This window comes from Heterodontus francisci, chromosome 21 (genome assembly GCF_036365525.1).
Source record: "Heterodontus francisci isolate sHetFra1 chromosome 21, sHetFra1.hap1, whole genome shotgun sequence".
Classification (NCBI taxonomy): Eukaryota; Metazoa; Chordata; class Chondrichthyes; order Heterodontiformes; family Heterodontidae; genus Heterodontus; species Heterodontus francisci.
The window spans coordinates 86,326,310-86,398,398 of NC_090391.1; positions in this window are offsets into that span (position 1 = coordinate 86,326,310).

The following is a 72,089-nucleotide window of genomic DNA, read 5'->3' on the forward strand; positions in this document are numbered from 1 at the left end:
GCTGATAATCTACAGATAAATGGAAAGACTCTTGATTCCAACTGATAGATTGAAACCCAATAAAACATCACATCAATACTTTCTATTTTACAATGTAGGCCAGTGACAGTGAAGGTCCACAGTAAAGCAGAGAAGGAGAAGTGAAAGTGTCAGCAGCAAACTCAGTTCAGTAGCCAGACTTCTGAAGCAGCGTCAGACACACACAGAATGAAATAATATTTGATAACAGTGATAATCAATAAACACATTGAAATCCCAGTTGGACTGAGCCATGTTATTGGGCAGGGAGTATTTTGTTCTGTCCGCTTGTAACACTGTGACCGTGAGATGTTTCATTCTCAATCACTGAAAACAAAATCATAAAAATATTCCAGGACTGGTTAAATCCACATCATGAAACTGTTAAAAGCTCCTGATGGTCTGATTCTTGATCCTAACCAAGACCGTTCCTTCAAATACATTCCATACACAGAATAATCCAGTAGCAATGCCAGGGTTACTTAAAGCAATACAATTAAAGCCATAATGCAGCTCCTGCAAGAATGAAAGTGTGGACAGTGAGGAAATTCCATCAGTAAATTGCTGGAAAAGAGCTGGGCGATGTGTAACACACACATTGAGAAATAATACCAACAGCAGCACAGTTAACATCGATTTACACCATTGACAGCTGAGATACTGCTTACCAGGAACTCCAATTGCTGCAAGTACAGGATAATAAATGTCTTGTATCTGATACATTACTGGATATCCCATTTGTATGAGAAGCAGAGACTTCTATTAGCCTGGAATCCACAGCTCCAGCAGGCACTCTGAGCTGATCCATTCCAATGGGTCCTGATTTATACAGGGGATAAGTCTCCACTGACACGGTTATACCCCTGATCATTGTTATTAATTACACTCACCTGAACAAACACATTACATCAGCAGCTTTGACTCTGATGTAAATATCGTGGTGGGTAAAACACAATCATTTCAATGTCAATGACATTTTCTGAGTGAGACCTCTCTCGGAATAAACCTGAAATCTGTACTCATACTGGACGGATGCTTCAATTATGAGTGGCGTCATTTACATTTTCCGTATTATTGTATTGACCTTGTTCACTCCTGGCATTTCTATTGTAAATGTAACTGATCTGTCTGCAGTGGACACTGAATCCAGGGACAAAAACGATCCCGTTTCACTCTGTTCCTGTCTTTTCCCAGTTAAAATGTGAACTTGAGTCTCTGATTCGGGACTTTGTTCAGGGTTACAGCCCAGAAACTACTGTGAGTGATATTACGGAACAGACACTGTACGCATCCATTTTGGAGGCAGTTGGGCAGTGATAATATCACTGGTCAAGTAATCCAGAGGCCCAACCTGATGGCCTGAGGACTGGGGTTCAAATCCCACCACGGCAGCCATATGAAACAGAGGGAGCTCCCTGTCAATGTTTAAGGTAGGGGGGCTCCGCCTCTTCATATAAAGTGGGGGGAGCTCCCTCTCTATGTATATGTGGAAGGAGCACCCTCTCTATGTATAAGTTGAAGGAGCACCCATTCTATGTATAAAGTGGAGGAAGCTCCCTCTCTATTTATAAAGTGGAAGGAGCACCCTCTCTATGTATAAGTGGAAGGAGCTCCCTCTTTATTTATAAAGTGGAAGGAGCTCCCTTTTTCTATATAAAGTGGAAGGAGCACCCTCTCTATGTATAAAGTGGAAGGAGCTCCCTCTTTATTTATCAAGTGGAAGGAGCACCCTCCCTATGTGTAAAGTTGGGGGCGATGAAGGAAAGAGGAGAGAGGGAAACAAAAACAAATGGGGAAATGGAGAGGGAGGGACAAAGTGGAAGACAGTGAGAGACAGAAGAGATAGTGAAATGAGACCTTGACGGAACTCCAGTAACAATCCCCATTGTCTGCCCAGTCTGGTATTTGGGCTTTGATGTGAGTGTTTTAGGGATGAGTGTGAGATGAGTGTTTGATATTTTCAAACTGCATTGACATTCCCAACAAAAGCAAGAGTTAAAGATTCAAAATTAACCAAACAAATGGCTCAAAGCATTGCTGTCCATGTACAGAGGGACGGATAGATGGAGGGAGTGAAACACAAATGGAGAGAGACACAGACAGAGTGGGACAGAGACAGAGGGAGAGAGACAGAAAGGGAGGCAGTCAAATTCAGAGGGATAGAGACGTAAAGGGGGCAGGCAGATGCAGAGGGAGAGACAGGGATAAAGCGAGGAAGACAGATACAGAGGGAGAGAGCAGATGCAGAGAGAGAAAGGGTCAGAGAGAGACGGAGGAAGACAAACAGAGGGAGAAATAGAGAGAGAGGGAGAGAGAGAGAGAACGCGAGATTATAGGAAAAACGGTACATTTAATAACGTTGAAAAAAGATAGAATTAAAAAGTAAAACTGGCTGTGTGAAATAAATAATTTTGAAAGGAAAGATCAGGGGTTTAAGTGTGAGTGTTTTGGGGGCAAGTGTTGCATCAGTGATTGATATTTTCAAACTGAAGTGAGATGTAATACCATTGAAAAACATATTATTGAACACTGACAAAGATTAGAAGCAGGGAAAATGGGATCCAGTGTGTGAGGGGACCTCGACAGAACCTCAGTAACAATCCCCATTATCTGCACAGTCCAGTATTGGGGGTTTAGTGTGAGAGTTGAGGGGGCGAGTGTTGATCAATGTTTGATATTTTCAAACTGCAGTGACGTTCCCAGCAAGGGCAAGATTTACAGGATAAAAATGAACCAAGAAATGTAGAGAAATATTTCTGTTCAAGGAGAGAGAGATGGTGTTAGAGACAGCGTCATGGAAAGAGGCAGAGAAAGAGGGAGAGGATGTGGCAGAGAGAGAGAGAGGGAGATGGGAAGAAACAGACATGGGAGAGAGAGACAGAGAGACGATGAGACAAGTTGTAACAATCATTAACAATCCTCATTATCTATCCAGCCCTGTTTTGTGGAGGTTAGTGTGAGTGTTTTAGAGGTGAATGTTGGATCAGTGTTTCATATTTTCAAACTGCAGTGACATTCCCAACAAGGCTGTTAAAGTATATAAGAGCAGTGAGGTTATGCTGGAAGTGTATAACTCATTGCTTAAGCACCATAATGAGACCTCCCAGGGCAGGTACAGTGTGAGTTTAGATACAGAATAAAGCAGTGGATTTAGAGAAGGAGGGAGAGAAGGGCAGAAAGAGTGAGGAGATACGGGAAGGCAGGGAGATTGTGGGAGAAACTTTACATCTAACCACGTGAAAAAAATAAATAATTAAAAATATAAATAGACTGCGCACTGAAAATACTGTCCGCACACAACAACGAAAGTCACACACCATCCGAACTTGAAACTATATCACCATTCCTTCACTGTTACTGGGTCAAAATCCTGGAACTCCCTTCCAAACACAGCACTGTGGGTGTACCTACCCCACATGGACTCCAGCGGTTCAATAACGAGGCTCAACACCACCTTCCCAAGGGCAATTAGGAATGGGTAATAAATGCTGGCCTGGCCAGTAACGCACACATCCAACAAATAAATGAGGCAAATAAAAAGTTGACACCGAGTCACTTAAGGAGATATTACACGAGACGAACAAAAACTTGGTCAGAGAAGTTGGTTTGAGGGAGCGTCTTCAAAGAGGAAAGAGAGTTAGTGAGATGGAGAGGCTTAGGAAAAGAATTCGAGAGTTAGGGTCTTGGCAGTTTGAAGGCACGGCCACCAATGGTGGGACGATTCAAATCGAGGATGCTCAAGAGGCCAGAATTGGAGGATTGCAGATATTTGTGGATTGTGGAGCTGGAGGAGATTGCAGAGATAGGAAGGGGTCATTTGTGGAAGACAGTTCCAAACTTCTACCACCCTTTGTATGTAGAAGTGTTTCTAAATTTCATCTTTGAAAGGGCATTCGACTGATTTTTGATTTTTAGACAGTCCCCCCCCGCCCCCCCCCCCCGCGTCTGAGACTGTCCTCATTGAATACTCACAGGACAGGTACGCACGGGGTTAGATACAGAGTAAAGATCCACCTACCAATGCCAGACTCACTGTTCATCTGTCTCTTTCTCCTTAGCTCTCACTGCCTGCAACACCCTTTCTCTGCCTCGCTTTCTCCCTCTTCCCATCCTGAGAGCAAGAGGGAGAGTTTGAGATGGTGTGCAGAGTGAGATAGAGATGGAGGGAGAAAAGTAGAGAGATAAAGTTGGAAAGTGAGCAACTGAGTGAAGAAATAGGGTTTCAGACAGCAGAAGAGATTGGAAGAGAGAGAGAGATGGAGAGAAATTACCAGCAAGAGAGTTTACCAGAGATTACCTCTCTCTCAGTCCCTATCACTCCTTTCCAATTTGTTACCACCTCCTTCTATTTTTCTCCCTCTACCCCGATGTTTCACACTCCGTGCCTCTCGCTCGATTGTCTGTGTACACTGCAGTGAAGGATTACATCATATTATTATGTTTTACATTTGCTCTTTCAATCTAACTGAACAATCTCTCAGACTGTGAACAGAGGGGCCTTGGAGTGACTGTCCACTGATTGCTGAGGGTAACAGGACAGGTGGATAAGGTGGTTAAGAAGGCTTAAGGAATACTTCCATTTATTGGCCGATGTCGAGAACATAAGAGCAGGGAGGTTATGCTGAAACTGTATAAAACTCTAGTTAGACCACAGCTAGAGTACTGTGTACAGTTCTGGTCACCACATTACAGGAAGGATGTGATCATACTAGAGAGGGTACAGAGGAGATTTACAGAGGATGTTGTCAGGAATGGAGAATTTTAACTATGAGCAAAGATTGGATAGGCTGGAATTGTTTTCTTTGGAACAGAGAAGGTTGAAGGGAAGATTTAATTGAGGTGGAGAAAATAATGACGGGCCTAGATAGAGTGGCTCGGAAGGACCCATTTCCCTTAACAGAGGGGTCAATAACCATGGGCATAGATGACAAGATTTCCACACCAATATCATGAGGGTGTGATGGCTTCCATGGTGGAATAACTTGCTGGATGTTTACAATTGTGCGTTCTCCTTCCTGATCATTAAAACTGTCCGCCTGGGCCCCAACTTCATCCACATTTCTCCTACTCCACCAATATTTCACTCTCCATACCTATCTTTCTCTGTTTGCAAACACAGTAGTGAAGGATTACATCAAATGAATATATCTTACATTCTCCCTTTCAATCCACCCCAACAATCTCTCTCTCTCTCCAACCTTGTACCTCTCGACAGCCCTCTCTCTGCCTGCATATCTAAGCCTCTCTCCCTTTGTCTCCCTCTTAGTGTCAGAGATAGCAGGAGGGAGAGATAGAGAGAGGAAGACACGGAGAGACACAGAGAACAACCCCAGCTTCTCCAATCGATCCACTAATTGTTCTGGACATGCCAGCACTTTATGATAGTGAATTATTTACACTGCTGCTTCTTTCTCTTTACTTCTGCTTTTCTTTTCCAATCGGTTTCGTTCTCCCTGCTCCTTTTCTCCTTCCCTATCTCTCTGAAGTACACACACCCTGTAAACTGTTACATAAAGCGACTTTTCACATATGATTTATTCCTAACATTCTGCGTCTGTGTTCTGTTCACCAGCCCCAGGTTCAATGATTCTATTCTCAGAGTCAGTTTTTTCAATGGTGAAACCTCTGTGAATAATTTAATGTATCTACCGAACACCCAAGTCTCCACCTGTTCACCTGCACTCTTCACTTCATCTACAATACATGGAATAAACAGGATCGAAAGCTACTTCCAGACAAACCTCCAGCAGGCACTCTGAGCTGATCCATTCCAATGGGTCCTGATTTATACAGGGGATTAGTCTCCTCTGACACTGTCTCTCTCAACCACACAGCCATTTTTTGTATCGTTTGCAATCTTTTTGAACATGCCCACTACAGGGGATAAGTCTCCACTGACACGGTTATACCCCTGATCATTGCTATCAGTTACACTCACCTGAACAAACTCATTACATCAGCAGCTTTGTCTCTGATGTAAATAATGTGGTGGATAAAACACAATCATTTCAATGTCAATGACATTTTCTGAGCAAGACCTCTCTCGGAATAAACCTGAAATCTGTACTCATACTGGACGGATGCTACAATTATGAGAGGCGTCATTTACATGTTCCATATTATTGCATTGACCTTGTTCACTCCTGGCATTTCTATTGTAAATGTAACTGATCTGTCTGCAGTGGACACTGAATCCAGGGACAAAAACATTAGGAAGGATGTGAGGGTCCTTCAGGGGGATCAGAGGAGGGAAGCTTATGTCAGATACAGATAGCTCAATACCACAGAAAGCCGAGAGGAGTGAAGAAAGTGCAGGGGTGAAATTAAAAGGCAAATTAGGAAAGCAAAGAGATAGTCAGAAAATTATATAACCAAGTAAAATCAAGGAAAGCACTGAGATGTTTTATAAATACACGAAGAACAAGAGGATAACTAAGGATAGAGAATGAGGGATCAAAAGGGGAATTGGTGTATAGAGGTGGGATTTGTGGGCATGGCTCCCCTTAAAATCTCAACAACTTTGATCAAATCACCTTGATCCTCGTAAATTACAGGGAATACCTCCCCAGTTTGTGTAATATCACCTCGTAATTTAACCCTTGGAGTCCAGTTATCATTCTGGTAAATCTACATTGCACTCAAATGGACATGGACTCCCCCCCCCCCCAAGTCTCTTTGGACCTCCAGTGTTTCTAGTCTTTCACCATTTATAAAATACTCTGTTCTCGTCTTTTTGAAATCTATCGACCACAGTATTGCCCATTTATTTAAGATATTAATATCTTCAGTTTAGTTTAGTTACACCGCACTGAAACAGGCCCTTCGGCCCACCCATTTATACTAATCCGACACTAATTCCATACTCCTACCATATCCCCACCTGTTCCTATATTTCCGTACCACCTACCTATACTGGGGGCAATTTATGATGGCCAATTTACCTATCAACCTTCAAGTCTTCGGCATTTGGGAGCAAACCGGAGCACCCGGAGGAAACCCACGCAGACACAGGCAGAACTTGCAAACTCCACACAGGCAGTACCCAGAATTGAACCCGGGTCACTGGAGCTGTGAGGCTGCGGTGCTAACCACTGCACCACTGTGCCATAATTTGATGCCTCCAGCTACACTGCTTACAATGCTGCCTATTTTGTGTCATTGGTAAACATGGGTATGTGGCATTCTACCCCATCATATTAAATCGTTAATAAATACAGCAAAACTGAGGCACACACGGACTTTGCACCAGTAGACAGGAGTGAATCATTCCATCCTAGAGATTTTTCAATTCCAGATTTATGGGTTTTTTATTTGGATAAAAACAGAATTCAAATTCACAATAGCCCAGTGTGGGATTTGAAATGCTTTTTCAATCATCATGGAACATCGAACATTACAGTACAGTACAGGCCCTTCGGCCCTCGATGTTGCACTGACCTGTGAAACCATCAGACCTACACCATTCCATTTTCATCCATATGTCTATAGAATGACTACTTTAATGCCCTTAAAGTTGGCGAGTCTACGACTGCTACAGGCAGGGCGTTCCACGGCCCTACTACTCTCTGAGTAAAGAAACTACCTCTCACATCTGTCCAATATCTATCACCCCTCAACTTAAAGCTATTTCCCCTCGTGTTTGCCATCACCATCCGAGGAAAAGGACTCCCACTATCCACCCTATCTAACCCTCTGATTATCTAAAATGTCTCTATTAAGTCACCTCTCCTCCTCCTTCTCGCTAACGTTAACAACCTCAAGTCCCTCAGACTTTCCTCGGAAGACCTTCCCTCCATACCAGGCAACATCCTAGTCAATCTTCTCTGCACCCTTTCCAAAGCTTCCACATCCTTCCTATAATGCGGTGACCAGAACTGCATGCAATACTCCAGGTGCGGTCTCACCAGAGTTTTGTGCAGCTGCAGCATGACCACGTGGCTCCGAAACTCGATCCCCCTACTAATAAAAGCTAACACACCATATGCCTTCTTAACAGCCCTATTAACCTGGGTGGCAACTTTCAGGGATTTATGCACCTGGGCACCAAGATCTCTCTGTTCATCTACACTACCAAGAATCTTCCCATTAGCACAGTACTCTGCATTCCTGTTACTCCTTCCAAATTGAATCACCTCACACTTTTCCGCATTAAACTCCATTTGCCATCTCTCAGCCCAGCTCTGCAGCCTATCTATGTCCCTCTGTAACGTACAACATCCTTCGGCACTATCCACAACTCCATCGACCTTCGTGTCATCCGCAAATTTACTAACCCACCCTTCTACACCCTCATCCAGGTCATTTATAAAAAGGACAAACAGCAGTGGCCCCAAAACAGATCCTTGCGGTACACCACGAGTAACTAAACTCCAGGATGAACATTTGCCATCAACCACCACCCTCTGTCTTCTTTCAGCCACCCAATTTCTGATCCAAAGCACTAAATCACCTTCAATCCCATACTTCCATATTTTCTGCAATAGCCTACCGTGGGGAACCTTATCAAACGCCTTACTGAAATCCATATACACCACATCCATGGCTTTGCCCTCATCCACCTGTTTGGTCACCTTCTCAAAAAACTCAATAAGGTTTGTGAGGCACGACCTACCCTTCATAAAACCGTGCTGACCATCGCTAATGAACTTATTCTTTTCAAGATGATTATAAATCCTACCTCTTATAACCTTTTCCAACATTTTACCCACTACTGAAGTAAGGCTCACAGGTCTAAAATTACCAGGGCTGTCTCTACTCCCCTTCTTGAACAAGGGGACAACATTTGCTATCCTCCAGTCTTCCGACACTATTCCTGTCGACAATGACGACATAAAGATCAAGGACAAAGGCTCCGCAATCTCCTCCGTGGCTTCCCAGAGAATCCTAGGATAAATCCCATCTGGCCCAGGGGACTTATCTATTTTCACACTTTCCAAAATTGCTAACACCTCCTCCTTGTGAACCTCAATCCCATCTTGCCTAGAAGCCTGAATCTCAGTATTCTCCTCGACAACATTTTCTTTCTCTACTGTAAATACTGACGAAAAATATTCATTTAACGCTTCCCCATCTCCTCTGCTTCCACACACAACTTCCCACTACTATCCTTGATTGGCCCTAATCTAACTCTAGTCATTCATTTATTCCTGATATACCGATAGAAAGCCTTAGGGTTTTCCTTGATCCTATCCGCCAATGACTTCTCGTGTCCTCTCCTCGCTCTTCTTAGCACTCCCTTTAGATCCTTCCTGGCTAGCTTGTAACTCTCAGCTCAGGCCTACAAATTAAAGCCCATAAAAATAGATTCATTTTCCTGCTGCTGTAGTCGGACCATCTCAGGTTTTGTATATTGTTTCCTTTTCCTCTTCTTCCATGTGTCTGAAGTCTTTGAAGTTTGTCAGGCATTGGTAAACTACTTCATGTGGTGTTCTGTAAATACCTTCAATTCTGTGCATCTGCAAGGGACACAATTCAAATTCTCACCTTATTGCAATAACCAAAACTGCAGGTCCATTCAAACACCCCGATTTCCTGTCTCTGCAAAGATAGCTCACACTTCCACAATGTCGGAATGTCTGAATGGAAACAGTTTTGACACATTTCCCAACATGTCTGCTGACACGTTTCAGGGTGGAGCTAAATTCAACTCACAGATTGCAAGCTGCAAATTGAATCTTGAAGAGAGAAAAATTGACACAAATGAAATCCCAGGTCTCTCTGTCCCTGCACACAATTTAACATTGTACCATTTAGTTTATATTGCTTCTGCTCAGCCTTCCTTCCAAAATGCATCATTTTACATTTCTCAGCATTAAATTTAACCTGCCATGTGTCTGACCATTTCACCAGGCTCTGTCTATTCTCCTGAAGTCTACTACTTTCCCTTCCCTGTTTATTACATTGCAGATGGCACAATGTTGAAGTTATGCCCTGTAAACCCAAGTCCAAGTCATTCATATATATCAAAAAGATCAGTGGTCTGAATCCGAACCCTTGGGGGATATCCCTGTACCACAATGGATACTGTACATAGTGACTACAAAAGCAGGGAGGTTATGCTGATCATTTATCAAGCTCTAATTCGTCCCCAACTGGAAAATTGTGTCCAGTTCTGGCCCCCACACTTTAAGAAGGAGGTGAGGGTCCTTGAGATGGTGCAGAGGAGATTTACCAGAATGGTTCCAGGGATGAGGGATTTTAGCTACACAGTTAGGTTGGAAAAGCTGGGTTGGTCTCCTTAGAACAAAGGAGATTGAGGGGAGATTGAAAAGAAGTGTATAAGATTATGTCAGGCATAGACACCGTCCTCCAGTCTGAAGCAACCATTCACCACTACTCTCTGCGTTCTGTCCCTTAGCCAATGTTGTATCCACTCTGTCCCTGTCCCATTAATTCCATGAGCATTCATATTGCTAACTAGTCAATTATGAGGCACCATGAAGACGTCCCCATGAGGAAATTGGTCCCAGAGCACAGGAAAAAACACAGACAGGCAATGAGCATCTGCAACAAGAGAGAATCCCACCACCTCCCCTTGGCATTCAAAGCATTATCCCATCGCTGAATCCTCCACAAACAACATCCTGGGGAGACAGTGACCAGGAACTGAATTGAAGTAATTACATCAGTACTGTGGCTACAGGGACTCACCACTGACTCCCCAAAGCCTTTCCACCACCTATAAGACACAAGTCAGATGTGTGATGGGATCTCTCCACTTGCCTGGATGAGTGCAGGACCGGCAACACTCCAGAAGCTCGACACCATCCAGCACAAAGCAGCCCACTTGATTGGCAACCCATCCACAACTTTAAACTTTGATTAGATCACCCCTTAACCTTCTAAATTCCAGGGATACAGAGTAAAGCTCCGTCTACACTGTCCCATCAAATGCTGCCAAGCTATTAGTTAGCTATTGAGTAAATCTCTGTCCTCACTGTTCCATCAAACACTCCCAGGGCAGGTACAATGTGGGGGTATATACAGAGTAAAGCTGACTCGATATGTGCCTCTCTTTCCCTTCCTCCATCCAGATGGAGAGAGTAACAGTGAGAGAGACAGGGATAGATATAGAGAGAGTAAAACAGAGAGATGGAAGGATAGCAATGGGGAGGAAGTATCAGTGAGAAAGAGGAAGAGATTGGGATGGAGAGTGTCGGTCAGTGTTCCTGCAAAGCTGTGTTCAGCAGACTGGAAGATTTGACACAGCGAAGATTGGGATTGAGAGGGGACAGAGGGAGATAGAGATAGAGAGAGAAGAGGAGACATATAAACATGGAGAGAGTAGCAGAGTGGGGAACTAGCGATTGAATGAGTAAGGGAGAGGGGAAGACGGAGATGGAGAGAGATTACCAGTCAGAGTCGCTTTCCACTTCTCTCCCCATGTATATCTCTCCCTTTCTCACTGTTACACTCTCTCCATCTTTATTTCTCCCTCTCTCCTGATCGCTTCACTCTATGCCTATTTCTTGTACCTCCGTGTACACAGGATTACATCAAACTATGATTGTATTTGACATTTGCCCTTTCGATCTAACCGAACAACGTGACTGTCTCCAACATTTTCTCTGTGTCTGTGAACAGCGGGACCTTGGAGTGAATGTTCACTGATTCCTTAAGGTAACAGACAGGGAGAGAGTGGGATTCAGAGGATAACAGAGTGGCAGAGTTTGGGATTCAGAGGGTAACAGAGAGGGAGAGATTGGGTTTCAGAGGATAATACAGAGACTGGGATTCAGAGGGTAACAGGGAAGGAGAGACTGGGTTCAAAATATAACAGAGGGAGAGACTGGGATTCAGAGGGTAACAGGGAGGGAGTGACTGGGATTCAGAGGGTAACAGAAAGGGAGAGACAGGGATTTACAGGGCAACAGAGAGAGAGAGACTGGGATTCAAAGGGGAACAGAGAGAGAGAGACTGGGATTCAGAGGGTAACAGAGAGAAGAGACTGGGATTCAGAGGGTAACAGAGAGAGAGAGACTGGGATTCAGAGGGTAACAGAGAGAAAAGAGTGGGATTCAGAGGGTTACAGAGGGTAACAGAGAGGGAGAGACGAGGATTCAGAGGGTAACAGGGAATGAGAGACTGGGATTCAGAGGATAATAGAGAGGCAGAGACTGGGATTCAAAGAGTAACAGAGGGGGAGATACTGGGATTCAGATGGAACAGAGAGGGAGATACAAAGAGAGAGAGAAGGATAGAGGAACAGCCAGTGATAGATGCAGAGACAGAGATAATGCCAGAGAGAGACAGAGATCGAAGGTGAGAGAGAGAGAGAGGGAGTGACATAGAGGGAAAGACAGATGGAGGGAGAGAGAGAGAGAGACAGAGAGAGGGTCAGAGATCGAAGAAGCGAGGGAGTGACAGGGAGGGAAAGACAGATGGAGGGACAGAGAGAGAGACAGAGAGAGGGAGAGACAGAGAGAGGAGAGAGAGGGAGTGACAGAGAAGGAAAGACAGACGGAGGGACAGAGAGAGAGAGACAGAGATGGAAGGAGAGAGGGATGGACAGGGAGGGAAAGACAGATGGAGGTATACAGAGAGAGACAGAGTTCGAAGGAGAGAGAGAGCGAGTGAGAAAGAGGGAAAGAGAGATGGAGGGACACAGAGAGATGGAAGGATAGAATGGGACAGATAGGGAGGGATACAGAAAGAGGGAGAGAAAGAGACAGAATGAGGGAGAAACAGAGGTAGAGAGAGCGAGAGAGGGAGGCACAGAGGAAGAAAGACAGGGATTGGGAGAGACAGGGATTGGGAGAGAGGGTGAGACAGACAGAGAGAGAGAGAGAGAGAGAGAGAGGCAAAAGTAGAGGAAGAGCCAGTGATAGATGGAGAGGCAGAGATAATGACAGAGACAGAGATAGAAGGAGAGAGAGGGAGTGACAGAGAGGGAAAGAGAGATGGAGAGACAGAGAGAGAGAGAGGCAGAGATAGAAGGAGAGAGAGGGAGTGACAGGGAGGGTAGGACAGATGGACCATTCGAAAGACACAGACAGAGATAGAAGGAGAGAGAGGGAGTTGCAGAGAGGGAAAGGCAGATAGAGGGACAGAGAGAAAGAGGGAGAGACAGAGATAGAAGGAGAGAGAAGGAGTGACAGGGGAAGGAAGACAGATGGAGAGACAGAGAGAGAAGGAGGGAGATGGAGAGACAGAGAGGGAAAGACAGATGGGGAGATAGAGAGGGAGAGGCAGAGATGGAAGGAGAGAGAGGGAGTGACAGGGAGGGAAAGACAGATGGAGGGACAGAGAGAGAGAGACAGAGGGAGCAGCAGAGACAGAGAAAGAAGGAGAGAGAAGGTGTGACGGGGGGTGGTGGAAGACAGATGGAGAGACAGAGAGGGAGAGACAGAGAGACGAGAGAGAGGGAGTGACAGGGAGGGAAGGACAGATGGAGGTATAGAGAGAGAGATACAGAGATAGAAGGAGAGAGAAGGAATGACAGAGAGGGAAAGACAGATGGAGGGACAGATCGAAACAGAGAGAGAGGCAGAGACAGAGAGAGGGGGAGAGAGAGGGACAGAGAGGGAGGGATAATGAAGGAAGGAAAAATGGTTTAAACCATTGCTATCCTGGGAGCGAGGGAGGACGGGAGAGATGAAAAGAGAGAGGGGGAAGAGAAAGGGAGAAATGGTGTCAGAGACACAGACAGAGTTATGGACAGAGGCAGAGAGAGAGAGGGAGAGATGGAGATAAAGAGACAGAGAGACAGGAGATGGAGATGGAAGGAGAGAGAGGGAGTGACAGGCAGGGAAACACAAATGTAAGGACAGAGAGAGAGAAGGAGAGAGAGGGAGAGACAGAGAGGGAAAGACAGATGGAGGGACCGAGAGAGAAGGAGAGAGGTGGAGTGTTAGGGAGGGAAAGACAGATGGAGAGACAGATAGAGCGACAGATAGTAAGAGGCAGAAATAGAGAGGGAGACAGAAATATAGAGAGGAAAATACTGAGACAGTGACAAAGAGAGAGAGAGAGAGAGTAACATAGAGAGAGAGACACACACACAGACAGAGAGAGAGAGATAGAGACACAGAGAGAAACAGAGAGAGAGGCAGTGGCAGTGAGAAAGAGAGAGACAGAGACAGTGATATCAAAAGACAACGCGAGGGATATATGGGGGGAGAGAAAGTTGTACGGGGAAGAGAGAGCGGGAGAGAGAGGGGAGAAAGAGATAGAGAGGGAGTGAGAGATAGAGGGGGTGTAGAGAGATAGAGGGGGAGGAGAGAGATAGAGGGGAAGGAGAGAGATAGAGAGGGAGGAGAGAGATAGAGGGGGAGGAGAGGGAGATAGAGGGGGTGAGGGAGATAGAGGGGGAGAGGGAGATAGAGTGGGAGTGGGAGATAGAGGGAGGAGAGGGAGATAGAGGGGAAGAGGGAGATAGAGGGGGAGAGGGAGAGAGAGCGGGAGAGGGAGATAGAGGGGGATTGGGAGAGAGAGGGGGATTGGGAGATAGAGGGGGAGAGGGAGATAGAGGGTGGAGATGGAGATAGAGGGGGAGAGATGGATGGGGTAGAGGGTGGTGAACCTGTGGAATTCTCTACCGCAGAAGGCAGTGGAGGCCAAGTCATTGAATATATTCATGGAGGAGAGAGATATATTTCTAAATGTCAAAGGGATCAAGGGGTATGGGGAGAAAGTGGGAACAGGGTACTGAATTAGTCCATCGGTCATGATCTTTATTGAATGACGGAGCAGGCCCAAAGGGCCGAATGGCCTGCTCCTGCTCCTATTTTCGATGTTTCTATGAGAGAAGCGGACTGGGAGAGGGAGAGGTAGAGAGAGAAGGAGAAACAGAGAGAGAAGGAGAGATAGAGATGCAGAGAGGTGACCCTGAGATTCTCTCTCACTCACACACAAACATGCAGACACACACATAAAGGGACACACAGACACACACACATAGACACACACAAAGTCACAGAGAGAGAGAGAGACACACACACACACACACACACACACACACAGATTTTACAATCCACACTGATGTCAGTAAAAATGGCCAACAGAACTTCAGTAACAATCCCCAGTGTCTGCCCAGTCCTGTGAAAGACAGAGCGAGAGATAGGGAGTGACGGAGAGAGACCTTGGAAGGAGGAGGACAAAACAGCTTGTAGGAGAAACTTTACATTTATTTGTGTTCCACAGATTTAATTATAAGTTGAAAGGGACTGGACACTGAAAAAACTGTCAGCACACAACAACAACCTTGAGAGACTTTAGAAGTGAGGGAAGGGGAGACACTTTACAATCCACTCTGATGTCAGTAAAAATCCCCAATCACAAGCTCAGTAACAATGTTTGATATTTTCAAACTGCAGGGAAAGAATTAAAGGTTTGAAGTTAACTAAGAGCTGGCTGAAAGAATTGCTGTGCTGGGATTAACGGATCAATGGACTGGAAAAGTCCGGATTGTCCTGACCTGGGATTAACATATCAATGGACAGGCCCCCTCCCCCGCCCCCGAGGCAGGAGATTGAGAGACAGCCCAACATGTCAGAGGCTCAAGGGGTGGAGTTTGCAAACAGCTCACTCAGGAGATAAACTGGGTTTGAAGATCTCAGTTCCAATCACAAAACCCACCTTTCACTCTCTCTCTGGAGAGAGTGGACACATTCCCCAGTCTGATTCAGTGTGTGTGTCTGTGTATCTGTGTGTGTGCTCTCTCTGTCTCAATCTGGTTTATAACTGTGATTTGATTGTATTTGAATATTGCTGATTGTCTGTGTAACTGAGAGGAAACCCTGGGCTCTTGCTATCCTATTTTGTTGCAATATGTCCTCGCTTTGTATTTTAATCAATTTTATTTCTCCTTCTTTCCCCTGAGGAATTTCCATTCTGAAAACTGCACCGTGAAGTTGAAAAGAGGGAAAGTTTGGACGAGGAATCCTTGGACTGGAGCATCCTCCCGAGGGGACGGACTGAGGCCTTGTCCACAGGCTGCACCCAAAGGGCCCACGTGGGTTGTGTCTGTTTATTAGCCCGAGGTTTAATATCCTCTCTGGGGCCCTGGGTTATCTTGTTCCTGTCGGATTGGGGCCCTGGAGTTTTAAACATGTTGAAAGCCTGGGTTTAAAGGAGCAGCCCCAGGAAGGAGTCCCATTTGCACTTGCTCCATCCAGCCCTGTCTGTGAGGTTTGCTGATGTTTTGGGCAATGCTTCATGAACTTAGTGAAATAAGATGCACGGTGCCTATTTTAATTCATTTTACTTTAGTTATGAGGTTAGCTTTCCCTCTGTCTCCACATTCTTTCCCTGTGTCTCTATCTCCCCCCATGCTTTCTCTTCTCTGTCTCGGTTACACACTCTCCTTCGCCACTTAAACCTTTAATAAATAAAAATAAACATACCACACACAGCAATGTAATTTGTCGTTATTTGAAATGGTGAGACGGAATCAGCAGCTTGTTCCCAGTTTAAAGAGGCAGTTTCACCCTTTCTGGGGACTGAAATCTGGCTATTATCACATTGCTGCTTGTGGGATCTTGCTGCGCATCGAGTTGCCTGCAGCATTTCCTACATGACAACAATGAGGACACGTCCCTCCCTGTCACACCATTTTAGAAGTGAATTCATTTTGTGCAAAGCTCCCCTGAAGGCCTGGAATTAAAGTCCTGAGCTTGGAGCCGGTATAATTCCATAGTGATGCTGGTATTTAGGGCTGTGACGTGAATTTGAGGATGAAATAAATTGTGGGATCTTGCTGTGCACTTATGGCATGCAGTGTTTCCAACATTGCAATAGTGACGAGCACTTAAACAGTTCACTGAGTGTCAAATGTTCCCGATTCAAACAATTCAGTTTCCTGAAGTTCTGAGTTTCGAATTCTCTGTCTTCCTCCAGAATTCTTTCCGTCTGTCTCTCTATTTAAACCTTTAATAGTTAAAAACACACAGCTGTGTGATTTGTTGTTGGTTTAAATGGTGAGACAGAAATATTTCATAGCTATTTGCAGTCAAGATTACATATGAGATAGAGGGACAAAAACAGATATGGACAAAGAGAAAGAGAGACAGGGGACGAATGTGACAGGAACAGAGAGAGATACAGAGACAGGGGAGAGAAATACAGAGACAGGGAGAGAGATACAGAGACAGAGGAGAGAAATACACAGACAGGGGAGAGAGATACAGAGAAAGGGGAGAGAGATACAGAGACAGACACAGAGAGGTGGAGGTTGTTGTCTGAGCCCTTTTATCCTTTGGTTTATTAACTGTGATTTCTCTGTATTGGGTGTTGCTGAGAGAGTGTCTGTGTCACTGAGGGCAATTCCTGGGCTCTTGCTGTGCGATTTTGCTTAACAATGCCTTTTAATCAATTGTGGGATCCTGCTGTGCATCCATTCCCTGCATCAATTCCTACATTCCAACACTGAGGCAGAAACAGATCGAGAGAAAAAGAGGGAGAGTGAGAGACAGCTGGAGGTGGCAGGTTCAATGCAGAGAGAGAGACAGACAGGTGAGTGAGGGAGGGAATGCAGAGAAAGATGGACAGAGACAGAACGAGAGGGAGAGAGAAATCTGCACTCAAAACCTTGGTAAACTGAATATTGAAGTGTCACCATTGCTGGGATCATGCTGTGCACTAAAAGCAGATTATCTGCATATCAGATTTCTGCCTGTGGGATGTTGCTGTGCACACACTGCCTGCAGGTTTCCTGCATTGCAACAGTGGACCACTTTCAAAATTAATTCATTGAGTGTCAACTGCTCCTGAGGGCCAATAATTACAAGAGCTGAACGTGAAGCTGTATAAAGGTTGTTTTCAGTTTAAAGATGGAGTTTAGCATTTTCTGAGGACTGTGATGGGATATTTGGATATGATCGCATTGTGGGATCCTGCTGTGCATACATTCCCTGCATCAATTTCTACATTACAACACTGAGGCAGAAACAGATGGGGAGAAAAAGAGGGAGAGAGGGAAACAGCTGGAGGTGGCAGGTTAAACAGAGAGAGAGAGAGAGACAGGCGGAGTGTGGGTGAGGGAGGGAAGGCAGAGAAAGATGGAGAAAGACAGAGAGAGAGAGAAATCCACACTCAAACTTTGGTTGAAGTGTCACCATTGCTGGGATCTTGCTGTGCACAGCTTGCAGGCTGTTATCAGACTGCTGCTTGTGGCATCTTGCTGTGTACCAATGACCTGCAGCATTTCCAACATTGCAACAGTGACGAGCACTTTAAAAATTAATTCATTGAGTGTCAAATACTTCTGTGAATCAGCAATGAAATGGGTGAAATGTGAAGGTTTGTAAAGGCTTGTTCTCATTCCCGAATAATGCTGGTGTTTTAGGCTGTGGGCTGAATTTGACAGTGAAATGAAACACCGGGAGACCATTTGAATTCAGTTTTTCAGGGATGGGAATGTGGATTACTCTCTCTATCCTTCTACAGGAGAGGGGATGGGGGTCTCCAGTGTTTGTGTGTTTTTACAATGAGGCAGAAACAGATGTCGAGAGACACAGAGAGAGATAGAGAGAGAGAGAGAGAGCAGAAAATGACAGGGTAAACACATCCACACTTCCCAGTCTCTGGTTCTGTGTCAGGGGATGCGTTTGTAAGTCACTGAGAGATTGTTTTATGTCAGTGAGTTTGAGAGAGAGTCCTGGGCTCTTGCTGCGTTTTATTTCTGTTCAAAAATGCTTTGCTTTGTTTGAATCAATTTTATTTCTCTTATTCCCAAGGAGAATCTTTTCGGAAGCTGCAGCTGTGATGATGCAGAGGGAGAATCTTTTGGCCACGTGGAATTCACAAACAAGAGCTTTAACCAGGGAGGGAAAGTAATAATAAATATATATTTGTCATTGTCAGATTGATTTCTAAATACAGAAAAGAAAACTGTTTGTGATTTCGGGGCTGATAGAAAAACAAAGTGCTGGAAATGCTCAGTATTTCCAGAACAGTATTTATTTCAGATTTCCAGCATCCTCAGTATTTTGATTTTGTTTTTTCGGGGGTCTGTGGATTTTTTTCCCACAAGGGAGGGGGCTGGATGGTGCTCCAAAGGGAATAGTTTGGGAATCGCTGCTCCAGAACAGTCAATGTAATCCCATAGATTTCCCTCTCTCCATCTCTTGCTGCAACTTGTTCCCTGCACCTTCCTCCTTGTTCCTAACTCTGTTTCTTCACATCTTCAAATCCCTATCTCTGTATCTCTCAACATCCTTTCTATCTCTGCCTCTCTCCAGAGTCTCACAGGTTTCCCTTGTCATTCTCTTTCTGCGACTCTCTGCATCTTTATCTGTCTCTCTCTCACTCCATTTCTTCTCTCACTCACTTCGAAATCCCTGAATCTTTCCATCTCTGCTCCTCCTTTCCTGCAAGATTATCTCTGCATTTCCCCCATCCCGCAGCATCCCTCTCTATTCTGTAAACGCATCTTACTTTGTATCTCTGCCCCTCCATATCTTTCTGTCTCTGCGTCTCTCTCTTGGTCTGGGATCTTTCTCAATATCTCCATTTCTCTCTCTCTCTCTGCCCTTCTCAGTATTTCCGACCCTCTGTTCTCAGTTTCTCTCACTGGTGTCGGACTCCCTGCATCTCATTCTCCAGCTCCCTTTCCATATATTTTTCTCTCTCTCTGTTCTGTCCTAATCCTGGGATCTGTTTTCTGTGTTTCTGTCCCTCTGTCAGGTGGTGGATTTGAACTCACAGCCTTTGTGTTGTGCAGGGTGATTGTGAAGTGGGATCCTGCTTTCCATCTCTGCCCAGTTTTTCTCCCATTGAGGTAAACACAGGGTAGAGATTCTGAACAGACAGCCGATACACAACCACCCTCCTCCCCTCCACCCTGGTTTGCACCATTGGCAAGAAGTCCAAGTCCAGCCCAGTGTTTCTTTGACTCTCTGTGTATCTGCTCCCCGACTGTCTCTGCCTGTCTCCTTGTGGTTCAATGGGGGAAGGGACAAGTCAGCCATTATCTAACATGGGTGGGACAGGATCAAAGGGCTGAATGGCCTCTTCCCGTCCCTGTGCAGAATCAATGTGTGAGTGTTTGTGTGTGTCTCCCTCTGTTTGATTGCCTGAAGCCGATGGGGATAGCAGGTGAAAGACCTTTCTGCAGAGAGGGCTGTGTCCTGTGCGTGAAAGGCTCAGAATGCCAGTTAGCCTCTGAAGGTCCTTGCTCCATGCCCGGCCCTGATTTTGGCCGGAAAGGAGTTAAAGGTGCCGGGGATCTGGGAGCAAGTTGTTGGAATTCCAGTGGCTTATCCAGATCTGGAATTAAAATGAACAGAAGATTGTCGGGAGACGGAGCCAAACCCAGGAAAGTGATGGAGGTGGGAATAACACGGTGGGGAGTGAGGGGGGTAGGGGGCTGTTCACGGGGATGATGATACAGGTTGGGAATTAGTAGAGGGGAAGCTTTTACAGGACAGGGAGGGTATTTAAAAACCGGGAGAGTTTACAGTGGAGAGCGGGGGGAGAATTAGATTGGGTTCAGTTAATGGGGGAGGGGGTGTATTTAGATGGGAGTCTGTTCACAGAACGGTGGGTATTTAGATGGTGGTCTGTTGCGGGCGGGTATAGAGATGGGAGTCTGTTCCCGGGGGGTATTTAGATGGGCGTTTGTTCCTGGGGGGGTTATTCAGAGGGGAGTTTGTTCCAGGAGGGTATTGAGATGGGAGTTAGTTCCTGGGGTTTATTCAGACGGGAGTTTGTTCCTGGGGGGTTATTCAGAGGGGAGTTTGTTCCAGGAGGGTATTGAGATGGGAGTTTGTTCCTGGGGTTTATTCAGAGGGGAGTTTTTTCCTGGGGGGGTATTTAGATGGTAGTTTGTTCATGGGGAGGTATTTAGATGGGAGTTTGTTCCTGGGGGTGTATTTAGATGGGAGTTTGTTCTGGGGATGTATTCAGTTGGGCGCTTGTTCCCGGGGGGTATTTAGATGGGAGTTTGTTCCTGGGAGGGTATTTAGATGGGAGTTTGTTCCTGGGGTGTAGTTAGATGGCAGTTTGATCTGCGGGGTGTATTTAGATGGCAGTCTGTTCCAGGGTGGGGGTATTAAGATGGGAGTTTGTTCCAGGGGGGTATTTAGATGGGGGTCTGTTCCTGGGGGGTGTTATTCAGATGGGAGTCAGTTACTGGGGGTGTAGTTAGATGGCAGTTTGTTCTGGGGGTTGTATTTAGATGGCAGTCTGTTCCGGGGTGGGGGTATTTAGATGGGAGTTTGTTCCCGGGGGGGAATTTCAATGGGTGTTTGTTCCCGGTGTCCATTTAGATGGGAATCTGTCCTGGGCGGGTGGTAGTTTGATGGGTTGACTTGCAACAGAGGGAAGGGGATAATTAGATGGGGGTCTGTTGATAATGAGGGTATTAGATGGGGGTCATTTAGCAGGGGATATCAGACAGTTGTCTGCCGATGAGGATTATTTAGATCGGGGGTGTCTGTACAAGGGGGGATGTTTTCTGGCGGGGGAATTGCAGGAAAATGATTTGCGTGGTGGATAACAATTGCGGGCCGTGGATAAATTGAGGGCGGTGGATACATTGAGCGTGGTGGATCGGGTCAGGAAAAGACAGAAAAATTTGGAAAGAGAGAGAGAAATGATAGAAAGAGAAATAGAGAAGACAGAAAGATTTAAAGAAAGGGAGAGAAAAAGAGAAGGGAAAAATGTGGAGGGAAATAACAGAGACACAAAGAAATTGAAGGCACCAAAGTGACAGACAGAAAGCCAGTGAGAAAGACAAAGAGAATCACAGTGAGATTGAGAGAGAGGACAGAGAATCACAGAGAGATTGAGAGAGAGGACAGAGAATCACAGAGAGTATGAGAGAGAGGACAGAGAAACACAGAGAGATTGAGGGAGAGGACAGAGAATCACAGAGAGATTGAGAGAGAGGACAGAGAAACACAGAGAGATTGAGAGAGAGGACAGAGAAACACAGAGAGATTGAGAGAGAGGACAGAGAAACACAGAGAGATTGAGAGAGAGGACAGAGAATCACAGAAAGATTGAGAGAGAGGACAGAGAATCACAGAGAGATTGAGAGAGAGGACACAGAATCACAGAGAGATTGAGAGAGAGGACAGAGAAAGCCATTGAGACAGAAAGACGCACAATCACTCAGAGAGAGAGAGAAACACAAAGTGAGGGGGAGAGAGAGAGATGGAGGAAGAGAGAAATAGTGAGAAAAACAGAGACAGAAATACAAGGTGAGGGAGAGATTCAGAAATAGAGAGAGTGAGAGAGAGATTCAGTGCGAGAGAGAGAGATTGAGAGAAAGAGAGATTGAGTGGGAGAGAGATTGAGTGAGGAGAGATTGAGTGGGAGAGAGATTGAGTGGGAGAGAGATTGAGTGGGAGAGAGATTGAGTGGGAGAGCGATTCAGTGAGAGAGAGATTCAATGGGAGAGAGATTCAGTGAGAGAGAGATTCAGTGGGAGAGAGATTCAGTGAGAGAGAGATTGAGTGAGAGAGAGATTGAGAGAGAGAGCGTTTCAGTGAGAGAGAGATTGAGTGAGAGAGAGATTGAGTGAGAGAGAGATTGAGTGGGAGAGAGATTGAGTGGGAGAGTGATTGAGTGGGAGAGAGATTCAGTGGGAGAGAAATTCTGTGGGAGAGTGATTCAGTGGGAGAGAGATTCAGTGGGAGAGAGATTCAGTGAGAGAGAGATTCAGTGAGAGAGAGATTCAGTGAGAGAGAGATTGACTGGGAGAGAGATTCAGTGGGAGAGAGACTGAGTGAGAGAGAGATTCAGTGCGAGAGAGAGATTGAGAGAAAGAGAGATTGAGTGGGAGAGAGATTGAGTGAGAGAGTTTCAGTGAGAGAGAGATTGAGTGAGAGAGAGATTGAGTGGGAGAGAGATTGAGTGGGAGATAGATTGAGTGGGAGAGAGATTGAGTGGGAGAGAGATTCAGTGAGAGAGAGATTCAATGGGAGAGAGATTCAGTGGGAGAGAGATTCAGTGGGAGAGAGATTCAGTGAGAGAGAGATTGAGTGAGAGAGAGATTGAGTGAGAGAGAGTTTCAGTGAGAGAGAGATTGAGTGAGAGAGAGATTGAGTGAGAGAGAGATTGAGTGGGAGAGAGATTGAGTGGGAGAGAGATTCAGTAGGAGAGAGATTCAGTGGGAGAGAAATTATGTGGGAGAGAGATTCAGTGGGAGAGAGATTCATTGGGAGAGAGATTCAGTGAGAGAGAGATTCAGTGAGAGAGAGATTCAGTGGGAGAGAGATTGAGTGAGAGAGAGATTGAGTGGGAGAGAGATTATGTGGGAGAGAGATTGGGTGGGAGAGAGATTCAGTGGGAGAGAGATTCAGTGGGAGAGAGATTCAGTGAGAGAGTGATTCAGAGAGAGATTCAGTGAGAGAGAGATTGAGAGAGAGAGAGATTGAGTGAGAGAGACTTAGTGAAAGAGACTGAGTCAGAAGAAGGGAGAAAAGCAGAAACAGACAATAAAGATGTGATACTCACCATCCCACACAGTCTGCTTTCCATCGTTGGACTCGAACTCCTTCCCGCCATCAGCTCATCCATGGGGACGAGCTCCTGGAGAGGGACATTGTGGTGGGATTTGGAGAAATGTGTCAGGACTGGGACAGGGAGTGTCGGGCATACAGACTGGACTCTCTCACACACACACACTGTAATCAGTTCCAATTCACCTGGGCACAGAGATTGAGACACAGAAACTCACCTTCAGAAACCAGCCGCATGGAAGGAAAGAATGTGGTCTGATGTTGTCCAAATATATCCCAGAACCTGTCACTCAAAACAGACAGTCTACCCAAAATGCAGCTCAACCAACCAGCTCTCAGCTTCTTGCATCTGTACACTCCCTCCCAGGTATGGGAAAGTCCAAGGTGAGTCTCTGTGCAAACAGCGAATGGGGGAGAGAGGGATATTCCAGCCATATCCCAAATGGACCACTCCAGACAGAAACCTGTCTGTCTCACTCTCTCCCTCCCCCAAAAACATCATTGACAGAGCAGAAAAACTGCTGTAATTTAAACCTGGAGGGACCGGTTTGGATAATGGCCATTTAACACTGATTGTATTGAATGTCTTTCACTATTCACCTCCAGTTAACAGAAAGTTCAGAAAATGACTCATTGCAATTACCTTGAAATTCTGACAAAGTGTTATTGTTGGAGAGGCCTGTCTGACTGCAGTACAAACATGTGGTTTTTATTCGGTTTTTCATTTCCACTGTGTGACAAACACTGAAACTAGAGCCAGGTTAATGAGGCAGCGAAGAGAACTTTTATAACCAGTGACATTTCACACAACAATTCTTACCCATATTTACAGTTGTATTTGTCAATTATTCTTTGCCCTGTATTTGATGCTGCTGTATTTATGTATTAACCGTAATCAATCAATAAAACCTTCTTAACATTCACCAGTTTAATGTTACAAGGGTTCACAAAGCTGGGAAATGGCCATTTAACACAAATGGTATTAAAGATCTTCCACTTTTCACCTCCAGTTTATATAAAGTTCAGCAATAAAGACCTTTACATTCTGACAAAGAGTTTTTACTGCTGCAATAAAGTGTCACTTGTTTCCATTTGCTTCCTGACTGTTTCTATCCTCTGTTCTCCCGGGGGATTCAGAGGGATTTTTGTTCATTGTTTGTCCACATTCAGGAGGTTCCAGATCCTCTGCAGCTGCTGTCCTGGAGAAATTAATTGCATTGCATTCAAAATCTTTCCCTCATTTTGGAGATATGAGGAGAGACTGTTTACACCAGTAGAGGGGTGAAACAAATAGGCAGGGAGTTATTATGGTCTGGAATTCACTGTCTGACAGGTTTCTGAAAGCAGATTCAATATTAACTTTCAAAGGTCAATTGGAGTAAAATTTCAACTACTCGTAGTTATAGTGGAGAAGATACCAACATCGAAAGAGAAGTGTGACAGAGAGAGATGTCATAACGTAGGTGATCAAGAAATCTACACAACTTATATTGAGAGTTTTTATTTATAAATAACTGTTTCAGTTTTATTTGGTCCTGTTGTTTCATTTATACATTACCGTTAATCACTCAATATAACTTTCCAAACAGGAACGAGTTTCATGTTACAAGTGTTCACACAATAGAAAAATAGCCATTTTACAAAAGTTGCATTGAAATTATTTTATTCAGCATCTCAAGTTTAATATAATGTAAATTCTTCAGACTTGTGGAAACTTTCAAACTCAGCAAGGGAATCTCCCATCAGTAATGGCTCAGCATCTCCATTTGCTGGTGTCCCTGTCTCACTGCAGTTAATGTCCCTCTCTCACCTGCCTCACTGCTGGTGTCCCTGTCTCACTGCAGTCACTGTCCCTTCGTCACCATCTCCATCTCCTGGTGTCCCTGTCTCACTGCAGTTAATGTCCCTCTCTCACCATCTCCATCTGCTGGTGTCCCTGTCTCACTGCAGTTACTGTCCCTTCCTCACCATCTCCATCTCCTGGTGTCCCTGTCTCACTGCAGTTAATGTCCCTTCGTCACCATCTCCATCTCCTGGTGTCCCTGTCTCACTGCAGTTAATGTCCCTCTCTCACCATCTCCATCTGCTGGTGTCCCTGTGTCACTTCAGTTACTGTCCCTTCCTCACGATCTCCATCTCCTGGAGTCCCTGTCTCAATGCAGTTAATGTCCCTCTCACACCATCTCCATCTGCTGGTGTTCCTGTCTCACTGCAGTTAATGTCTCTCTCTCACAATCTCCACCTGCTGGTGTCCCTGTCTCACTGCAGTTGATGTCCCTCTCTCACCATCTCCATCTGTTGGTGTCCCTGTCTAATTGCAGCTACTGCCCCCTCTCACAATCTCCATCTGCTGGTGTCCCTGTCTCACTGCAGTTATTGTCCCCTCTCACCATCTCCATCTGCAGGTGTCCCTGCCACACTGCAGTTACTGTCTCTCGCTCACCATCTCCATCTGCTGGTGTCCCTGCCTCACTGCAGTTACTGTCCCTCTCTCACCATCTCCATCTGCTGGTGTCCCAGCCTCACTGCAATTACTGCCCCTCTCAACACATCACAATCACTGCGATTTGCAGCTTTGTCCACGGGATACGGTTGTTGACAAAGCACCCACTAGGTGGCGCTGTACTCGCACATGCGCAAAAGTACACTATTCCAGTTGAACGTCAGGGTCTGCCCACGCTCAGGCAGCTGCCAGGACTAAAGATGGCGCCGGTCAAATAATCACAGAGGCGGGTGGAGGGTGGGAGGTGGAGCTGGAGGTCTGGTGGGGGGGAGGAGGGGGAATGGGATTTAGTTCCAGTGTTTGAAACCTTTCAGCTCTTTCTATGCTTTCACTAATTTAACAATGAGATTGAGAGGGTATTTCACCCCCTTCTTCAGCTCCTGTCTGAATTTAGTCTGGGTCACAATGTAAATACATGTGTTGGTGCAGGAACTGAGATTCTGCAGCATCTTTGATGTTTGCTCTGTGATATAGAGAGGGTCAGTGTTGGAGGAATAATAATAAATATCTACAATTCGCCTGTAAATGATAGAACCAACCTGGATCACCCATAACAGGATAAAACTGCCGGATATACCGAAGAGTAAAATAATTGATTTCCTGCGATTCTCCATCTCTGGGTCCTTGTGATTCTCTGCATTGCTGTGGCGCCGGAATCCCCTGCGGACTTTACTGGAGAATAAAATCCGTCTGACAGTCAGAACATTGAGCAGCAAAATCAGAAAGACCGGGACACAAGGGGTTAAAATGAGGTCAAACAATTCAAATGCCCCCCATATGAGGGAAGTAAAGAATCTCAGTTTAATAACACAACCCATGGGAACATTATCAATAATGTATTGTTGTTTCACTGTAAAGTACCAGGGGAGAGACTCTAAACAGCCCAGCACACTCACTGTTCCCACAAACACAGCCGCCCTTTTCTCGCTGCAATATTTTGTTTTCAGCTTCTCACAGCAAATGGCCACAAATCGATCAAAGGTGAAAGTGACTGTGAGCCAAACAGAAACAACTGTGGATGCAGAAAGCAGAACGGCAATGGGAGAACACACAGGAGTAATTCTCAGGAATGAATATGGGAAATAAATTCCAACAATCCAGTTCAATATGGGATTAGTGATAACCACCAGGAGATCAGACACTGCCATTCCCACCAGCTAAACACTGATACATTTGGAGAGACCGCACTTTCCTCGGGACAGGATCACAATCGCCACCAAGTTAACTGGAAGAGAGAGAGAAAAGGAAGCAGAGAAATTACTGATCAGACCTGGAGACAAAGCAGCAGTTTGACAGGATCTGGGCTGAAATTTCCAGCTTTGTTGCTGCATCGAGCAGTGAAAACTGATTCATTGACCCGGGCAGTGCTTTGTCACAGTGAAATGTTTGAAAACACAGTTATTAGTAATGAATTGGGAAATTGATGCAGAAAGTGAATAAAGTCAGCACCGGATCTACTGGAAGTACTGAGTGAGGATGCAGTGTCAGTGGGGAAATGAGAAGGGGTTTTACAGAGATGGAGCCCAATGGGTTAATTGGGAATGTGTCTCCAGACTGTTGGTTGGGAAGGTTTGGGGAGAGCGGGATGTGTAGCTGGTTTGTTGCTCTGGGTTCAGGGAAAAGACATAGACTGTCATCAAATGGGAAAACTGCAGCACTGTGTTAGAGCATCAGCAAAGATCAAGAATGGCAGAGCAGGCTCTAAGGGCTGAATGGCCACCTCCAGCTCCCATGTTACTGTATTCCTATCAGGTTGGACAAAGGACATGGAGGTGGAGCCAGTGAGTGAGATTGGGAGGGAGAGACGTAAAAGGACATGTTGAAGCAGGAGGGGAGAATGGAGCAGTTGGTTTGGGAAAGTGGATAAACTGAAGCAATGGATGAGGAGACTGAGGAATCAATACAGTGAGAGGAGAGGCTGAGATTGACAGGGAGAGACTGCAGCAGAGTGTTAGAGGAAATATAATCTATAGATCCCAGTAATACAACTCAATTCATACATTCAAACAATAATCCCTGTGGTTATTGGTGTTGGAGAACAGTTCATTGTTTATACAATATAGTCAATATATTTAGTTTGTACAGGCAATTAAATATAAATGTAAATATATTTCTGATATCAGCCTCGCTCTTTATTGAATTCAGCAGTCACAGAGATTTTAAAGTGCAGTATTTAAATAATGAATTACCATCAGTGATGAACTGATTCTATTCTGTTTATTCAGTCACTAAGTAAGGAATAGGAACTTTCTACAAAACAAAATGAGGACCTGACAGAAATCAACACAGAGGATCAAGTCCAACAGGAAAATGAACACAATCTGAAAACAGACAACTTCAACTCACAGTTTCTCTCACTAATTGTTCTGGACATTCCAGCACTTTATGATAGTGAATTATTGACACTGCTGCTTCTTTCTCTTTCTCTTCACTTCTGCTTTTCTTTTCCCGAAGGTTTCGTTCTCCCTGCTCCTTTTCTCCTTCCCTATCTCTCTGGAGTACTCACACCCTGCAAACAGTTACTTAATGCTGCTTTTCACATATGATTTATTCCTCACATTCTGCGTCTGTGTTCTGTTCACCAGCCCCAGTTTCAATGATTCTATTCTCAGAGTCAGTTTGTTCAATAGTGAAACCTCTGTGAATAATTTAATGTCTCTCCAGAACACTCAAGTCTCCACCTGTTCACCTGCACTCTTGACTTCATCTACAATACATGGAATAAACAGGATCGAAAGCTACTTCAGACAAACCTCACAATCATTGAAATTCCTTCTCCTGGAATTATAAAGTAATCTGTTAGAATGTGGAATTGTTTAATTAATAAAACAGCAACATCAGCACTGCAGCTGATAATCTACAGATAAATGGAAAGACTCTTGATTCCAAGTGTCAGAGTGAAAACCAGTAAAACATCACATCAATACATCCTATTTTACAATGTAGTCCAGTGACAGTGAAGGTCCACAGTGAAGCAGAGAAGGAGAAGTGAAAGTGTCAGCAGCAAACTCATGTCAGTAGCTAAACTTCTGAAGCAGCGTCAGACACACACAGAATGAAATAATATTTGATAACAGTAATAATCAATAAATACATTGAAATGCCACTTAAACTGAGCCATGTTATTGGGGAAGGAGGACATTGTGATTTCCGCTTGTGACACTGAGACTGTGAGATGTCCCATTATTGATCACCAAAATATAAAGACTCATATAAATAATCCAGGACGGATTTGGTCCACATCATGAAACTGTTGAAAACTTCTGATTGTTTGATTTTTGATCTTAACTAAAACACCTCAGTCAAAAGCATTCGCTGCACAGAATAATCCAGGAAGAGTGCAACGGCTACCGAAACCAATACCATGAAAGACATGATACAACGCCTGCAAGAATGAAAGAGTAGACAATGAGGAGATTCCATCCGTAAATTGCTGGAAAATAACAGGCGGCTGTGTAACACACACAGTGAGAAATAATACCCAGAAGCACAGTTAACATCGATTTACACCATTAACAGCTGAGATACTGGCTTACCAGGAACTCCAATTGCTGCAAGTACAGGATAGTAAATGTCCTCCATCGGATACATTACTGGATATTCCATTTCTGTGCGAAGCAGAGTCTTCTGTGAGCCTGGAATCCACAGCTCCACCAAGCACTCTGAGCTGATCCATTCCAATGGGTCCTGATTTATACAGGGGATAAGTCTCCACTGACACGGTTATACCCCTGATCATTGCTGTTAGTTATACTCACCTGAACAAACACATTACATCAGCAGCTTTGACTCTGATGTAAATAATGTGGTGGATAAAACACAATCATTTCAATGTCAATGACATTTTCTGAGCAAGACGTCTCTCGGGAATAAACCTGAAATCTGCACTCATACTGGATGGATGGCAAGTTTGAGAGGGGTCATTTACATTTTCCATATTATTGCATTGAGGTTGTACCGTCCTGGCATTTCTGTTGGAAATGTAACTGATCTGTCTGCAGTGGACACTTAATCCAGGGACAAAAGCAATCCCGTTTCACTCTGTTCCTGCCTTTTCCCAGTAAAAATGTAAACTTTGAGTCTCTGATTCGGGACCATGTTCAGGGTTACAGCCCAGAAACTACTGTGAGTGATATTACGGGACAGACACTGTATGCATCCATTTGGGAGGCAGTTGGGTAGTGATAATATCAATGGTCACGTAATCCAGAGGCCCAACCTGATGGCCTGGGGACAGGGGTTCATATCCCACCACAGCAGCTACATAAAACAGAGGGAGCTCCCTTTCTGTGTATAAAGTAGAGGAAGCTAGCTCTCCAGCTATAAAGTGGAAGGAGCAGCCTCTCTATTTATAATGTGGAGGAAGCGCCCTCTCTATGTATAAAGTAGAGGGAGCGCCCTCTCTATGTATATAGTGGAGGGAGCTCCCTCTCTATGTATAAAGTGGAGGGAGCTCCTTCTTTATTTATAAAGTTGGGGGCGATGAAGGAAAGAGGAGCGAGGGAAACGAAAACAAATGGGGAAATGGAGAGATAGGGACAAAGTGGAAGAAAGTGAGAGACAGAAGAGAAAGCGAAATGAGACCTTGACAGAACCCCAGGAACAATCCCCATTGTCTGCCCAGACGGTATTTGGGGTTTAATGTGAGGGTTTTAAGGATGAGTGTTAGATGAGTGTTTGATATTTTCAAACTGCATTGATATTCCCAACAAAAGCAAGAGTCAAAGATTCAAAATTAACCAAACCAAAGGTTTAAAGCATTGCTGTCCATGTACAGAGGGACGGAGAGATGGAAGGAGTGAGACACAGACGGAGAGAGACACAGACAGACTGCGGACAGAGACAGAGGGAGAGAGAGAGACAGAGGTAGAATGATAGAGGAAAAAGAAGAAGCAGAGGCAGAGTGAGACAGACAGAAAGGGAGACAAGCAGATGCAGAGGGAGAGAGGCAGATGCAGAGGGAGAAAGGGACAGTGAGAGAGAGAGAGGGAGGGAGACAAACAGAGGGAGAAACAGAAAAAGCGGGAGAGACAGAGAGAGAGAGGGAGGGCGAGATTATAGGAAAAACATTACATCTAATAATGTTGAAAGAAGATAGAATTAAAAAGTAAAACTGGCTGTGTGCAGGAACTAATTTTGAAAGGAAAGATCAGGGGTTTAGTGTGAATGTTTTGGGGGTAAGTGCTGGATCAGTGATTGATATTTTCAAACTGAAGTAACCTTTAATATTATTGAAAAAAATATTGTTTCACACTGACAAACTTTAGAAGCAGGGGAAATGGGATACAGTGTGTGAGGGGACCTTGACAGAACCTCAGTAACAATCTCCATTATCTGCACAGTTCTGTATTGGGGGTTTAGTGTGAGAGTTTAGGAGGCGAGTGTTGAACAGTGTTTGATATTTTCAAACTGCAGTAACGTTCCCAGCAAGGGCAAGATTTACAGGTTCCAAATTAAACCAGAAATGGATAAAAACATTTCTGTCCAAGGAGAGAGAGATGGTGCTTGAGACAGAGTCATGGAAAGAGGCAGAGAAAGAGGGAGAGGGTGAGGGAGAGAGAGTGAGAAAGATAGGAGGAAACAGACATGAGAGAGAGAGACAGAGAGAGGATGAGACAAGTGGTAACAATCATTAACAATCCTCATTATCTGCCCAGTCCTGTTTTTGGAGGTTCGTGTGAGTGTTTTAGGGGTGAATGTTGGATCAGTGTTTCATATTTTCAAACTGCAGTGACATTCCCAACAAGGCTGTTAAAGTACAGAAGAGCAGGGAGGTTATGCTGGAACTGCATAACTCATTGCGTAAGCACCATAATGAGACCTCCCAGGGCAGGTGCAGTGTGAGTTTAGATACAGAGTAAAGCAGTGGCTTCAGGGAAGGAGGGAGAGACGGGCAGAAAGAGTGAGGAGCTACGGGGAGGCAGTCAGATTGCAGGAGAAACTTTACATCTAACTACGTGAAAAAAATAAATCATTAAAAATATAAATGGACTGCGCACTGAAAATACTGTCCGCACACAACAACTAAAGTCACACACCATCTTAACTTGAAACTATTTCGCCATTCATTCACTGTTACTGGGTCAAAATCCTGGAACTCCCTTCCTAACAGCACTGTGGGTATACCTACCCCACATGGACTACAGTGGTTCAAGAAGGAGGCTCAACACCACCTTCTCAAGGGCCATTAGGAATGGGTAATAAATGCTGGCCTGGCCAGTAACACACACATCCAAAAAATAAATAAGGCAAATCAAAAGTTGACACCGAGTCAGTTAAGGAGCTATTGGACGAGATGAACAAAAAATTGGTGAAAGAGGTTGGTTGGAGGGAGCGTCTTCAAGAGGAAAGAGAGTTAGTGAGACGGAGAGGTTTAGGAAAGGAATTCCAGAGTTAGGGTCTTGGCAGCTTGAAGACACGGCCACCAATGGTGGGACGATTCAAATTGAGGATGGTCAAGAGTCCAGAATTAGAGGATCGCAGATATTGGTGGATTGTGGAGCTGGAGGAGATTGCAGAGATAGGAAGGGGTCATTTGTGGAAGACAGTTCCAAACTTCTACCACCCTTTGTATGGAGAAGTGTTTCTAACTTTCATCTTTGAAAGGGCTTTCGACTAATTTTTGATTTTTAGACAGTCCCCCCCCCCGTCCGAGTCTGTCCTCATCGAATACTCACAGGACAGGTACGCACGGGGTTAGATACAGAGTAAAGATCCATCTACCAATGCCACACTCGCTGTTCTTCTGTCTCTTTCTCCTCATCTCTCACTGCCTGCAACACCCTTTCTCTGCCTCTCCTTCTCCCTCTTCCCATCCTGAGAGCAAGAGGGAGAGATTGAGATAGTGTGCAGAGGGAGATAGAGAGCGAAAAGGGGGAGATAGACTCTGACACTCTCTGACACTCTCTGACACTCTCTGACTCCCTCTGACTCTCTCTGACTCTCTCAGACTCTCTCAGACTCTCTGAGAAGAAATAGGGTTTCAGAGTGTCGATGAGAGGGGAAGAGAGAGATAGACATGGAGAGAGATTACCAGCAAGAGAGTTTCCCAGAGCTTACCTCTCTGTCTCTGCCTATCACTCTTTTCTAATTTGTTACCATCTCCATCTATTTTTTTCCCTCTACCCCGATGGTTCACACTCCATGCCTCTCGCTCGTATGTCTGTGTCTACTGTAGTGAAGGATTGCATCAAATTATTATGTTTTACATTTGCTCTTTCAATCTAACTGAACAATCTCTTCGACTGTGAACAGAGGGGCCTTGGAGTGAATGTCCACTCATTCCTGAGGGTAACAGGACAGGTGGATAAGGTGGTTAAGAAGGCTTTCAGAATACTTTAAAATAAAAACAAGAAATGCTGGAACCACTCAGCAGGTCTGGCTGCATCTGTGAAAAGAGAAGCAGAGTTAACGTTTTGGGTCAGTGACCCTTCTTCGGAACTCTTTCCTTTATTGGCTGATGTAGAGAATATAAGAGCAGGGAGGTTATGCTAGAACTTTATAAAACACTAGCTAGACCACAGCTAGAGGACTGTGTACAGTTCTGGTCAGCACATTACAGGAAGGATGTGATCACACTAGAGAGGGTACAGAGGACATTTACAGAGGATTTAGTCAGGAATGGAGAATTGTAACTATGTGTAAAGATTGGATAGGCTGGAATTGTTTTCTTTGGAACAAAGAAGGTTGAAGGGAAGATTTAATTGAGGTGTATAAAATAATGACGGGCCAAGATAGAGTGGATAGGAAAAACCCATTACCCTTAACAGAGGGGTCAATAACCAATGGCATGGATTACAAGATTTCCACACCAATATCATGAGGGTGTGATGGCTCAAATGGTGGAATATCTGGCTGGATGTTTACAATGGAGCGATTTCCTTCCTGATCATCAAAACTGTCCACCTGGGCCCCAACTTCATCCACATATCTCCCACTCTACCAATATTTCACTCGACATACCTATCTTTCTCTATTTGCGTACACAACAGTGAATACATTGAATAAATAGATCTTACATTGTGCCTTTCAATCCACCCCAACAATCTCTCTCTCGCCAACCTTGTCCCTCTCAACAGCACGCCCTCTATCTGCATATCTAAGCCTCTCTCCCTCTGTCTCCCTCTTAGTGTCAGAGATAGCAGGAGGGAGAGATAGAGAGAGGAATACAGAGAGAGACACAGAGAACAACCCCAGCTTCTCCAATCTATCCACGTAACTGAAGTCCCTCATCCCTGGAACCATTCTTGTGAATCTTTTCTGCACCCTCTCTAATGCCCCCACATTCTTCATAAAGTACGGTGTCCAGAATTGGACAATGCTCCAGTTGAAGGCAAACCAGCATTTTACAAAGGTCATAATTTCTTTGCTTTTGTATTCAATTTCTCTATTTATATTCTCAGGACCCCTTCTGCCGTTTAACCACTTTCTGAACCTGTCCTGCCACCTTCAATGATTGGAGCACAAATACTCCCCTGATGTGCCTGTTCCTGCACCTCCTTTAGATTTCTATCCTTTACTTTATGTCGTCTCTCCTCCTTTTTCCTAAACGTGGAGGCGGATGATGTGGGCATGGTTCAGAATGAATACATTGCGACTGCCTTCACAAAAGAGGGGACACAGACATTGTAGTCAATGAGGAGGGGTTTGAAATATTGAATAGGATAAACAGTGAGAGAGGAAATATTAAGGGGTTTAGCATCTTTGAAAGCTGATAATTCACCAGGGTCAGGCTGTTCAGAGGTGCAAGGGAGGAAATATCAGAGGCTCTGACCATCATTTTCCAATCTTCTCTGGTTATAGTCGTACTGCCAGAGGACTGGAGGACTGCAGATGTTGTACTCTTGATCAACAAGGGAGAAAGTAAAAGACTGAGTAATTACAGGCCACCCAGCCTAATCACTGTGGAGGGCAATTTATTGGGCACAAGGGAATGATTAATTCCTTTCTAGTACTGTGTCTCAGTGTCTCCATGTCTGTGTCTCTGTCACAATTTGAGCACCACCGTTACATTGGTGAGGAGTCGGTCTCTGGAATAAATGTCCCAGTGTTGTGGTAACATAAAATGGCCACCGAGAACAAGCCTAAAATGGCTGACTAATGTTTGTGGATTTCCACAGATATTTGAGAGAGGAGAGAGAGAGACAGACAGACAGAAAGAGAGACAAAGAGAGAGACACAGACCAAGACACAGAGAGTGATCGCAAGATATTTGTCACTGGACAGAGGAGGAGGCCATTTGGCCCCTCAACCCTCTTCTGTCATTCAATGAGCTCATGGCTGATGTGTGATCTAAGTCCATGTGATCTTTGCCCCTTAATACCTTTGGTTAACAAAAATCTATCAATCTCAGATTTAAAAACGAACAAGTGTCTCAGCATCAATTGTTGTTTTTGGAATAGAGTTCCAAACTGATACCACACCTGGTGTTTTGAAGTGTTTCTTCATTTCACCCCTGAAATGTTATTCGACTGCGTTTAGATTTTAAGACTATGCCTCCAGGTTCCTGACTCCGCAGCCAGTGGGAATTGTTACTCTCTGTCCACCCTTTCAGTTTCCCTTCTTATCTTGAAAACATTCATCAAATCACCCCACAACCTTCTAAATTCCAGGGAAAGGTCATGTTGGTGCAGGAGGGGAGACTGGAGCAGATGGTTTGGGAAAGTGGATACACTGAAGCAATGGATGAGGAGCATGAGGGTTCAATGCAGTGAGAGGAGAGGCTGAGATTCACAGGGAGAGACTGCAGCAGAGTATTAGAGGAAATCTAATCTATAGATCCCAGTAATACAACTCAATTAATACATTCAAACAATAATCCCTGTGGTTATTGGTGTTGGAGAACAGTTCATTGTTTATACAATATAGTCAATATATTTAGTTTGTACAGGCTATTAAATATAAATGTAAATATATTTCTGATATCAGCCTCGCTCTTTATTGAATTCAGCAGTCACAGAGATTTTAAAGTGCAGTATTTAAATAATGAATTACCATCAGTGATGAACTGATTCTATTCTGTTTATTCAGTCACTAAGTAAGGAATAGGAACTTTCTCCAAAACAAAATGAGGACCTGACAGTAATCAACACAGAGGATCAAGTCCAACAGGAAAATGAACACAATCTGAAAACAGACAACTTCACCTCACAGTTTCTCTCACTAATTGTTCTGGACATTCCAGCACTTTATGTTACTGAATTATTTACACAGCTGCTTCTTTCTCTTTCTCTTTACTTCTGCTTTTCCTTTACCGTCGGTTTCGTTGTCCCTGCTCCTTTTCTCCTTCCCTATCTCTCTGGAGTACTCACACCCTTTAAATTGTTACTTAATGCTACTTTTCACATTTGATTTATTCCTAACATTCTGCGTCTCTGTTCTGTTCACCAGCCCCAGGTTCAATGATTCTATTCTCAGAGTCAGTTTGTTCAATGGTGAAACCTCTGTGAATAATTTAATGCATCTACAGAACACTCAAGTCTCCACCTGTTCACCTACACTCTTCACTTCATCTACAATACATGGAATAAACAGGATTGACAGCTACTTCCAGACAAATCTCACAATCATTGAAATTCCTTCTCCTGGAATTATAAAGTAATATGTTAGAATGTGGAATTGTTTAATTAATAAAACAGCAACATCAGCGCTGCATCTGATAATCGACAGATAAATGGAAAGACTCTTGATTCCAAGTGTCAGAGTGAAAACCAATAAAACATCACATCAATACTTTCTATTTTACAATGTGGTACAGTGACAGTGAAGGTCCACAGTGAAGCAGAGAAGGAGAAGTGAAAGTGTCAGCAGCAAACTCAGTTCATTCACCAGACTTCTGAAGCAGCGTCAGACACACACAGAATGAAATAATATTTGATAACAGTGATAATCAATAAATACATTGAAATGCCAGTTAAACTGAGCCATGTTATTGGGGAAGGAGGACATTGTTCTAACCCCTTGTAACACTGAGACTGTGAGATGTCCCATTATTGATCACCAAAATATAAAGACTCATATAAATAATCCAGGACGGATTTGGTCCACATCATGAAACTGTTGAAAACTCCTGATTGTTTGATCTTTGATCTTAACTAAAACACCTCATTCAAAAGCATTCGCTACACAGAATAATCCAGTAAGAATGCAACGGATACCGAAACCAATACCATTAAAGACATGATGCAACGCCTGCAAGAATGAAAGAGTAGACAATCAGGATATTCCATCTGAAAATTGCTGGAACATAACAGGCGGCTGTGTAACACACACAGTGGGAAATAATACCCAGAAGCACAGTTAACATCGATTTACACCATTAACAGCTGAGATACTGGCTTACCAGGAACTCCAATTGCTGCAAGTACAGGATAGTAAATGTCTTCTATCTGATACATTGCTGGATATTCCATTTCTGTGCGAAGCAGAGTCTTCTGTGAGCCTGGAATCCACAGCTCCACCAGGCACTGTGAGCTGATCTATTCCAATGGGTCCTGATTTATACAGGGGATAAGTCTCCACTGACACGGTTATACCCCTGATCATTGCTGTTAGTTATACTCACCTGAACAAACACATTACATCAGCAGCTTTGACTCTGATGTAAATAATGTGGTGGATAAAACACAATCATTTCAATGTCAATGACATTTTCTGAGCAAGACGTCTCTCGGGAATAAACCTGAAATCTGCACTCATACTGGATGGATGGCAATTTTGAGAGAGGTCATTTACATTTTCCATATTATTGCATTGAGTTTGTACCGTCCTGGCATTTCTGTTGGAAATGTAACTGATCTGTCTGCAGTGGACACTTAATCCAGGGACAAAAGCAATCCCGTTTCACTCTGTTCCTGCCTTTTCCCAGTAAAAATGTAAACTTTGAGTCTCTGATTCGGGACCATGTTCAGGGTTACAGCCCAGAAACTACTGTGAGTGATATTACGGGAAAGACACTGTATGCATCCATTTGGGAGGCAGTTGGGTAGTGATAATATCACTGGTCACGTAATCCAGAGGCCCAACCTGATGGCCTGGGGACAGGGGTTCATATCCCACCACAGCAGCTACATAAAACAGAGGGAGCTCCCTTTCTGTGTATAAAGTAGAGGGAGCTCGCTCTCCAGCTATAAAGTGGAAGGAGCAGCCTCTCTATTTATAATGTGGAGGAAGCGCCCTCTCTATGTATAAAGTAGAGGGAGCGCCCTCTCTATGTATATAGTGGAGTGAGCTCCCTCTCTATGTATAAAGTGGAGGGAGCTCCTTCTTTATTTATAAAGTTGGGGGCGATGAAGGAAAGAGGAGCGAGGGAAACGAAAACAAATGGGGAAATGGAGAGATAGGGACAAAGTGGAAGAAAGTGAGAGACAGAAGAGAAAACGAAATGAGACCTTGACGGAACCCCAGTAACAATCCCCATTGTCTGCCCAGACGGTATTTGGGGTTTAATGTGAGGGTTTTAAGGATGAGTGTTAGATGAGTGTTTGATATTTTCAAACTGCATTGATATTCCCAACAAAAGCAAGAGTTAAAGATTCAAAATTAACCAAACCAATGGCTTAAAGCATTGCTGTCCATGTACAGAGGGACGGAGAGCTGGAAGGAGTGAGACACAGACGGAGAGAGACACAGACAGACTGCGGACAGAGACAGAGGGAGAGAGAGAGACAGAGGTAGAATGATAGAGGAAAAAGGAGAAACAGAGACAGAGGGGGAGAGACAGAAAGGGAGGCAGGCAAATGCAGAGTGAGACAGACAGAAAGGGAGGCAAGCTGATGCAGAGGGAGAGAGACAGATGCAGAGGGAGAAAGGGACAGTGAGAGAGAGAGAGGGAGGGAGACAAACAGAGGGAGAAACAAAAACATCGGGAGAGGCAGAGAGAGAGAGAGGGAGGGCGAGATGATAGGAAAAACATTACATCTAATAATGTTGAAAGAAGATAGAATTAAAAAGTAAAACTGGCTGTGTGCAGGAACTAATTTTGAAAGGAAAGATCAGGGGTTTAGTGTGAATGTTTTGGGGTAAGTGCTGGATCAGTGATTGATATTTCCAAACTGAAGTAACCTTTAATATTATTGAAAAAAATATTGTTTCACACTGACAAACTTTCGAAGCAGGGGAAATGGGATACAGTGTGTGAGGGGACCTTGACAGAACCTCAGTAACAATCTCCATTATCTGCACAGTTCTGTATTGGGGGTTTAGTGTGAGAGTTTTGGGGGCGAGTGTTGATCAGTGTTTGATATTTTCAAACTGCAGTAACGTTCCCAGCAAGGTCAAGATTTACAGGTTCAAAATTAACCAAGAAATGGATAAAAACATTTCTGTCCAAGGAGAGAGAGATGGTGCTTGAGACAGAGTCATGGAAAGAGGCAGAGAAAGAGGGAGAGGGTGAGGGAGAGAGAGAGAGAAAGATAGGAGGAAACAGACATGAGAGGGAGAGACAGAGAGAGGATGAGACAAGTGGTAACAATCATTAACAATCCTCATTATCTGCCCAGTCCTGTTTTTGGAGGTTAATGTGAGTGTTTTAGGGGTGGATGTTGGATCAGTGTTTCATATTTTCAAACAGCAGTGCCATTCCCAACAAGGCTGTTAAAGTATATAAGAGCAGGGAGGTTATGCTGGAACTGCATAACTCATTGCGTAAGCACCATAATGAGGCCTCCGAGGGCAGGTGCAGTGTGAGTATAGATACAGAGTAAAGCAGTGGCTTCAGAGAAGGAGGGAGAGACGGGCAGAAAGATTGAGGAGCTACGGGGAGGCAGTCAGATTGTAGGAGAAACTTTACATCTAACTACGTGAAAAAAATAAATCATTAAAAATATAAATGGACTGCGCACTGAAAATACTGTCCGCACACAACAACTAAAGTCACACACCATCTTAACTTGAAACTATTTCGCCATTCATTCACTGTTACTGGGTCAAAATCCTGGAACTCCCTTCCTAACAGCACTGTGGGTATACCTACCCCACATGGACTACAGTGGTTCAAGAAGGACGCTCAACACCACCTTCTCAAAGGCCATTAGGAATGGGTAATAAATGCTGGCCTGGCCAGTAACACACACATCCAAAAAGTAAATAAGGCAAATAAAAAGTTGACACCGAGTCAATTAAGGAGCTATTGGACGAGACGAACAAAAAATTGGTGAAAGAGGTTGGTTGGAGGGAGCGTCTTCAAAGAGGAAAGAGAGTTAGTGAGACAGAGAGGTTTAGGAAAGGAATTCCAGAGTTAGTGTCTTGGCAGCTTGAAGGCACGGCCACCAATGGTGGGACGATTCAAATTGAGGATGGTCAAGAGGCCAGAATTAGAGGATCGCAGATATTGGTGGATTGTGGAGCTGGAGGAGATTGCAGAGATAGGGAGGGGTCATTTGTGGAAGACATTTGAAAACTTCTACCCCACTTTGTTTGGAGAAGTGTTTCTAACTTTCATCTTTGAAAGGGCTTTCGACTAATTTTTGATTTTTGCACAGTCCCCCCCCCCCCCCCGTCCGAGACTGTCCCCATCGAGTACTCACAGGGCAGGTACGCACGGGGTTAGATACAGATCTAACCAATGATCCATCTACCAATGCCAGACTCGCTGTTCCTCTGTCTCTTTCTCCTCATCTCTCACTGCCTGCGATGCCCTTTCTCTGCCTCTCCTTCTCCCTCTTCCCATCCTGAGAGCAAGAGGGAGAGATTGAGATAGTGTGCAGAGGGAGATAGAGAGCGAAAAGGGAGCGATAGACTTGGACACTCTCAGAGACTCTCAGAAACTCTCTGACACTCTCAGACTCTCTCTGATACTCTCTGACAATCTCAGACTCTCTCTGACACTCTCTGACACTCTCTGAGAAGAAATAGGGTTTCAGAGTGTCGAAGAGAGGGGAAGAGAGAGATGGACATGGAGAGAGATTACCAGCAAGAGAGTTTACCAGAGTTTACCTCTCTGTCTGTGCCTATCATTCCTTTCCAATTTGTTACCCTCTCCATCTATTTTTCTCCCTCTACCCCGATGTTTCACACTCCATGCCTCTCGCTCTTATGTCTGTGTATACTGCAGTGAAGGATTGCATCAAATTATTATGTTTTACATTTGCTCTTTCAATCTAACTGAACAATCTCTTCGACTGTGAACAGAGGGCCCTTGAGTGAATGTCCACTGATTCCTGAGGGTAACAGGACAGGTGGATAAGGTGGTTAAGAAGTCTTACGGAATACTTCAAAATAAAAACAAGAAATGCTGGAACCACTCAGCAGGTCTGGCTGCATCTGTCAAAAGAGAATTAGAGTTAACGTTTCGGGTCAAGGACCCTTCTTCGGAACTCTTTCCTTTATTGGCTGATGTAGAGAATATAAGAGCAGGGAGGTTATGCTAAAACTTTACAAAACACTAGTTAGACCACAGCTAGAGTACTGTGTACAGTTCTGGTCACCACATTACAGGAAGGACGTGATCACACTGGAGAGGGTACAGAGGAGATTTACAGAGGATGTTGTCAGGAATGGAGAATTTTAACTATGAGTAAAGATTGGATAGGCTGGAATTGTTTTCTTTGGAACAAAGAAGGTTGAAGGGAAGATTTAATTGAGGTGGATAAATAATGACGGGCCAAGATAGAGTGGATAGGAAAAAACCCATTACCCTTAACAGAGGGGTCAATAACCATGGGCATGGATTACAAGATTTCCGAACCAATATCATGAGGGTGTGATGGCTCAAATGGTGGAATATCTGGCTGGATGTTTACAATGGAGCGATTTCCTTCCTGATCATCAAAACTGTCCGCCTGGGCCCCAACTTCATCTACATATCTCCCACTCTACCAATATTTCACTCTGCATACCTATGTTTCTCTATTTGCGTACACAACAGTGAATACATTGAATAAATAGATCTTACATTGTGCCTTTCAATCCACCCCAACAATCTCTCTCTCTCCAACCTTGTCCCTCTCAACAGCACTCTCTCTATCTGCATATCTAAGCCTCTCTCCCTCTGTCTCCCTCTTAGTGTCAGATATAGCAGGAGGGAGAGACAGAGAGAGACACAGAGAACAACCCCAGCTTCTCCAATCTATCCATGTAACTGAAGTCCCTCATCTCTGGAACCATTCTTGCGAATCTTTTCTGCACCCTCTCTAATGCCCCCACATTCTTCATAAAGTACGGTGTCCAGAATTGGACAATTCTCCAGTTGAAGGCAAACCAGAGTTTTACAAAGGTCATAATTTCCTTGCTTTTGTATTCAATGTCTCTGTTTATAATCTCAGGACCCCTTCTGCCGTTTAACCACTTTCTGAAACTGCCCTGCCACCTTCAGTGATTGGTGCACAAATACCCCCCAGATGTTTCTGTTCCTGCACCTCCTTTAGAATTCGATCCTTTACTTTATATCATCTCCCCTCCTTTCTCCTAACCGTGGAGGCGGAAGATGCGGGCATGGTTCTTAATGAATACATATCGAATGTCTCCACAAAAGAGGGGACGACACAGACATTGGAGTCAATGAGGAGGGGCTTGAAATATTGAATGGGATAAACAGTGAGAGAGGAAATATTAAGTGGTTTAGCATCTTTGAAAGCAGATAATTCACCAGGCTCAGGCTGTTCAGAGGTGCAAGGGAGGACATTTCAGTGGCTCTGAACATCATTTTCCGATCTTCTCTGGTTATAGTCATGCTGCCAGAGGTCTGGAGGACTGCATATGTTGTACTGTTGATTAACAAGGGAGAAAATAATAGACTGAGTAAGTACAGGCCACCCAGCCTAATCACAGTGGAGGGCAATTTATTGGGCACAATGGAATGATTAATTCCTTTCTAGTACTGTGTGTCTCAGTGTCTCCATGTCTGTGTCTCTGTCACAATTTGATTACTACACTTACATTGGTGAGGGGTCTGTCTCTGTAATAAATGTCCCAGTGTTGTGGTAACATAAAATGGCCACCGAGAACCAGCCTAAAATGGCTGACTAATGTTTGTGGATTTCCACAGATATTTGAGAGAGGAGAGAGAGACAGACAGACAGACAGAAAGCGAGACAAGGAGAGAGACAGAGACCAAGACACAGAGAGTGATAGCAAGATATTTGTCATTGGACAGAGGAAGAGGAGGAGGCCATTTGGCCCCTCAACCCTCTTCTGTCATTCAATGAGCTCATGGCTGATGTGTGATCTAACTCCATGTAACTATCTTTGCCCCTTAATACCTTTGGTTAACAAAAATCTATCAATCTCAGATTTAAAAACTAACAAGTGTCTCAGCATCAATTGCTGTTTATAGTAGAGAGTTCCAAACTGATACCACACCTGGTGTTTTGAAGTGTTTCTTCATTTCACCCCTGAAAGGTTTTTCGACTGCGTTTAGATTTTTAGACGATGCCTCCAAGTTCCTGACTCCGCAGCCAGTGGGAATTGCTACTCTCTGTCAACCAGTTCTGTTTCCAATATTATCTTGAAAACATTCATCAAATCACCCCACAACCTTCCAAATTGCAGGGAAAGGACATGTAGGAGCAGAAGGGGAGACTGGAGCAGATGGTTTGGGAAAGTGGATACACTGAAGCAATGGATGAGGAGACTGAGGATTCAATACAGTGAGAAGAGAGGCTGAGATTCACAGGGAGAGACTGCAGCAGAGTGTGAGAGGAAATCTAATCTATAGATCCCAGTAACACAACTCAATTCATACATTCAAACAATAATCCCTGTGGTTATTGGTGTTGGAGAACAGTTCATTGTTTATACAATATAGTCAATATATTTAGTTTGTACAGGCTATTAAATATAAATGTAAATATATTCCTGATATCAGCCTCGCTCTTTATTGAATTCAGCAGTCACAGAGATTTTAAAGTGCAGTATTTAAATAATGAATTACCATCAGTGATGAACTTATTCTATTCTGTTTATTCAGTCACTAAGTAAGGAATAGGAACTTAAGGGAAAACTAAATGAGGTCCTGGCAGAAATCAACACAGAGGATCAAGTCCAACAGGAAAATGAACACAATCTGACAACAGACAACTTCAACTCACAGTTTCTCTCACTAATTGTTCTGGACATTCCAGCACTTTATGATAGTGAATTATTTACACTGCTGCTTCTTTCTCTTTCTCTTTACTTCTGCCTATCTCTTTCCCTCGGTTTTGTTCTCCCTGCTCCTTCTCTCCTTCCCTATCTCTCTGGAGTACTCACACCCTGTAAATTGTTTCTTCATGCTGCTTTTCACATATGATTTATTCCTAACATTCTGAGTCTGTGTTCTGTTCACCAGCCCCAGGTTCAATGATTCTGTTCTCAGAGTCAGTTTGTTCAATGGTGAAACCTCTGTGAATAATATAATGGATCGACAGAACACTCAAGCCTCCACCTGTTCACCTACACTCTTCACTTCATCGACAATACATGGAATAAACAGGATCGAAAGCTTCTTCCAGACAAACCTCACAATCATTGAAATTCCTTCTCCTGGAATTATAAATTAATCTGTTAGAATGTGGGATTGTTTAATTAATAAAACACCAACATCAGCGCTGCATCTGATAATCTACAGATAAATGGAAAGACTCTTGATTCCAACTGATAGAGTGAAAACCAGTAAAACATCACATCAATAATTTCTATTTTACAATGTAGTCCAGTGACAGTGAAGGTCCACAGTGAAGCAGAGAAGGAGAAGTGAAAGTGTCAGCAGCAAACTCATTTCAGTAGCCAGACTTCTGAAGCAGCGTCAGACACACACAGAATAAATTAATATTTGATAACAGTGATAATCAATAAATACATTGAAATCCCAGTTAAACTGAGCCATGTTATTGGGGAAAGAGGACATTTTTCTGTCCCCTTGTAACACTGAGCCTATGGGATATCTCACTATCAATCAATGAAAAAAAAATCCTAAAAATATTGCAGGACCGGTAAGATCCACATCATGAAAACTGTTTAAAGCTCCTGATGGTCTGATTATTGATCCTAACTGAAACATCTCATTCCGATACATTCCATACACAGAATAATCCAGTAATAATGCCACAGTTACTTAAAACAATACCATTATACACAAAACGCAGTTCCTACAAGACTGAAAGAGTACACAATGAGGAGATTCCATCAGTAAATTGCTGGAGAATAACAGGCGGCTGTGTAACACACACAGAGGGAAATAATACCCAGTACAGCAGCACAGTTAACATTGATTTACACCATTAACAGCTGAGATACTGGCTTACCAGGAACTCCAATTGCTGCAAGTACAGGATAATAAATGTCTTCTATCTGAAAGATTACTGGATATCCCATTTCTGAGAGAAGCAGGGACTTCGATTAGCCTGGAATCCACAGCTCACCCAGGCACGCTGAGCTGATCCATTCCAATGGCTCCTGATTTATACAGGGGATAAGTCTCCACTGACACGGTTCTCCCCCTGATCATTGCTATTAGTTACACTCACCTGAACAAACACATTACATCAGCAGCTTTGACTCTGATGGAAATAATGTGGTGGATAAAGCACCATCATTTCAATGTCAATTACATTTTCTGAGCAAGACCTCTCTCGGGAATAAACCTCAAATCTGTACTCATACTGGACGGATGGCAATTATGAGAGGCATCATTTACATTTTCCATATTATTGTCTTGACCTTGTTCACTCCTGGCATTTCTATTGTAAATGTAACTGATCTATCTGCAGTGGACACTGAATCCAGGGACAAAGGCGAACCTGTTTCACTCTGTTCCTGCCTTTTCCCAGTTAAAATGTGAAATTTGAGTCTCTGATTCGGGACCATGTTCAGGGTTACAGCCCAGAAACTACTGTGAGTGATATTGGGGGACAGACTCTGTTCACATCCATTGGGGAGGCTGTGGCATAAGAATAATATCACTGGTCAAGTAATCCAGAGGCCAGAGGGAGCACCCTCTCTATGTATAAAGTAGAGGAGCTCCGCCTCCACGTATAAAGTGGAGGGAGCTCCCTCTCTCTGTAGAAAGTGGAGGGAGCATCCTCTTTATTTATAAAGTGGAAGGAGCACCCTCTCCAGTTCTAAAGTTGGGGGCGATAAATGAAAGAGAAGAAAGGGAAACGGAAACAAATGGGGAAATGGAGAGAGAGGGACAAAGTGGAAGACAGTGAGAGACAGAAGAGATAGCGAAATGAGACCTTGACAGAACCCCAGTAACAATCCCCATTGCCTGCCCAGTCCGGTATTTGGGGTTTAATGTGAGGGTTTTAGGGATGAGTGTTAGATGAGTATTTGATATTTTCAAACTGCATTGACATTCCCAACAAAAGCAAGAGTTAAAGATTCAAAATTAACCAAACAAATGGCTCAAAGCATTGCTGTTCATGTGCAGAGGGACGGAGAGTTGGAGGGTGTGAAACACAGACGGAGAGAGACACAGACAGAGTGGGAGAGAGACAGAGGGAGAGAGAGAGAGACAGAGCTAGAATGATCGAGAAAAAACGAGAAACAGAGACAGAGGGAGAGAGACAGAAAGGGAGGCAGGCAAATGCAGAGTGAGACAGACAGAAAGGGAGGCAAGAAGATGCAGAGGGAGACAGACAGGGAGAAAGCGAGTGAGACAGATACAGAGGGAGAGAGACAGATGCAGAGGGAGAAAGGGAGAGAGAGACAGAGAGGGAGGGAGACAAACAGAGGGAGAAACAGAGACAGAGGGAGAGACAGACAGAGAGAGAGGGAGGGCGAGATTATAGGAACAGTTTTACATCTAATAATGTTGAAAAAGGATCGAAAAAGGATAAAAAGTATAACTGGCTGTGTGCAAGAGACAGAGATTGAAGGAGAGAGAGGGAGTGACTGGGAGGGAAAGAGAGATGGAGAGATAGAGATAGAGAGAGACAGAGATAGAAGGAGAGACAGAGAGAGAAGGAGAGATTGGGAGAGACAGAGAGGGAAAGGCAGTTGGAGAGACAGAGAGAGAGAGGGGCAGAGTTAGAAGGAGAGAGAGGGAGTGACAGGGAGGGAAAGACAGAGAGAGAGACAGTGAGAAGGAGAGAGAGGGAGAGACAGAGAGGGAAAGACAGATGGAGGGACAGAGAGAGAGAGACAGAGAGAGAAGGAGAGAGAGGGAGTGTCAGGGAGGGAAGGACGGATGGACAGATGGAGGGATTGAGAGAGAGGGAGACAGAGATAGAAGGAGAGAGAGGGAGAGACAGAAAGGGAAAGACAGATGGAGGGACAGAGAGAGAGACATAGACAGAGAAAGAAGGAGAGATTGGGAGAGACAGAGATGGAAAGGCAGTTGGAGAGACAGAGAAAGAGACACAGATCGAAGTAGAGAGACGGAGTGTCAGGGAGGGAAAGACAGATGGAGGGATAGAGAGAGAGAGACAGGGAGAGAAATGGAGTGACAGGGAGGGATGGACAGACAGTGGGATAGAGAGAGAGAGAGACAGAGATAGGAGAGAGATGGAGTGATGGGTTGGCGGTGGGAAGACAGATGGAGGGACAGAGAGAGAGGCAGAGATGGAAGTAGAGAGAGGGAGTGATGGAGAGGGAAAGACAGATGGAGAGACAGAGAGAAAGACAGAGATAGAAGGAGAGAGAGGGAGTGACAGGGAGGGAAAGACAGACGGAGGGACAAAGTGAGAGACAGAGAGAGAAGGAGAGAGAGGGAGAGACAGAGAGGGAAAGACAGATGGAGAGACAGAGATAGAAGGAGAGAGATGGAGAGACGGGAGGGAAGGACAGATGGAGGGATAGAGCGAGAGAGAGACAGAGATAGAAGGAGAGAGAGGGAGTGTCAGGGAGGGAAAGACTGATGGAGGGACAAAGTGAGCGACAGAGAGAGAAGGAGAGAGATGGAGTGACAGGGAGGGAGGGACAGATGGAGGGATAGAGAGAGAGAGATAGAGATAGTAGGAGAGAGAGGGAGTGACAGCAAGGAAAGACTGATGGAGGGATAGAGAGAGAGAGACAGAGATAGAAGGAGAGAAAGGGAGTGACAGAGAGGGAAAAATAGATGGAGGGACAGAGAGGGAGAGAAGGAGGGAGAGGGAGAGACAGAGAGAAGGAGAGTGGGAGTGACAGTGAGGGAAAGACAAATGGTGGAACAGAGAGAGACAGAGATAGAAGGAGAGAGAAGGAGTGACTGGGATTGAAAGGCAGATGGAGGGACACAGAGAGAGAGAGACACAGAGAGAGAGGCAGAGAGAGAGGCAGAGAGAGAGAGAAGGTGAGAGAGGGAGAGACAGGGAGGGAAAGACAGATGGAGAGACAGAGAGAGAGATAGAGATAGAAGGAGAGAGAGGGAGAGACAGAGAGGGAAAGACAGATGGAGGGACGGAGAGAGATACAGAGATAGAAGGAGAGAGAGGGAGAGACAGAGAGGGAAAGAAAGATGGCAGGACAGAGAGAGAGGCAGAGAGAGAGGCAGAGAGAGAGAGAGAAGGTGAGAGAGGGAGAGACAGGGGGGGAACGACAGATGGAGAGACAGAGAGAGACAGAGATAGAAGGAGAGAGATGGAGAGACAGAGACAGAGAGAGAGACAGAGATAGAAGAAGAGTGTGGAGAGACAGAGAGGGAAAGACAGATGGAGGGACAGACTGAGAGACAGAGATAGAAGGAGAGTGTGGAGTGACAGGGGGTGAAAGACAGATGGAGGGACAGAGAGAGAGACAGAGAGAGAGGCAGAGAGAGAAGGAGAGAGAGGGAGAGAAAGAGAAGGAAAGACAGATGGAAGTACAGAGAGAGAGACAGAGAGAGAGCGGGAGTGACAGAGATAGAAGGAGTGAGACGGAGAGACAGAGAGGGAAAGACAGATCGAGGGACAGAGTAAGAGACAGAGAGAGAGGCAGAGACAGAGAGAGACAGAGAGAGAGGGAGTGTTAGGAAGGGAAAGCCAGATGGACGGACAAAGTGAGAGACAGAGAGAGAAGGAGAGAGATGGAGTGACAGGGAGGGAAGGAAACATGGAGGGATAGAGAGAGAGAGACAGAGATCGAAGGAGAGAGGAGGAGTGACAGAGAGGGAAAGACAGATGAAGGGACAGAGAGAGAGACGGAGAGAGTGGCAGAGACAGAGATAGTTGGAGAGAGAGGGAGTGACAGATAGGGAAAGACAGATGGAGGGACAGAGATAGAAGGAGAGAGAGGGAGAGACAGAAAGGGAAAGACAGATGGAGGGACAGAGAGAGTGACAGAGAAAGTGGCAGGGACAGAGAGAAGTAGAGAGGGAGTGACGGAGAGGGAAAGACAGATGGAGAGACTGAGAAAGAGAGACAGAGATAGAAGCAGAGAGAGGGAGAGACAGAGAGGGAAAGACAGATGGAGTTACAGAGAGAGACAGCGAGAGAGGCAGAGACAGAGATAGAAGCATAAAGACGGAGAGACAGAGAGGGAAAGACAGATGGAGGGACAGAGTGAGAGACAGAGCGAGGTGAGAGAGGGAGTGACAGAGAGGGAAAGACAGATGGAGAGACAGAGAGAGAGAGGCAGAGATGGAAGGAGAGAGATGGATTGACAGGGAGTGAAAGACAGATTAAGGGACAGAGAGAGAGGGAGTGACAGGGACAGAAAGACAGATGGAAAGACAGAGAGAGATAGAAAGGGAGAGAAGGAGAGAGATGGAGTGACAGAGAGGGAAGGATAGATGGACGGATAGAGAGCGAGAGACATAGATAGAAGGAGTGAGAGGGAGTTTCAGGTGTTGGGGGGGGGGGGGGGGAGATGATACAGATGGAGGGACCGGGAGAGAGAGGGAGAGACATAGAGAAGGAGAGAGGGATGGGCAGAGAGGGAAAGACAGATGGAGAGACAGAGATAGAAGGAGAGAGAGGGAGAGACAGAAAGGGAAAGACAGATGGAGGGACAGAGAGAGTGACAGAGAAAGTGGCAGGGACAGAGAGAAGTAGAGAGGGAGTGACGGAGAGGGAAAGACAGATGCAGAGACTGAGAAAGAGAGACAGAGATAGAAGCAGAGAGAGGGAGAGACAGAGAGGGAAAGACAGATGGAGTTACAGAGAGAGACAGCGAGAGAGGCAGAGACAGAGATAGAAGCATAAAGACGGAGAGACAGAGAGGGAAAGACAGATGGAGGGACAGAGTGAGAGACAGAGCGAGGTGAGAGAGGGAGTGACAGGGAGGGAAAGACAGATTGAGAGACAGAGAGAGAGAGCAGAGATGGAAGGAGAGAGATGGAGTGACAGGGAGGGAAAGACAGATTAAGGGAGAGAGAGAGAGGGAGTGACAGAGAGAGAAATGCAGTTGGAGAGACAGAGAGAGAGAGGGGCAGAGATGGAAGGAGAGAGAAGGATATTGAGGGAGGGAAATATAGATGGAAAGACAGAGAGAGAGACAGAGAGAGAAGGTGAGAGAGGGAGTGTCAGGGAGGGAAAGACAGATGGAAAGACAGAGAGAGAGAATGGCAGAGATGGAAGGAGAGAGAGGGATATTGAGGGAGGGAAATATAGATGGAAAGACAGAGAGAGACAGAGATAGAAGGAGAGGGAAAGACATAGAGGGAAAGACAGATGGAGAGACAGAGAGAGAGAATGGCAGAGATGGAAGGAGAGAGAAGGATATTGAGGGAGGGAAATATAGATGGAAAGACAGAGAGACAGAGATAGAAGGAGAGGGAAAGACATAGAGGGAAAGACAGATGGAGAGACAGAGAGAGAGAATGGCAGAGATGGAAGGAGAGAGAAGGATATTGAGGGAGGGAAATATAGATGGAAAGACAGAGAGAGAGACAGAGAGAGAAGGTGAGAGAGGGAGTGTCAGGGAGGGAAAGACAAATGGAGGGACAGAGAGAGAGAAACAGGGAGAGAGATGGAATGACAGGCAGGGAAAAACAGATGGAGGGGCAGAGACAGAGAGAGAAGGAGAGATTGGGAGAGACAGAGAGGGAAAGGCAGCAGGAGAGATAGAGAGAGAGGCAGAGATGGAAGGAGAGAGAGGGAGTGACAGGGAGGGAAAGACAGATGGAAAGACAGAGAGAGAGACAGAGATTGAAGGAGAGCGAGGGAGAGACATAGAGGGAACGACAGAAGGAGAGATAGAGGAGAGAGACAGAGATAGAAGGAGAGAGAGGGAGAGACAGCGAGGGAACGACCGATGGAAAGACAGAGAGAGAGAGAGAGAGAGAGAGAGATAGAGAGATAAGGAGACAGGGGAAGAGACAGAGAGGGAAAGGCAGGTGGAGAGACAGAGAGAGAGAGAGGCAGAGATGGAAGGAGAGAGACGGAGAAACAGACAGGGAAAGACAGATGGAGGGACAGAGAGAGACACAGAGAGAGAGAGGCAGAGATAGAAGGGGAGGGGGGAGTGACAGGGAGGGAAAGACAGATGGAGAGACAGAGAGAGAGAGACAGAGAGAGGAGGGAGAGTGAAATACAGAGATGGAAAGACAGATGGAGTTACAGAGAGAGACAGCGAGAGAGGCAGAGACAGAGATAGAAGCATAAAGACGGAGAGACAGAGAGGGAAAGACAGATGGAGGGACAGAGTGAGAGACAGAGCGAGGAGAGAGAGGGAGTGACAGGGAGGGAAAGACAGATTGAGAGACAGAGAGAGAGAGCAGAGATGGAAGGAGAGAGATGGAGTGACAGGGAGGGAAAGACAGATTAAGGGAGAGAGAGAGAGGGAGTGACAGAGAGAGAAATGCAGTTGGAGAGACAGAGAGAGAGAGGGGCAGAGATGGAAGGAGAGAGAAGGATATTGAGGGAGGGAAATATAGATGGAAAGACAGAGAGAGAGACAGAGAGAGAAGGTGAGAGAGGGAGTGTCAGGGAGGGAAAGACAGATGGAAAGTCAGAGAGAGAGAATGGCAGAGATGGAAGGAGAGAGAGGGATATTGAGGGAGGGAAATATAGATGGAAAGACAGAGAGAGACAGAGATAGAAGGAGAGGGAAAGACATAGAGGGAAAGACAGATGGAGAGACAGAGAGAGAGAATGGCAGAGATGGAAGGAGAGAGAAGGATATTGAGGGAGGGAAATATAGATGGAAAGACAGAGAGAGACAGAGATAGAAGGAGAGGGAAAGACATAGAGGGAAAGACAGATGGAGAGACAGAGAGAGAGAATGGCAGAGATGGAAGGAGAGAGAAGGATATTGAGGGAGGGAAATATAGATGGAAAGACAGAGAGAGAGACAGAGAGAGAAGGTGAGAGAGGGAGTGTCAGGGAGGGAAAGACAAATGGAGGGACAGAGAGAGAGAAACAGGGAGAGAGATGGAATGACAGGCAGGGAAAAACAGATGGAGGGGCAGAGACAGAGAGAGAAGGAGAGATTGGGAGAGACAGAGAGGGAAAGGCAGCAGGAGAGATAGATAGAGAGGCAGAGATGGAAGGAGAGAGAGGGAGTGACAGGGAGGGAAAGACAGATGGAAAGACAGAGAGAGAGAGACAGAGATCGAAGGAGAGCGAGGGAGAGACATAGAGGGAACGACAGAAGGAGAGATAGAGGAGAGAGACAGAGATAGAAGGAGAGAGAGGGAGAGACAGCGAGGGAACGACCGATGGAAAGACAGAGAGAGAGAGAGAGAGAGAGATAGAGAGATAAGGAGACAGGGGAAGAGACAGAGAGGGAAAGACAGGTGGAGAGACAGAGAGAGAGAGAGGCAGAGATGGAAGGAGAGAGACGGAGAAACAGACAGGGAAAGACAGATGGAGGGACAGAGAGAGACACAGAGAGAGAGAGGCAGAGATAGAAGGGGAGGGGGGAGTGACAGGGAGGGAAAGACAGATGGAGAGACAGAGAGAGAGAGACAGAGAGAGGAGGGAGAGTGAAATACAGAGATGGAAAGACAGATGGAGGGATGGAGAGAGATACAGAGAGAGAGGCAGAGAGAGAGGCAGAGAGAGAGGCAGAGAGAGAGAGAGAAGGTGAGAGAGGGAGAGACAGGGAGGGAAAGAAAGATGGAGAGACAGAGAGAGAGACAGAGAGAGAGACAGAGATAGAAGGAGAGGGAGGGAGAGACAGAGAGGGAAAGACAGACGGAGGGACGGAGAGAGATACAGAGATAGAAGGAGAGAGAGGGAGAGACAGAGAGGGAAAGACAGATGGCGGGACAGAGAGAGAGGCAGAGAGAGAGGCAGAGAGAGAGGCAGAGAGAAAGAGAGAAGGTGAGAAAGGGAGAGACAGGGGGGAAAGAAAGATGGAGAGACAGAGAGAAAGACATAGATAGAAGAAGAGAGATGGAGAGACAGAGACAGAGAGAGAGACAGAGATAGAAGAAGAGTGTGGAGAGACAGAGAGGGAAAGACAGATGGAGGGACAGACTGAGAGACAGAGATAGAAGGAGAGTGTGGAGTGACAGGGGGTGAAAGACAGATGGAGGGACAGAGAGAGAGACAGAGAGAGAGGCAGAGAGAGAAGGAGAGAGAGGGAGAGAAAGAGAAGGAAAGACAGATGGAAGTACAGAGAGAGAGACAGAGAGAGAGCGGGAGTGACAGAGATAGAAGGAGTGAGACGGAGAGACAGAGAGGGAAAGACAGATCGAGGGACAGAGTGAGAGACAGAGAGAGAGGCAGAGACAGAGAGAGACAGAGAGAGAGTGAGTGTTAGGAAGGGAAAGCCAGATGGACGGACAAAGTGAGAGACAGAGAGAGAAGGAGAGAGATGGAGTGACAGGGAGGGAAGGAAACATGGAGGGATAGAGAGAGAGAGACAGAGATAGAAGGAGAGAGGAGGAGTGACAGAGATGGAAAGACAGATGAAGGGACAAGAGTGAGACGGAGAGAGTGGCAGAGACAGAGATAGTTGGAGAGAGAGGGAGTGACAGAGAGGGAAAGACAGATGGAGGGACAGAGAGAGTGGCAGAGACAGAGATAGAAGGAGCGAGAGGGAGTGACGGAGGGGGAAGACAGATGGAGGGACAGACAGGGAAGGATAAATGGAGGGAGAGAGAGAGGCAGAGACAGAGAGAGAAGGAGACAGTTGGAGAGACAGATAGGGAAAGGCAGTTGGAGAGACAGACAGTGAGAAAGGCAGCGATGGAAGGAGAGAGAGGGAGTGACAGGAAGGGAAAGACAAATGGAAAGACAGAGAGCGAGAGAGACAGAAATAGAAGGAGAGTGTGGAGAGACAGAGAGGGAAAGACAGATGGAGGGACAGACAGAGAGAGACAGGGAGAGAGACGGAGTTACAGGGAGTGAAGGACAGATGGAGGGACAGACAGAGAGAGACGGAGATAGGAGAGTGAGGGAGTGACAGAGAGGGAAAGGCAGATGGAGGGACAGAGAGAGAGACAGAGAGAGAGGCAGAGAGAGAAGGAGAGAGAGGGAGAGACAGAGAGGGAAAGACAGATGGAGGGACAGGCAGAGAGAGACAGGGAGAGAAACGGAGTTACAGGGAGTGAAGGACAGATGGAGGGACAGAGAGAGAGAGACGGAGATCGGAGAGTGAGGGAGTGACAGAGAGGGAAAGACAGATGGAGAGGCAGAGATCGAAGGAGAGAGAGGGAGAGACAGAGAAGGAAAGACAGATGGAGGGACAGAGAGGGAGATAGAGAGAGAGTGGGAGTGACAGAGATAGAAGGAGTGAGACGGAGAGACAGAGAGGGAAAGACAGGTGGAGGGACAGAGAGAGAGACAGAGAGAGTGGCAGAGACAGAGAGAGAAGGAGAGAGAGGGAGTGTCAGGAAGGGAAAGCCAGATGGAGGGACAAAGTGAGAGACAGAGTGAGAAGGAGAGAGATGGATGGACAGGGAGGGAAGGAAGGATGGAGGGACAGAGAGAGAGAGACAGAGATCGAAGGAGAGAGGAGGAGATGGTGTAAGGGAGGCACTAATAGAGTCATGGACAGAGGGTGAGAAAGAGAGATAGGGAGAGACAAAGTAAAAGAAGGAGAGAGAGAGAGAGAGTGAGATGGAGAGGCAGAGAGTTGGAGAGACAGAGAGAGGGAGGGCGAGATGGTGTGAGAGAGACAGAGGCATGGACAGAGGCAGAGAGAGAGAGAGGGAGAGACACTGAGAGACAGAGAGAGCCAGAGAGAGAGAAAGAAACAGAGAGGGAGGGAGAGAGAGACAGAGAGGGAGAGACTGGGATTCAGAGGGTAACAGAGAGGGAGAGACTGGGATTCAGAGGGTAATGGACAGGGAGAGACTGGGATTCAGAGGGTAACAGAGGGAGAAATAGAGATGAAGAGTGAAGATGGGAGAAAGACAAAGTACAGTTTTCGTAACACATGGATAAAGAGGAACAGAGAGGTGAGATAGGGCTTGAGAGAGTAAAAGACAGAGGAAGGAGAGATAGAGATGGAGAGATTACCAGGAACATAAATCTCCAGCAGTCTCTTCATGCTGATCACTCCTTTTCTCTGGATGTGGCAGGATTGCAGAGCTTAGATCTGATCCGTTAGTTATGGAATCGCTTAGCTCTGTCTATCGCATGCTGCTTACGCAGTTTGGCACGCAGATAGTCCTGGGTTGTAGCTTCACTAGGTTGACACCTCCTTTTGAGGTATGCCTGGTGCTGCTCCTGGCATGCCCTCCTGCACACTTCACTGAACCGGGGTTGGTCTCCTGGCTTCATGGCAATGGTAGAGTGGGGGATATGCCGGGCCATAAACAAAGAACAAAGAACAAAGATAATTACAGCACAGGAACAGGCCCTTCGGCCCTCCAAGCCTGCGCCGATCCAGATCCTCTCTCTAAACATGTCGCCTATTTTCTAAGCTTCTGTATCTCTTTTCTTCCTGCCCATTCATGTATCTGTCCAGATACATCTTAAAAGACTCCATCGTGCCCGCATCTACCACCTCCGCTGGGAATGCGTTCCAGGTGCCCACCACCCTCTGCGTAAAGAACTTTCCACGCATATCCCCCCTAAACTTTTCCCCTTTCACTTTGAACTCGTGTCCTCTAGTAATTGAAACCCCCACGAGGTTACAGATTGTCTTTCTTTGTGTCTGTCTGTCTGTCTCTCGTTCCCTCCTCTCTCAGAACATCTGTCAGCCATTTTAGGTTTGTTCACGGTGGCCATTTTATGTTACAGCAGCACTGGGACATTTATTTCAGAGACTGACTCCTCACTAATGCACGCTTTAAACGTGACAGAGAAACGGGTCCTGGGGTTCAGTTGAATGTAGCTTCTCATCCCGAAAAGTGTTAGCAAATGTGTTTTTCAAATCAATTCCGCAACAACCTCAACAGGAGGAAAAACACCAACAAATGTAACAACAACCTCAACAGGAGAAAAAAACACCAGCAAATGCAGCAACAACCTCAACAGGAGAAAAAACCACCAACAAATGCAACAACAACCTCAACAGGAGTAAAAAACACCAACAAATGCAACAACAACCTCAACAGGAGAAAAAAACATCAACAAATGCAACAACAACCTCAACAGGAGATAAAAAAACACCAACAAATGCAACAATTTCAACAGGAAAAGAACAGCTTCCCGAGGACTAAAAAAACCTAACAAATACAACAACTTCAGCAGGAGAAAAGCCACTAACAAATTCAACATCATCAGAAGGGGAAAACACACCGATAAATAGGGCAGTGGCACAAGCTGTTGGAGGGACAGGAAATGGTTTGCGAAGGGACAGAGTATCTGATCACACCCGGGATGGTGGAATTGAGTATTTATTAAATGGTAAGAGATTAGAAAGCGCAGATGTACAAAGCGACCTGGGTGTCCCCGTCAATAAGTCACTGAAAACTAACATGCAGGTGCAGAATGCAATTCAGAAGGCTAATGGGATGTTAGTCTTTATCACAAGAGGATTTGAGTACAGGAGTAGTGAAGTCTTGCTTCAATCACACAGAACCTTGGTTAGACCGCACCTGGAGTACTGTCTGCAGTTTTGGTCCCCTTAACATCGGAAGGATATTATTGCCAGAGAGGGAGTGCAATGAAGGTTCACCAGACTTGTTCCCGGGATGACGGGACTGTCCTATGGTGAGAGATTGGGGAAACGGAGACACAGAGAGAGAGAGAGAGACAGGGAGAGGCAGAGAGACAGAGGCAGAGAGAGAGAAATGGTGTGAGAGAGACACAAACAGAGTCATGGACAGAGAGAGAGAGGAGAGACAGAGAGAGCAAAAGACAGAGAGACACAAAGAGTGAGAGAAACAGAGAGAGAGAGGCAGGAAGAGGTAGAGAGAAGCAGTGAGAGAGTGAGATAGAGGGGGAGAGTGAGATAGAGGAGCAGGGTCGGATAGAGGGGGAGAGGCAGATAGAGGGCGAGAGTGAGATAGAGGGGGAGAGTGAGATAGAGGGGGAGAGTGAGAGAGAGAGGGAGAGTGAGAGAGAGAGGGAGAGTGAGATAGAGGGGAAGAGTGAGATAGAGGGGAAGATTGAGATAGAGGGGAAGATTGAGATAGAGGGGGTGTGTGAGATAGAGGGGGAGAGGCAGATAGAGGGAGAGAGGGAGATAGAGGGCGAGAGACAGATAGAGGTGGAGAGACAGATAGAGGGGGAGAGTGAGATAGAGGGGGCGTGGGAGATAGAGGGGGAGTGGGAGATAGAGGGGGAGGGGGAGATAGAGGGGGAGGGGGAGATAGAGGGGGAGAGGGAGATAGAGGGGGGTGAGAGGGAGATAGAGGGGGAGAGGGAGATAGAGGGGGAGAGGGAGTGAGAGGGGGAATGAGGAGAGTGGGGGGAGAGGGAGAGAGAGGGGGGAGAGGGAGTGAGAGGGGGGAGGGAGTGAGAGGGGGGACAGGGTGAGAGAGGGGGAGAGGGAGAGAGAGGGGGGAGAGTGAGATAGAGGGGAGAGTGAGATAGAGGGGGAGAGTGAGATAGAGGGGGAGAGGGAACAAAATGGGGGAGAGTGAGATAGAGGGGGTGTGTGAGATAGTGGGGGGGGTGTGAAATAGAGGGGGTGTGTGAGATAGAGGGGGTGTGTGAGATAGAGGGGGTGTGTGAGAGAGTGGGGGAGTGTGAGATAGAGGGGGAGAGTGAGATATAGGGGGAGAGGGAGATAGAGGGGGGAGTGAGATAGAAGGGGGAGTGTGATAGAGGGGGGAATGAGATAGAGGGGGAGAGGGAGATAGAGGGGGAGAGGGAGATAGAGGGGGTGTGTGAGATAGTCGGGGTGTGTGAGATAGAGGGGGAGTGTGAGATAGAGGGGGAGAGGGAAAAAAAGGGGGGAGAGTGAGATAGTGGGGGGCTGTGAGATAGAGGGGGTGTGTGAGATAGTGGGGGTGTGTGAGATTGTGGGGGTGTGTGTGATTGTGGGGGTGTGTGAGATTGTGGGGTGTGTGAGATTGTGGGGGAGAGGGAGATAGAGGGGCAGAGGGAGATAGAGGGGCAGAGGGAGATAGAGGGGGGAGAGGGAGATAGAGGGGGTGAGTGAGATAGAGGGGGAGAGGGAGATAGAGGGGGAGAGGGAGATAGAGGGTGGTGAGGGAGATAGAGGGGGAGAGGGAGATAGAGGGGGAGAGGGAGATAGAGGGGGAGAGGGAGATAGAGGGGGTGAGTGAGAGAGAGGGGGAGAGGGAGATAGAGGGGGATTGGGAGATCGAGGGGGAGAGGGAGATAGAAGGTGGAGAGGGAGATAGAGGGGTAGAGATGGATGGGGTAGAGGGTGGTGAACCTTTGGAATTCTCTACCGCAGAAGGCAGTGGAGGCCAAGTCATTAAATATGTTCATTGAGGAGAGAGATATATTTCTTCATGTCAAAGGGATCAAGGGGTATGGGGAGAAAGTGGGAACAGGGTACTGAATTAGACCAAAAACAAGAAATGCTGGATTCACTCAGCAGGTCTGGCAGCATCTGTGGAAAGAGAAGCAGAGTTAACGTTTCGGGTCAGTGACCCTTCTTCGGGGTTCCGAAGAAGGGTCACTGACCCGAAACGTTAACTCTGCTTCTCTTTCCACAGATGCTGCCAGACCTGCTGAGTGAATCCAGCATTTCTTGTTTTTGTTTCAGATTTCCAGCATCCGCAGTATTTTGCTTTTATATTACTGAATTAGACCATCGGTCATGATCTTTATTGAATGACGGAGCAGGCCCAAAGGGCCGAATGGCCTGCTCCTGCTCCTATGTTCTCTGTTTCTGTGAGAGAGGCGGATTGAGAGAGAAGGAGAAACAGAGAGAGAAGGAGAGATAGAGATGCAATGAGGTGACCCTGATATTCTCTCTCTCTCAAACACACACACATCCAGACACACACAGACACATACATAAAGGGACAGACAGAGACACACACACACAGACGCACACAGACACATACATAAAGGGACAAACAGAGACACACACACAGACACACACACACACACAGCTTTTACAATCCACACTGATGTCAGTAAAAATGACCAACAGAACCTCAGTAACAATCCCCAGTGTCTGCCCAGTCCTGAGAGAGACAGAGAGAGAGATAGGGCAGTGACAGAGAAAGACAGTCAAAGAAGGAGGACTAAACAGCTTGCAGGAGAAACTTTACATTTATTTGTGTTCCACAGATTTTATTAAAAGTTGAAAGGGACTGGACACTGGAAAAGCTGTCAACACACAACAACAACACTGAGAGACTTTAGATGTGAGGGAAGGGGAGACACACTTTAAAATCCACACTGATGTCAGTAAAAATCCCCAAACACAACCTCAGTAACAATCCCCATAATCTGCCCAGTCCTGTATTGTCGGTTTCTTCTTTGGCCTCCTTATCTCGAGAGACAATGGGTAAGTGCCTGGAGGTGGATCAGTGGTTTGTGGAGCAGCGCCTGGAGTGGCTATAAAAGCCAATTCTCGAGTGACAAGCTCTTCCACAGGTGCTGCAGAGAAATGTGATTGTCGGGGCTGTTACACAGTTGGCTCTTCCCTTGCGCCTCTGTCTTTTTTGTGGGTTTAGTGTGAGGGTTTGAGTGGGGAGGGTTGGATCAGTGTCTGATATTTTGAAACTGCAGGGAAAGAATTAAAGGTTTAAAATGAACTAAGAGATGGCTGGAAGCATTGCTGTGCTGGGATTAACATATCAATGGACTGTAAAAGTCAGGAAGGTCCTGTCCTGGGATTAACATATCAATCGACAGGCCCCCTCCCCCGCCCCCGAGGCAGGAGATTGAGAGACAGCCCAACGTGTCAGAGGCCCAATGGGTGGAATTTGCAAACAGCTCAGTCAGGATATAAACTGGGTTTGAAGATCTCAGTTCCAATCACAAAACCCACCTTTCACTCTCTCTCTCTCTCGAGAGTGGACACATTCCACAGTCTGATTCAGTGTGTGTGTCTGTGTATCTGTGTGTGTGCTCTCTCTGTCTCAATCTGGTTTATCACTGTGATTTGATTGTATTTGAATATTGCTGATTGTCTGTGGAACTGAGAGAGTAAACTCTGGGCTCTTGATGTGCAATTTTGTTTAAAAATGTCCTCGCTTTGTATTTTAATCCAATTTTATTCTCCTTATTTCCCCTGAGGAATTTTCATTCTGAAAACTGCACGGTGAAAGTGAAAAGAGGGAAAGTTTGGGACGAGGAATCCTTGGACAGGAGCTTCCTCCAGAGGGGACGGACAGAGGCCTTGTCCACAGGCTGCACCCAAAGGGCCCACGTGAGTTGTGTCTGTTTTTCGCCAGAGGTTTAATTTCCTCTCTGTGGCCCTGGGTTAACCATTTCATGTTGGATTGGGGCTCCTGGTGTTTTATACAGATAGAAAGCCTGGGGTTAAAGGAGCAGCCACAGGAGGGAGTCCCATTTGCCCCTTGCTCCTTCCAGCCCTGTCTGTGAGGTTTCCTGGTGTTTTGGTCAATGCGAGGAAGCTGACAGTGAAATAAGATGCACGGTGCCCATTTTAATTCATTTTACTGTAGTTCTGAGCTTTCTCTCTGTCTCCACATTCTTTCCCTGTGTCTCTATTTCCCCCCATGCTTTATCTTCTCTGTCTCGGTTTCACACTCACCTTCTCCCATTAAACCTTTAATAAATAAAAAAACATGCCACACACAGCAATGTGATTTGTCGTTATTTGAAATGGTGAGACAGAATCAGCAGCTTGTTCCCAGTTTAAAGAGGGAGTTTCCCCCTTTCTGGGGACTGAAATCTGTCTATTATCACATTGCAGCTTGTGGGATCTTGCTGTGCATCTCGTGCCCTTAAGCATTTCCTGCACAACAATGAGGACACTTTAAAATTCAGCTTCCTGAGGGTGTAGTATGGATTTCTCTGTTTACTCTCCATCTTCCTCTGCTTTTCTCTCCCCTGCACTTTCTCTATTTTAACCATTAATCAATAGGTGCCACAATGTGTGCACAGCAAGATCCCACAGGCAGCAATATGATAATATGCAGATAATGTGTTTTCATTGATGTAAGTTTCGGGATCGCAGAGAGAGGGACTTTCCTGCAGCGGCTAAGTGGTTAGTACCGCAGCCTCACAGCTCCAGCAACCCAGGTTGGGTTCTGGGTACTGCCTGTGCGGAGTTTGCAAGTTCTCCGTGTGGGTTTCCTCCGGGTGCTCTGGTTTCCTGCCACATGCCAAAGACTTGCGGGTTGATAGGGACAGAGAGAGAGACAGAGAGAGAGGCAGAGGCAAAGACAGAGAGAGAAGATGAGAGAGGGAGAGACAGGGAGGGAAAGACAGATGGAGGGACAGAGAGAGAGAGACAGGGAGATAAATGGAGTGACAGGGAGGGAAGGACAGATGGAGGGAGAGAGATAGAGACAGAGATAGAAGGAGAGAGATGGAGTGATGGGTGGGGTGTGGGAAGACAGATGGAGGGACAGGGAGAGAGGCAGGGATAGAACGAGTGAGAGGGAGTGATAGGGAGGGAAATACAGATGGAAAGACAGAGAGAAAGACAGAGATAGGAGAGAGAGGGAGTGACAGGGAGGGAAAGACGGATGGAGGGACAGAGTGAGAGAGAAGGAGAGAGAGGGAGTGACAGAGAAGGAGAGAGGGGTTGACAGAGGGAAAAACAGATGGAGAGACAGAGAGAGATACAGAGATAGAAGGAGAGAGAGGGAGTGTCAGGGAGGCAAAGACAGATAGAGGGACAGACTGAGAGACGGAGAGAGATGGAGTGACAGGGAGGGAAGGACTGATGGAGGGACAAAGTGAGGGACAGAGAGAGAAGGAGTGACAGGGAGGGAGGGAAAGATGGAGGGATAGAGAGAGAGAGACAGAGATAGAAGGAGAGAGAGGGAGTGACAGAAAGGGAAAGACAGATGGAGGGAAAAGAGAGAGAGCGAGGAAGAGGCAGACACAGAGATAGAAGGAGAGAGAGGGAGTAACATGGGGGGAAAGACAGATGGAGGGACAGAGAGAGAGAGAAGGAGGGAGAGGGAGAGACAGAGAGAAAGAGAGTGGGAGTGACAGAGAGGGAAAGACAAATGGTGGAACAGAGAGAGAGACAGAGATAGAAGGAGAGATATGGAGCCACAGAGAGGGAAAGACAGATGCAGGGACAGAGAGAGAGACAGCGATAGAAGGAGAGAGAAGGAGTGACTGGGAGGGAAAGGCAGATGGAGTGACCGAGGGAGAGAGACAGAGAGACAGACAGAGATGCAGAGACATAGAGAGAAGGAGAGTGTGGGTGAGACAGAGAGGGAAAGGCAGTTGGAGAGACAGAGAGAGAGAGAGGCAGAGATGGAAGGAGAGAGAGGGAGAGACAGAGAGGTAAAGACAGATGGATGGACAGAGAGAGAGGCAGAGATGGAAGGAGAGAGCGGGAGACACAGAGAGGGGGAGAGAGTGGGAGAGACAGAGAGGGAAAGACAGATGGAGGGACAGAGAGAGAGACAGAGAGAGAAGGAGAGAGAGAGAGAGTGTCAGGGAGGGAAAGACAGATGGAGGGCAGAGAGAGAGAGACAGGGAGAGAAATGGAGTGACAGGGAGGGAAGGACAGATGGTGGGATAGAGAGATAGAGACAGAGATAGAAGGAGAGAGATGGAGTGATGGGTGGGGTGTGGGAAGACAGATGGAGGAACAGGGAGAGAGGCAGAGATAGAAGGAGAGAGAGGGAGTGTCAGGGAGGCAAAGACAGATAGAGGGACAGACTGAGAGACGGAGAGAGATGGAGTGACAGGGAGGGAAGGACTGATGGAGGGATAGAGAGAGAGAGAGAAGGACATAGAGGGAGTGACAGAGAGGGAAAGACAGATGGAGAGACAGAGAGAGGCAGAGATAGAAGGAGAGAGAGAAAGGGAGAGAAGGAGAGAGATGGAGTGACAGAGAGGGAAGGATGGATAGAGGGATAGAGAGCGAGAGACATAGATAGAAGGAGAGAGAGGGAGTGACAGATGGTGGTGGGGGGGGGGCGTATACAGATGGAGTGACCGAGAGAGAGAGAAGGAGAGAGAGGGATGGACAGAGAGAAGGTGAGAGGGATTGGAAGAGAGGGAAAGACAGTTGGAGGAACAGAGAGCGAGACAGAGATAGAATGAGAGAGAGGGAGTGATGGAGAGGGAACGACAGATGGAGGGACAGAGAGAGATGCAGAGACAGAGAGAGAAGGAGAGAGAGGGAAAGACAGATGGAGAGACAGAGAGACACAGATAGAAGGAGAGAGAGGGAGAGACAGAGAGGAAAAGGCAGATGGAGGGGCAGAGAGAGAGAGATTAAGAGAGAGCGACAGAGAGAGAGATAGAAGGAGAAAGACATAGAGACAGAGAGGGAAAGACAGAAGGAGGGACAGAGAGAGAGACAGAGAGAGTGGCAGAGACAGAGATAGATGGAGAGAGAGTGAGTGTCAGGAGGAGGGGGAGAGGGAGATGGAGGGGGGAGAGACAGATAGATGGAGAGAGACAGATAGAGGGAGAGAGACAGGCAGATAGATGGAGACAGACAGATAGATTGAGACAGACAGATAGAGGGAGAGACAGACAGATAGAGGGGGAGAGTGAGATAGAGGGGGAGAGGAAGAGAGAGGGGCAGAGGGAGAGAGAGGGGCAGAGGGAGAGAGGGGGAGAGGTAGATATAAGGGGGGAGTGGGAGAGAGAGCGGGAGAGGGAGAGAGAGCGGGAGAGGGAGAAAGTGAGATAGAGGGCGAGAGACAGATCGAGGGGGAGTGGGAGATAGAGGGGGGAGAGGGAGATAGGGGGAAAGGGAGAGAGTGCGGGAGAGGGAGAGAGAGCGGGAGAGGGAGAGTGGGAGATAGAGGGGGAGAGACAGATAAAGGGAGAGAGTTAGATAGAGGGCGAGAGTGAGATAGAGGGGGAGAGTGAGATAGAGGGGGAGAGGGAGATATTGGGGATGTGTGAGATAGTGGGGGGAGAGACAGATAGAGGGGACGAGTGTGATAGAGGAGGAGAGTGAGATAGAGGGGAAGAGTGAGATAGAGGGTGTGTGTGAGATAGAGGGTGTGTGTGAGATAGAGGGTGTGTGTGAGATAGAGGGGGTGTGGGAGATAGAGGGAGTGTGGGAGATAGAGGGGGTGTGGGAGATAGAGGGGGAGAGGGAGATAGAGGGGGAGAGGGAGAGAGGGAGATAGATGGGGAGAGGGAGATAGATGGGGAGATACAGATAGAGGGAGAGAGGGAGATAGAGGGAGAGAGTGAGATAGAGGGATCGAGTGAGATAGAGGGATAGAGTGAGATAGAGGGGGAGAGTGAGATAGAGGGGGAGAGTGAGATAGAGGGGAAGACTGAGATCGAGGGGATGTGTGAGATCGAGGGGATGTGTGAGATCGAGGGGATGTGTGAGATAGAGTGGGAGAGTGAGATAGAGGGGGGAGAGTGAGATAGAGGGGGGAGAGTGAGATAGAGGGGGGTGAGGGAGATAGAGAGGGGTGAGGTAGAGAGAGCGGGAGAGGGAGAGAGAGGGGGATTGGGAGATAGAGGGGGAGAGGGAAATAGAGCGGGGAGAGGGAGATAGAGGGGGAGTGGGAGATAGAGGGGGAGAGGGAGATAGAGGGTGGAGACGGAGATAGAGGGGGAGAGATGGATGGGGTAGAGGGTGGTGAACCTGTGGAATTCTCTACCGCAGAAGGCAGTGGAGGCCCAGTCATTAAATATATTCATGGAGGAGAGAGATATATTTCTTAATGTCAAAGGGATCAAGGGGTATGGGGAGAAAGTGGGAACAGGGTACTGAATTAGACCATCGGTTATGATCTTTATTGAATTTAAAAGAGTGTTTAAAGAGGGCATTTCGCCCTTTCTGCGGACTGAAATCTAGCTATTATCACATTGCTGCTCGTGGGATCTTGCTGTGCATATAGTGCCCAGCAGCATTTCCTGCAGAGCAATGAGGACACTTTAAAATTCAGCTTCCTGAGGGTCAGATTGTGGATTTCTCTGTGTTTTCTCTCCATCTTCCTCTGCTTTTCTCTCCCCCGCACTTTCTCTATTTTAACCATTAATCAATAGGTGCCACAATGTGTGCACAGCAAGATCCCACAGGCAGCAATATGATAATATGCAGATAATGTGTTTTCAGTGATGGAAGTTTCGGGATCGCAGAGGGAGGGACTTTCCTGCAGCGGCTAAGTGGTTAGTGCCGCAGCCTCACAGCTCCAGCAACCCAGGTTGGGTTCTGGGTACTGCCTGTGCGGAGTTTGCAAGTTCTCCGTGTGGGTTTCCTCCGGGTGCTCTGGTTTCCTACCACATGCCAAAGACTTGCGGGTTGATAGGTAAATTGGCCATTATAAAAATTGCCCCTCGTGTAGGTAGGTGGTCGGTGAATTGAGGGAAGGTGGGGATGTGAGAGGGGGAGAAAATGGCATGAATGTAGGATTAGCATAAATGGATGGCTGATGGTCAGCGTTGGGCCGAAGGGCCTGTTTTAGTGCTGTATCTCTCTATGAATCGAATGTGATGTGTGGTTATTTTAAACGTTGACAGAAACATTTCAGCGGACGTTTCAATCGAGATTAAATCCCAGATCGAGAGAGGAAGAAACAGATGTGGAAGAGTTCGGGGAGGGAGGGAACAGGAGAAAGACAGGGAGAGGGGTGTTTGAGATTTTCAAACTGCAGGAATGTCCCTCCCTCTGGGATCTCGAAACCTACGTCACTAAAAACAGATTATCTGCATATTCGCATATTGTTGCCTTTGGGATCTTGCTGTGCACAGATTGCCTGCAGGTTTCCTGCATTGCAACAGTGAGGACCACTTTAAAAATTAGTTCATTGATTCTCAACTGCTCCTGAGGGCCAATAATTACAAGAGCTGAACGTGAAGCTGTATAAAGGCTTGTGAAAAGTTTAAAGATGGAGTTCAGCATTTTCAGAGGACTGTGATAGGATATCTGGCTATGATCACATTGTGGGATCCTGCTGTGCATACATTCCCTGCATCAATTCTTACATTACAACAGGTGGAGAGAGAGAAACAGCTGGAGGTGGCAGGTAAATGAGAGAGAGAGAGAGAGAGAGAGAGACAGGCGGAGTGTGGATGAGGGAGGGAAGGCAGAGAAAGATGGAGAAAGACAGAGAGAGAGAGAAATCCACACTCAAAATCTTGGGAAACTGAATTTTGAAGTGTCACCATTGCTGGGAGCTTGCTGTACACAGCTTGCCTGCAGAATTCCCTGCATTGTAACAGTGACTGCATTTTAGAAGTGAATTCATTGTGTGTAAAGCTCTCCTGAAGGCCTGGAATTTAAGTCCGGAGCTTGAAGCCGGTATAATTCCCAAATAATGCTGGTGTTTTGGGCAGTGACGTGAATTTCTCTCTCTCTCTCCATCTGTCTCTCTGAATGAGAGTAACAGGAGGGAGAGAGATGCAGGAGAGTGAGGGAATCAGAGGGGGAGAGAGGGGTAGCCGGCTGCAAGCACACTGCTGCTTGTGGGATCTTGCTGTGCATCAATGGCCGACAGCATTTCCAACGTTGCAACAGTGACGACCACTTTAAAAATTAATTCATTGAGTGTCAAATACTTCTGTGAATCAGCAATGAAATGGGTGAAATGTGAAGGTTTGTAAAGGCTTGTTCTCATTCCCGAATATTGCTGGTGTTTGAGGCTGTGGGCTGAATTTGACAGTGAAATGAAACACCGGGGGACCATTTGAATTCAGATTTTCAGGGATGGGAATGTGGATTTCTCTCTCTCTCCTTCTACAGGAGAGGGGATGGGTTCACCAGTGTTTGTGTGTTTTTACAATGAGGTAGAAACAGATGTCGAGAGACACACAGAGAAATAGAGAGAGAGAGAGAGGAGGAAATGACAGGGTCAACACATCGACACTTCCCAGTCTCTGGCTCTGTGTTGGGGGATGTGCTTGTAAGTCACTGAGAGATTGTTTTATGTCAGTGAGTTTGAGAGAGAGTCCTGGGCTCTTGCTGTGTTTTATTTCTGTGCAAAAATGCTTTGCTTTGTTTGAATCAATTTTATTACTCTTATTCCCAAGGAGAATCTTTTCGGAAGCTGCAGCTGTGATGATGCAGAGGGAGAATCTTTTGTCCACGTGGAATTCTCCGACAAGAGCTTTCACCGGGGAGGGAAAGTAATAATAAAAATATATTTGTCATTGTCAAATTAATTTCTAGATCCAGAAAAGAAAACTGTGTGATTTCGGGACTGATAGTAAAACAAAGTGCTGGAAATGCTCAGTATTTCCAGCACGGTTTTTATTTCAGATATCCAGCATCCTCAGTATTTTGATTTTGTGTTTTCGGGGGTCTGTGGATTTTATTTTAACCACAAGGGAGGGGGCTGGATGGTGCTCCAAAGGGAATAGTTTGGGAATCGCTGCTCCAGAACAGTCAATGTAATCCCATAGATTTCCCTCTCTCCATCTCTTGCTGCAACTTGTTCCCTGCACCTTCCTCTTTGTTCTAACTCTGTTTCTTAACATCTTTAAATCCCTATCTCTGTATCTCTCAACATCCTTTCGATCTTTGCCTCTCTCTGGAGTCTCACAAGTTTCCATTGTCACTCTATTTCTGCAACTCTCTGTATCTTTATCTGTCTCTCTCTCAGTCCATTTCTTCTCTCACTCACTTCCAAATCCCTGAATCTTTCCATCTCTGCTCATCCGTTCCTGCAAGATTATCTCTGCATTTCCCTCCGACCTATCCCTGGACACCCCTCTCTATTCTGTGAACACATCTTACTTTGTATCTCTGCCCCTCCAACTCTTTCTGTCTCTGCATATTCAGATGGTATTTAGATGGGGGTCTGTCCCCGGGGTTAGTATTTAGATGGGGGTCTGTCCCCGGGGTTGGTATTTAGATGGGGGTCTGTCCCCGGGGTTGGTATTTAGATGGGGGTCTGTCCCCGGGGATGGTATTAAGGTGGGGGTCTGTCCCTGGGGTTAGTATTAAGATGGGGGTCTGCCCCGGGGTTAGTATTTAGATGGGGGTCTGTCACCGGGGTTGGTATTTAGATGGGGGTCTGTCCCCGGGGTTGGTATTTTGATGGGGGTCTGTCCCCGGGGTTAGTATTTGGATGGGGGTCTGTCCCCGGGGTTAGTATTCAGATGGCGGTCTGTCCCCGGGGTCGGTATTTAGATGGGTGTCTGTCCCCGGGGTTAGTATTTAGATGGGGGTCTGTCCCCGGGGTTAGTATTTAGATGGGGGTCTGTCCCTGGGGGGGATGGTATTTAGATGGGGGTCTGTCCCCGGGGTTAGTATTTAGATGGGGGTCTGTCCCCGGGGTTAGTATTAAGATGGGGGTCTGTCCCCTTGGTTGTTATTTAGATGGGGGTCTGTCCCCGGGGTTGGTATTTAGATGGGGGTCTGTCCCCGGGGTTAGTATTAAGATGGAGGTCTGTCCCCGGGGTTAGTATTAAGATGGGAGTCTGTCCCCGGGGTTAGTATTTAGATGGGGGTCTGTCCCCGGGGTTAGTATTTAGATGGCAGTCTGTCCCCGGGTTCGTATTTAGATGGGGGTCTATCCCCGGGGTTAGTGTTTAGATGGGGTTCTGTCCCCGGGGTTAGTATTTAAATGGGGGTATGTCCCCGGGGTTAGTAGTTAGATGGGAGTCTGTCCCTGGGGGGGATAGTTAGATGGGGTTCTCTTCCGGGGTGGGGTATCAAAATGGGGGTCTGTCCCCGGGGATGTATTTAGATCGGGGTTTGTCCCCAGGGTTAGTATTTAGATGGCGGTCTGTCCCCGGGGATCTATTTAGATCGGGGTCTGTCCCCAGAGTTAGTATTTAGATGGAGGACTGTCCCCGGGGATCTATTTAGATCGGGGTCTGTCCCCAGGGTTAGTACTTGGATGGTGGTCTGTCCCCGGAGGGGGGTATTTAGATGGCGGTCTGTCCCCGGGGGGGGGGGGGGGTATTTAGATGGGGGACTGCGACCGGGGGGATGGTTTTTAGATGGGGGTCTGTTCCAGTCAGGTATTTGTAATAGGGGTATTATAAGGTTATATTTAGATGGGGGTCTGTCACCGGGGATGTATTTAGATGGGGGTCTGTCCCCAGGGATGTATTTAGATGGCGGTCTGTCCCCGGGGATGTATTTAGATGGGGGTCTGTCCCCAGGGATAGTATTTAGATGGGAGTCTGTCCCCGGGGTTAGTATTTAGATGGGGGTCTGTCCCGGGGGGGCTATTTAGATGGGGGTCTGTCCCTGGGGTTAGTATTTAGATGGGGGTCTGTCTCGGGGATGTATTTAGATGGGGGTCTGTCCCCGGGGATGTATTTAGATGGGGGTCTGTCCGCGGGGTTGGTATTTAGATGGGTGTCTGTCCCCGGGGTTGGTATTTAGATGGGGGTCTGTCCCCAGGTGGGGGTATTTAGATGGGGATCTGTCCCCGGGGTTAGTATTTAGATGGGGGTCTGTCCCCGGGTGGGTATTTAGATGGGGGTCTGTCCCCGGGGTTAGTATTTAGATGGGGGTCTGTCCCCGGGTGGGTATTTAGATGGGGGTCTGTCCCCGGGGTTAGTATTTAGATGGGGGTCTGTCCCGGGGGGGGGGTATTTCGATGGGGGTCTGTCCCCGGTGGGGGTATTTCGATGGGGGTCTGTCCCCAGTGGGGGTATTTCGATGGGGGTCTGTCCCCGGGGTTAGTAATTAGATGGGGGTGTGTCCCCGGGGTTCTATTTAGATGGGGGTCTGTCCCGGGGGTTCGTATTTAGATGGGGGTCTGTCCCAGGGGGCGGTATTTAGATGGGGGTCTGTCCCCGGGGATGTATTTAGATGGGGGTCTGTCCCCAGGGATGTATCTAGATGGGGGTCTGTCCCCGGGGATGTATTTAGATGGGGGTCTGTCCCCGGGGATGTATCTAGATGGGAGTCTGTCCCTGGGGGGGGGTATTTTAGATGGGACTCGGTCCTGGGGAGGTATCTAGATGAGACTTGGTCCTGGGGGGGTATTTAGATGGGACTCGTTCCTGGAGGGGGGGGGTTATCTTGATGGATTGTCTTGTAACAGGGGGAAGGGGATAATTAGATGGGCGCCTGTTCCTGGGTCTGTTGATAGTGAGGGTATTAGATGGGTGTCAGTTAACTCGAGATATCAGATAGGGGTCTGTAGATGAGGATTATTTAGATTGGGTGGGGGTCTGTACAAAAGGGGAATGTTATCCGACGGGGGGGGAGGAATATTGCAGGGGATAAAATTTACATCGTGGATATAAATTGCGGTTGGAGGAAATTTTGCCGGGGGGGGGATAATTGCGGGGGGGGAAATAATTGCGGGGGGGATAAATTGCGGGGGGGATAAATTGCGGGGGGGGGTTATATTGCGGGGGGGAATAATTGCGGGGGGGAATAATTGCGGGGGGGATAATTGCGGGGGGGGAATAATTGACGGGGGGAATAATTGCGGGGTGGGAATAATTGCGGGGGGGAATAATTGCGGGGGGGGGAATAATTGTTGGGGGGGATATAATTGCGGGGGGGAAATAATTGCGTGGGGGGAAATAATTGCGGGGGTGATAATTGCGGGGGGGGACAAATTGCGTGGGGGGGACAAATTGCGGGGGGGAGGGACAAATTGCGGGGGGGACAAATTGCCGGGGCGGGAAATAATTGCCGGGGGGCGAAATAATTGCGGGGGGGGAAGTAATTGCGGAGGGGGGGAAATAATTGCGGGGGGGAAATAATTGCGGGGGGGGAAATAATTGCAGGGGGGAATAATTGCGGGGGGTGGAAATAATTGTGGGGGGAATAATTGCGGGGTGGGAATAATTGCGGGGGGATTTATTGCGGGGGGGGGAAATTATTGCGGGGGGGGAGAAATTGCGGGGGGGGGAGAAATTGCGGGGGGGGAGAAATTGCGGGGGGGAAATAATTGCGGGGGGGAAATAATTGCGGGGGGAATAATTGCGGGGGGGGCAATAATTGCGGGGGCGGAAATAATTGCGGGGGGGAAATAATTGCGGGGGGGGAATTATTGCGGGGGGGGAATAATTGCGGGGGGGGATAATTGCGGGGGGGGATAATTGCGGGGGGGAATAATTGCAGGGGGAATATTTGGAAAAAGCACAAGAGAAAAGATAGAATGGGCGAGAAAGAAGGAGCGAACAGATAGAGAAAGAAAGAGACAAAGAAGGGATAGAAAAAGAATGAGAGAAAAGATAGAGTCAGAAGATAGAAATAGAGAAAAGACAGAGAAAAGACAGAGAGTCAGAAATAGAGAAAAGACAAAGTCAGAAAAAGACAGAAAGTCAGAAATAGAGAAAAGACAAAGTCAGAAAAAGACAGAGTCAGAAATAGAGAAAAGACAAAGTCAGAAATAAAGAAAAGACAGAGTCAGAAAGAGAGAAAAGACAGAGTCAGAAAGAGAGAAAAGACAGAGTCAGAAAGAGACAGAGTCAGAAATAGAGAAAAGACAAAGTCAGAAAAAGACAGAGTCAGAAATAGAGAAAAGACAGAGAGTCAGAAATAGAGAAAAGACAAAGTCAGAAAAAGACAGAGTCAGAAATAGAGAAAAGACAGAGAGTCAGAAATAGAGAAAAGACAAAGTCAGAAAAAGACAGAAAGTCAGAAATAGAGAAAAGACAAAGTCAGAAAAAGACAGAAAGTCAGAAATAGAGATAAGACAGAGAGTCAGCAATAGAGAAAAGGCAAAGTCAGAAATAAAGAAAAGACAGAGTCAGAAAGAGAGAAAAGACGGAGTCAGAAAAAGACAGAGTCAGAAAGAGAGAAAAGACAGAGTCAGAAAGAGAGAAAAGACAGAGTCAGAAATAGAGAAAAGACAGAGTCAGAAAGAGACAGAGTCAGAAATAGAGAAAAGACAAAGTCAGAAAAAGACAGAGTCAGAAATAGAGAAAAGACAGAGAGTCAGAAATAGAGAAAAGACAAAGTCAGAAAAAGACAGAAAGTCAGAAATAGAGAAAAGACAAAGTCAGAAAAAGACGGAAAGTCAGAAATAGAGAAAAGACAGAGTCAGAAATAGAGAAAAGACAAAGTCAGAAAAAGAC